Here is a 72089-nt window from a genome sequence, read left to right as displayed (position 1 = left end):
ACATGGAGATTAGCTTCAAAACAACTCAAGACTTTAATTCATGTATGATATAATACTCAATTCTAACATGGAATACAAAACCTTGCTTAAAAGAATGAAACTCAACAGAACTATGCATGCATGTGTGAACTAGCTTCAAATTCGTCATTCTAAACTCAATTCTTGCAATTTAATCACATTACTTACTTTGAATTCACATATTTGCTAACTTAAATTCATAAATTAGGGCTCAAACACATACCTAAGGTCTTCAACAACACCAATTTTAGCAAAACTTGAGTTGTCTTCTTTAATTCCTCAATCCTAAGGCAAAATTCCAAGTCTACAAGCTCTTCTCTCTCTAAAATGAAGTTCTCTCTCTCTAGAGCTCTCCCTCAGATTTTGTGAACTCAAAAATGAAGAGAAATGAGCTCAAAATGAGCTTAAGGCACACATATATAGCTAGAGTGGCTTAACACATTAATTAGAACATTAGGCTAATTAAACACAACTTAATCTATCAAATTAAATCAATTTTTAATTAAACTTACCAAATGGTTCTAAAAATTCCAATTAGTCTATTCATGTAGCCAATTTTGATAAATATTGCATGACTTGCTGCTACAAGAGACACACTAAGGCAAAGGAGAGTTTTTGCACTTGTCTCGGGTGATACACAGAATACCAAGGCCATTGTCTCAAGTACCCGTTCTATTTGCAATCAAGATATTTAGGTACTAATTGATTTAGGCTCGACACATTCTCTTGTATCTACTGTATTTGCATCTAGATAGACCCATGGAATCATTACCTTATCTATTGTGTGTATTTGCTCCATCTGGGGAATTTGTTTTGTGTTCATCCGTGCAACATCCTTGTGAAATACGTAATGGGAATGTTAATTGATATTGGATCCATATATATATATATATATATCTATACATTTGCTCGGAATGATTTGTAATATTACTTGTTTCCACTGACTAGACTATCGGGACTATGACTCCATGATTATGTGACTAAGTTGGGCACCCAAGTAGTGAACTCTATATTATGTATTACTGTGTACCTGTATACTTACATACGAGGCTCATTTGAGAACTGCTATACTAAATATGACATGACACTTGCTGATATGAACTATCATGATATGACTTTGACATAACTTTGAGAATTGATGAACTTAGAACAATTGTGAAACTATTGACTATACCTAAGTGAATGGAATGTGAGTTACAGAACCAAATGTACTTTGTTTGAGAATGATAGGGTAGAACTTTATTTGATTTGATCTGATAGAACCTTCATTTGATTTGATTTGATAAGACCTTTACCTGATTTGAGAACCATTATCTGATTTGACGTCGTTTTCGAGAGATTATGAATTGTTCATGAACAAATGACCAAATTATTTCTATTGTCAAAGGAATTGATAGACCCAGAACTTGAACCTATTTGGAATACTTGACTTAAGAGGACTTTATGTAGACTATCAACATACTAATCTAATCATTAACACTACTGAGAATCAACCTTCAACTATTGGGGACACATGCGTTATAGATGAATTGAATCATGCAAGTCCAACGGTTGATTATTTTAGAGAATGACTACTTCTGTGTTACCGTATTTTAAATTCAATGCTATGGGAACTGTTAACAATGAACTATTTTGGTTATGAACACTATTGGGATTAAAAACCTCAACTATCTGGAAGTATATGAATTTAGTATGTTTTGTGATTGACTATTTCAATATTATCGTACTTCACAATTGATACTATGAGAATATATAAATTATGTACGTCATGTGATTGATTGCTTCGTTGATACCTTTGTTGACTTGGGAATTAGTATTTGGACCCACTTTATATTCCTGATGACTTCCAAATGACCTTGGATGACTGTGATGAATCACTGAACCAAATACCGAATTGAACCATAAACTGTTGAATAATTAAGAAATGAATCGAATTTCTACGACAAAAGGGAATGGATCGAATTTCCATGATAAGATTGGTGAGAAAGAATTTGCTTGTGAAGAGGGAGAATGAGGTGAGACCGATGTATTTGATTTGTTTCTATTGTATATAATTTTTATATTGTAAAAATGAAGTTGTGTAGTAGCAGAGGTAGTGAAGTGGAGGTAAAGTGATGATGGTAATGATGTTGGTGGGTGGTTTATGGTAGTGGTTACAATAGTGGTGGAGGTAATAATAAAATGATAGTAATGTTTGTATTACTGTGTGGTAAAGATGGTGATGGTTGTTGGACAACCTTCACTATATTTAAAAAGATTAATTCTGTTTGTGTACTTAATAACAAACAGAATACAAAAGAAATAAAGGAAATGAGAGAAAAATGTTTGATTACAAAAATCAAACTAGAAATAAAATTAAATAAATAAAAACAGATTTTATTTTGTTACAAAAACAAAATTAAAATCTGATTTAAATAAATAATAAAAATAGAAAATAAATAAATAACTTACTTGATTAATATATTGAATATTATTCTGATCAAGTCTAGTGTTTGACACTGTGTTCTTAAGACAAATTCGTCATTTCTACGGTGCTTTCAGAATATGGACGTCTATCTCTCAGGATGAAATGATCAACAACAAATAAATGCAGCATTACAATTTATTTGTTCAACGAACACACTAAGTGTTTACACTCTTTCTCACAAAAATTAAATGGAGCAAAATAAAGAATAAATTTGTAGAGGAGAAGTACGAAATTTCTGAATGTTAAACATTAAATGAGGGTTGCCTATATATAGATGTAGTGGTGGCTATTGATTTTGAATTAAACAGGTGCAAACCTGTTTTGAACAGGTATTGAATTAAACAGATTTAAATCTGTTGGGTTCAAAATTCAAACAGATAAAAACGGAATGGACTTGTTTGGGTATAGAGCAAAATCGGAACAGATTAATTCCGGAATTAATTTGAATTCTGGACAGTTGGATAGAATTTATTTGAAAAAATAAAATTAAATCCAAATATTTTTGGCCCAAAAAGATTTGTATTCGGCCAAACAAGCCCAACCCAACCACACACCACGCACCCGCGCCCAAGTCCAGGCCACCCGACCGGACAAATGGCGGCGGTGGCGCGCGTACGTGTGGTGATTTTTGGGTCCAATAGGTTTAGCCCATTTTGCCCATAACCTTCTTCTCTACAAAACTTGGGTATCCCTTGGGGCACACCCCAAGGTTCAATCCCATGCCTTATGAACCTACTCAAAACTTCCCACAAAATCAATGTCAGACAAACCATTTTCCAACCTTAAGAAATTTCCACCAAAACTTCATTTCCATGGAGCTCACTTTGGCTTCAATTTTCCATTTCACCCGATAATGGTTGAGCAATCAAATATACCACGTGGATCACAATGCGGCATAGAACGCGTTACTACTTAGACCCGCCAAAATTGATGCACGGGTCCCACCTAAATAATAGATCAAAGTTAGGAAAAATTTTTGTTTTTACCTAGAATTTTTCAACCATTTCCAATAATCTCCCACATGAATGGAATTTGATGACAACAAAAATGCAACAATATGCAGACTTTATCGAAAGAGTATTAAAATATCTTGTATTAGGATAAGTAGCTTTCGGCCTTGAACCTTCCCTAGTGATAACCTATCGGACTTACTAGCTAACCAATGGACGCGATGCCTTGAATTGTTCAGCCGTTTGAGTAAGCCAAGACAATAGATTTCACACAAAATATCTTCTAACACATCGTGGTTCTCACTGTTGTGTTCATTTTGGCCTTGAACACTCTTGGTTTTCATGAGTGTTTCTAGAGAATTTAGCATCTTTTATTCTCATAGAACCGGCCTCAGTTCGACACTCATATAGCTGATTGTTATTATAAGTATCTCTTTATACTTGTCTTGATTTTTATACCTAAATCAATATATAAGTAATCATTAAAAGCAAAGCTTATCCTTATACCCCTGCAGACAACATATGTTGCAAATATCACTCTCACCATAGGAATGGGTAGGGAATTTTAATCCCTTGGTGATTTCTGGCGAGCCACACATAACTTAGTTGTCCCTTTAAACTTAGTTCTTGGGATTTCCAATCATATAAGTAGGGTTATCATTATGATGGCTCTTATGTAATAGGCTTTAATCCCATCCCCTTCGATGAACTATATACAAGCTCTTTTGTCAAACCTTTTGTTAACGGATCCGCAATATTCTCTTTAGATTTTATATAATCTATTAAGATTATTCTATTTGACAACAATTGCCTTACGGTATTATGTCGATGACGAATATGTCGTGACTTACCGTTATATATATAATTCTGTGCCCTACCTATTGCAGATTGACTATCACAATGAATGCAAACAGCTGGCACAGGTTTTGGCCACATTGGAATGTCTTCTAAGAAGTGACGAAGCCATTTTGCTTCTTCTCTTGCTTTGTCTAAAGCAATGAACTCGGATTCCATTGTAGATCACGCAATGCATGTTTGTTTCGTGGATTTCCAATAAACAGCAGCGCCTTCCAGAGTAAAAACATATCCACTAGTGGTTTTGAATCTTTAGTATCCGATATCCAATTTGCATCACAATAACCTTCGAGTACTGTTGGATATCGAGTAAAGTTCAAACTATGATCACGGGTAAATCTTAGATATCTAAGAACCCGAATGATTGCTTTCCAATGGTCTTCTCCAGGGTTACTAGTGTACCTACTTAATTTACTAACTGCATAAGCTATGTTAGGACGAGTACAATTCATTAGGCACATTACGCTTCTAATGATTTGGGAGTATTTTAACTGAGACACCGCATCACCTTTTATTTTTCGATAAATAAAGACTGATGTCTACAGGTGTTCTAGCTATATTCATATCATCCTTGATAAATTTACTAAAAATTTTCTCAATATAATGTGATTGAGATAATGCATATCCGTCAGATGTTTTAGTAATTTTCATTCCTAATATAACATCTGCGACCCCCATATCTTTCATATCAAATCTTTTATTAATCATTTGCTTAGTTGATTTGATCATGTTTTGACTGCTTCCAATGATAAGCATGTCATCCACATAAAGACAAATTATGACATATCCTTGGTCAGTGTTTTTAACATAGATGCATTTGTCACATTCATTTATCTTAAACCCAGTAGTAAGCATTGCATGATCAAAATTTTCATACTATTGCTTAGGTGCATGACAAACTTTCTTTTCTTGCCCCGACACTACAAACCCTTCGGGTTACTCCATATAGATCTCTTTATTTAGATCACCATTTAAGAAAGCTGTCTTAACATCCATTTGATGTATTTCTAAATTAAACAACGCTGTTATAGTAATAAGCATGCGAATGGATGTTATTCTTGTCACAAGGGAATATGTGTCAAAACAATCCAGACCTTCTTTTTGTCTGTAACCTTTTACTACAAGTCTTGCTTTATACTTGTCAATTAAACCATCTGTTTTTATTTTTCTCTTGAATATCCACTTATATCCAAGAGTTTTAGAACTAGGTGGAAGATCCACCAATTCCCAAGTATGATTTTGCATAATGGATTCAATTTCATTATTAACAGCCTCTTTCCACAAAGGTGCTTCAGGACCTGTCATTGCTTCTTTAAAGTTTTGAGGTTCATTTTCTAACAAATATGTCAGAAAATCTAGACCAAAGGATTTTGATGTTCTCGCTCTCTTACTTTGTCTTGGTTCATCATTAATTAAATCCTGTTGATCGAGACCGTTACTAGTCTCTTGTGTTTGATTGTCATTAGTCTCTTGATTTTGTGTACAATCATAAGTTCTTTTCTGTGAACTTAATTCCTGTCCTTTCTTGTAAAGAAAGACACGTTCAAAAAACACAGCATTCCTTGACTCTATAGTAGTGTTCACATTTATATCAGGTATTTCTGATTTATAAGTCAGAAACCGATATGTACTACTATTTTGAGTATAACCAATAAACACACAATCTACTGTTTTTTGTCCAATCTTAGTCTTTTTAGGAACAGGAACTTCAACTTTTTCTAAATAATCTCATACTTTTAAGTATTTGTAGGAAGGTAGTCGACCTTTTCACAATTCATAAGGAGTGTTGTTGGTTTTCTTGTAGGGTATTCTATTAAGAACATAATTAGCAGACAAAATTGTTTCCCCCCACAAGTTCTATGGTAAGCCTGAACTTAGTAACATGGCATTCATCATTTCTTTTAGGGTTCTATTATTTCTTTCAGCAATTCCATTTTGCTGAGGAGAATAGGGTGCTGTAGTTTGGTGAATAATGCCATGTTGTGCTCAAAATTCATTTAATGGTGCATTATATTCACCACCCCTATCACTTCTAACCATTTTAATGGTTTTACCAAGTTGATTTTCAACTTCAGTTTTGTAGAGTTTAAACATTTCTAAGGCTTCATCTTTGCTTCTAAGTAAGTATACATAACAATATCTTGTGCAATCATCGATAAATGTTATGAAATACTTTTTGCCTCCTCTAGTTTGAACAAATTTAAGATCACATATTTCTGTATGAATTAATTCTAGAGGTTCGATTTTCCTTTCAACCGATTTAAATGGAACCTTAATTAGTTTCGCTTCTACACAAATTTTACATTTATGATTAGGATTAATTTCAAACTTTGGTATATAATCTAAACCAATTAATCTACGCAAAGCATCAAAATTCACATGTCCTAATCTGCCATGCCATAAATTTGACTTAAGAATATAACCAAAAGATGTGCTATTCTTATTCATAGCAACTTTTGGTACAACTGTCATTACATTTAATTTGAAGAGACCATCACTCATGTATCCCTTACCAACATACATACCACTCTTTGATAATACAAATTTATCAAACTCAAATACAAGCCTAAAACCATTTTTACTTAACAAAGAGCCAGAAACCAAATTCTTCCGGATGTCAGGTACATGCAATACGTTGTTGAGGGTCAGTTATTTCCCTGATGTAATCGTCAAAATCACCTTTCCGTGTCCAGCCACAGTAGAAGTAGAATAATTTCCCATGAAAAGTTGTTCACCATTTGCAGCCTCATTGTAGGTAGTGAACATCTTCTTGTCCGCACATATGTGATGAGTTGCTCCAGTGTCAACCAATCACTCTTTGGGATTTCCAACCAAATTAGCCTCAGACATCACAACAGTGAGGTTGATATCAGTTACCCCGTCAGAGATGTAATTTAATTCTGTCACATTGGCTTGATTGGTGGTCTTCTTGCTTGTACTTCTACGATTTTTCTTAAGGCGGTGGCAGTCAAAAGCTCGATGTCCAGTTTTGCCACAATTATACCATTTTTCTTTGAACTTCTTGTTGCCATTGTTGTCGCCTTGTTTAGGATCATCTCTAGTAAACTTCTTCTTTTTGTTATGTGGTTTGTGAACTTGTTCAACCACATGAGCCTTGGACTCAATGAAATTTTTCCCATTCCTCTTTTTAGCCTTACGATTATCTTTCTCAATTCTCAGTCTTACAATAAGTTCATCCATGGTCATCTCTTTGGGCTTATATTTTAAATAATTTTTGAAATCTTTCCAAGCCGGTGGTAACTTTTCCGTTAAAGCAGCGACTTGGAATGACTCGCTCAGAGACATATCCTTAGAATGAATATCATGTAAAATTAATTGAAAACTTTGAACTTGAGAAATTACCGTTTGGGAATCTATCATAACGAAGTCCAAAAATTTACCGACAACAAATTTCTTCATGCCGGCATCCTCTGTCTTGTATTTCTTCTCCAAAGAATCCCACAATTCTTTTGCTATTTTCAGAGGGCTGTAAACATTATATAGCATATTGTCCAGGCCATTGAGGATGTAGTTTCTGCATAGGAAATCTGAATGTTTCCAATCATCTACAGCGACAACAACTTGCCGATCACTTTCACCCTCTTTAAGTGTTGGAGCCTCTTCACGGAGAAACCCGGCCAAATTTAGAGTTGTAAGATAGAATAACATTTTCTGCTGTCATCTCTTAAACTCAATACTGTTAAATTTTTTCGATTTTTCTCCATGATTTATTGGTACTTGAACATGGTTCTGGATAGGGACTGGAGTTGGTGTAACAGTTGGAGTACCACTACCAATTGCAGTTTCAGTTGCAGTAGCCATAAAATCTGATTACAAAAATCAGAAAAACAAACCACAAATTAATTTTCTAGTTACTAAAACCAGAAAATAAATTATAACACAAAATAATTTTATTTTCCTTGTTACTAAAACCAGAAAATAAAATACTACAATAATTTTCTGTAACACCAAATAATATTAGGCAATTGTTAATGACACCAGTATATTACTACTAGTTGTCAAAGAAAATAGACAGTATATTACTACTATCTGTCAAATACTTATAAATACTATTTGTATTTTTCAACCAGAATATTACTTTAAAAACATAGAAAATTAAACACAATGAAGACACCAAATATTTTTTGTCTTAAGATTGTTGGACACCCTTCACTGTATTTAAAAGGATTAATTCTGTTTGTATACTTAACAACAAATAGAATACAAAAGAAATAAAGGAAATGAGAGAAAAATGTTTGATTACAAAAATCAAACTAGAAATAAAATTAAATAAATAAAAACAGATTTTATTTTGTTACAAAAATAAAATTAAAATCTGATTTAAATAAATAATAAAAACAGAAAATAAATAAATAACTTACTTGATTAATATCTTGAATATTATTCTGATCAAGTTTAGTGTTAGACACTGTGTCCTTAAGACAGACTCGTCCTCTCCACGGTGCTTTCAGAATATGGACGTCTATCTTCCAGGATAAAATGATCAATAACAAATAAATGCAGTACTACAATTTATTTGTTCAACGAATACACTAAGGCCATGTTTGATTCACAACACTAATAGTGAAGTATTAATAATCCCATCAAATTAGTGTGGTATTAACTATCCCATCCCTACCCCATTACTAATAATCCTACAAATTTGTTGGATTAATTATCCATTGGATTAATAATCCTAAACCAAAATGTCAAAACAAACATAGGATGATTGGGCTCACGGATTAATAATCCTAATCCCATGCTTTAATCCTTCCAATCAAACATGCCATAAGTGTTTACATTCTTTCTCACAAAAATTAAATGCAGTAATATGAAGAATAAATTTGCAAAGGAGAAGTACGAAATTTCTAAATGTTAAACATCAAATGAGGGCTACCTATTTATAGATGTAGTGATGGCTATTGATTTTGAATTAAAGAGGTGCAAACCTGTTTTGAACAGGTATGAAACTTGTTTGGTTTTGAATTAAACAGATTTAAATCTGTTGGGTTCAAAATTCAAACAGATAAAAACGGAAGGGACTTGTTTGGGTGTAGAGCCAAATTGGAACAGATAAATTCTGAAATTAATTTGAATGCTGGACAGTTGGGCAGATTTTATTTTAAAAAATAAAATTAAATCCAAATATTTTTTGCCCAAAAAGATTAGTATTGGGCCGAACAAGCCCAACCCAACCACACACCACGCACTCACGCCCAAGCCCAGGCCGCTTGACCGGACGGCGACGGCTCGCGCGGGGTGATTTTTCGGTCCAATGGGTCTAGCCCATGACCTCCCTCTCTACAAAACTTGAGTACCCCTTGGGGCACACCCCAAGATCCAATCCTATGCCTTATAAACCCACTCGAAACTTCCCACCAAATCAATGTGGGACAAGTCATTTTCCAACCTTAAGGAATTTCCACCAAAACTCCATTTCCATGGAGCTCACTTTGGCTTCAATTTTCCATTCACCCGATAATGGTTTTTAGTAACCAAATATACCACGTGAATCACAATGCGGCATAGAACGCGTTACTACTTAGACTGGCCAAAAATTGACACATGGGTCCCACCTAAATAATAGACCAAAGTTAGAAAAAAAAAATTTATTTTTACCCAGAATTTTTCAACAATTTCCAACAATGGTGATGGTGGTAAGCTTAGTAGCGGTGGAGTGGTGGTAACAATAGTAGTTGCCGTAGTGATGGCATGATAGTGATGATGGAGGTGTAGTCGTCGTGGTGAAGGCAATGATAATGAGATTATCTTCTTTTGATAGAAGATGATAATGAATTTATAATAGTATATGTCAATATTTATATAAAAATAATAATAAATTCAATCAATATTAAATAAATCTTATTATTTATATATATTTTTTAAATTTTAACAAATTTTTAAAAGATACAAATTATAATTATCAAACTTATTTAATTAATTTTCGGTTAATATATTTCATTTTAAAGATTGAATTAAATTACCAAACAAACTTTCAAAAAAAAAATAATAATAATAATAATAAATGGGAACAAACTTTCAAAATTAAAAAGTGGTCTTTAAAAAACGAGTTTAAACTGTCCACTAGACCAGCGTGAATGACGTATAGAACTCTGTTTGGTACATGTGTGTCACTCATTTTGTAATAAATGCTTAATGCTGTGTTTAGTTGAGAGATTTGAAAAAAGATTTAAAAATGATAATAGAAAAGTATGTAAAATTAGATAAAATGTAAGTATACTAGCGTATGCCCGTGCCTAAAGGCACGGTGTAAATAATATTAAGATTAAAATGTAGTTATAAAAATATATTTAACAGTCTGTACTCTACAATTTCAAACAAATCGAAGATAAAAAAAAATTAAATATCAAATAATACACACCAGCCAGTGCTCTGCAATTTAAAAAAAATTAAAACTAAAATGCACACCAATTAGTGCTACTGCTGCCAATCAAATTATAACTACATAAGAAAAACAAACATTATCTTGTCATACACCGAAAGAGTAAATTAAAACTTTATTAAAAAAAAGTGGGTTAAAGTTTTCAAGAATTTGTATGCTTTACAGAAGATGTGTCAATAACATGTCTTCAAGCATGTATTTGCCCAAACTTCCTCCTCATTACTCTCGAAAAAGTCTTTGTATCAACTTGTATGTATCCCCAATGAGGAACATGCACAACAATCTGGTAATTTGTAGAAATAAAAAAATATATATATATAAGTTGGTATATTTGTTAGAAATATACATATCAAAATACATTGAAATTGAAATTACCTTATTACATCCCCATCGAAGCAAGCTAGTTGTATTTCTCCTTTTAAGCTCCATTAATTTTTCGATCCAATCCTAAAAAAATCCATATTTCCAATTATTATTAGATTGAAATTTTATTGAAAAGGATCACTACAACAAACCGTACATTTGGCGACTAAAATTGGCGACCAAACCAATTTTAGTCGCCAAAAACAGGGTGTTCGGCGACCAAACTTCCATTTTTAGTCGGCATTCATTTAGTATTTTTAGCTACCAAAGTTTTTAGTCGCCATACAGTGTTATTGGCGACTAATTTGTTTTTAGTCGCTGCTTTGAACCACTTTACGCTACCAAAGTTCAATTTCGTCGCCATATGATAACATTTCGCGACAAAAACGTTTTGTCGTCAATAAAATGGGAGAAATTTTTATGCTTTTTGGCGACCATAACAAATATTTAGTCGCTGAAGTTTCGAAATGTTTTTTTAGAGGGAAACTCATTAATATTGGCGCCTACATTTAACAAAGGATTATTTGTCTTCTGTTTGACACACACCACAGAGCAGTCGATACCAAAGCTCTGCGCCGCTGGCCACCGTCGTTCATCACCGGCGCTCGCGACCACGAACATTGCAGTCCGGCCCACCACTGATTACAGGTATTTGTCTCTCCCTGTCTATCGATCTGTGTCTGTCTGTTTGTATCTCTCTCCCTCTCCATCCCCGTGGCTCACGTGGTATTTCTCTCTCCCTCTCTATCGAAATGTTTTTGAAATGTTCTCTCTCCCTCTCTATCGATTTCGTAATCAAAGCTTTGATTAAGTTAGGGCTTTTTCTGATTACAGGTATTTAGGGCTTTTCTGATTTCGTGAGGTTGGAGAAAGAGGTTGTGAGGGTAGCTTTTTTGTATCCCCGCTTCTGTATCATCCCCGCTTCTGATTACAGGTATTAAGTTTTCTACTTCTTTTCTCCCCCCCTTCTGTATCATCCCCGCTTCTCTGTATCCCTTTCTGCAAATCATCTGTTTCTCAAAGTATTCTAGTTTTTGGGTTTGTTTTTGTGTTTCAGAAAATAAAAAAAACAAACTTCAGTGGTATTTCTCGAAAGCCAGGTGTTTTCACACTAGACATCAATTTTATTTTTATTTTTATTTTTTTGTTTTTGTTTTCTTTGTTTCATGAAATCACCTGCGAGGGTAGCTTTTTTGTATCCCCCTCCAGGTTGGTTCTTTTACATCTTGGACTAAAGAGGCTTATCTATTTTCAATCCTCTTTATTAGGTTTTTTCGGTATGGGTATACACTGATTACAATCCATCACTCTTGAATTCCAATACTACTTGTGGATGGCTATACACAGAGCATGTATGGCGTTTCTATAATTTGACAACTATTGAAGTTTTATTGCTGATTTTCTTGTCCTACATTGGTTTGAACAAACTCATCTAATTTGGAGTATAGATTAGTCGCTCAAATTGTTTCTAAATATAATTTTTGCTTCCATACACAAATCAATTCAATATTCTGCGAGGCAAGTCAATTTCTTAACCTGGGATTTTTCATCTTTCTGTATTTTTATTTATTCATTTATTTTTTGAGCAGATGGGCAATGTTTGGTTTTGCTGTTGGGATGCTAACAGAGTATGCAACAGGCTCAGACTTCGTTGATCAAGTAAACATTCTTCTCTCCATTTTCGGGATTGTAGACTTGGAGTAACTTATCTGTTTGATTTCCAATGCTACAAATACGTACTCTCTGTTACATGTAATTTCTGTAGTTAAATCCAATCTTTCATCTCCCGCTTTTTTTGAGTAAATTTTCAATTTTCATTTGTTTGAATCACTTAATTATCTGTATTCTCACTATGTACATGAATTTCAAAAAACACAAATTTGTTGTGTGTAATTTGATTTTGAGTTGTGTATACTTTGTATGAGATTCTAGCTCACCAAATTTGCATCCTAACCTTTTGGTTGTTGGTACATAATCAAAGATTCAAAAGTGCAATCCACAATCCAATACCTTGTCACCATGAAGAGTTGTTTCTGCTCTACTTTTAACAGAAACTAGTGGTCCAGATTTTGAGTTATGTTTTCTTTTTTGTTCTCTCTCTATTTATTATTACACACCCCTAATTCTTCTTTCAACAAAAAGAAAGCATTTTTGTATTCAAGTTTCCTAAGAGTCAAACTCACCAGACACTCCAAAAAGACTAGTAAGTCTATCTACCTTCTGGTAATTCTGAAAATATTATCACTGGGTCCATGACACTAGTTAAAAATTAGATCATTTATTTCTTAACTATTGAAAACAGTGCTACAACAATTGATGTTACTAGACTGACTCACTCAATAATACCTTCCAATTGATAAATGTGCCTGCTTGGATTTATAGTGTTGATTTGCAATGTCATGTGATAAAAAATAAAAACAATAAATTAAAGAAAAGTTGCAGTTTTAAATTTATCTATATTTATTTTATGTTTGATTTTTCTATAGTTAATTATGCTGACGGATAAGCATAAATTTCAAAACACCAATTGTCATTTCGATGCCAAAACATTGACATTTCAACTTACAATGATATAAACTTTTTTTTTTAAAAAAAAAAAAAAAAAAATGTATTTAGGTTAAGAAACAGGTTGTTCTTTGAATTGTATAGTGTTTTTGAAATGTATCTACTTTTAATGTCTGTCTATTGAAAGCTCATTTATATGTGTATGCTTTTTCAGTTCTCTATTTAAAGTAAAGGAAGATGATGAAGTAGACAATTTAGACATAAAGTTCAAAGTGAGGCGGAAAACAAAGCGTGTATACTCATATCTACCTCCTGAAGTTTGTTTAAAGATCAGTAGATCATTAAAAGTTAGTTTTTTGCTCCATTTTGAGTTGCATTTAACACATGAAACTGTGCTATTGGACAGTTTATTGTTTACTTTGTCTGCTTTACCAGCTTTACTGATGATTTATGATATACTTTTTCCCCACTTTCGGTTTTACTTTGAGAAAAAAAATTCTTTATTTCTTTCATCATACAGTCAAATGATGGAGTAAAATTATTATTGTAAAGTGTCCATCTATGTTTTACACCATGTAGTAAATGTCTAATATTTTTCTTGAATTTTAAAATGATTTTGCTACTGATTGGAACAAATATATAGAATTCAGTATAATGTTTGTTACATATAAATTATATATCTCCCTGTAAGATGACTTGACATAGAATTGTTCATGTATGTCACATTAGCGTATGCATACATGCCGAGTTACTACTGAAATTAGCCAACTCTATGCAGCTGAGAAATAGGCATAACATCCCGATATGTCATTACTATTTCGGTAAACATCAACAAGCAATGCTAATCGAACCCTTAAATTTACTTAAGCTCTCTTCCATTACAGAGTATTTTTCCAAGTTCCCGTCCGTTCCCAGGTTCATCTTTGGTTGAGGTGTACTGTTCCAATAATGGATAAGAGTTGGATGATGATACAAGATCGGCTAAAAAGTAAAGAGTATTTAGAGGGTGTTCAGTCATTTATTGAGTTCGCTACAAAGAATTTAGGGCCGCAGGATGAGATCCGTTGTCCTTGTGTTGATTGCTTGAACGGCACAAAATTTAGTCGACACGTTGTACGGTTGCATTTGATTCGAAGAGGAATCACAATTTCTTATCGAACTTGGGTGCACCATGGGGAACATGCTCCCATGTTTCGTGATCATCCTAGTATGCGAAACGATGATACCGAAACCAATGAGAATCGAATGACTGACAATCACGAAAATGTGGATGAACTTCCTACCATGTTAGAAGAGATTTACATGAGTGGTCTCATGGATGATAATATCGACGAAGAACGTACTAGTTCGGAGAGGCACAATTTGTTGAAGTTCATGAAGTTCTTCGATGATGCTCAACGCAAAGTATATCCAGACTGTGAAAAGTTCTCCATCTTGTCCTTCGTAATTAAGATGCTTCATTTGAAGGTGTACAATAAATGGAGCAACAAATCTTTCGACATGGTTATGCAAGTTTTCAAAGACATTCTACCAAACTGTGATGAAACTGTTCCATGGACTCTTTATGAAGTGAAAAAGTTCTTACGTGAATTGGGTTTGGGATATGAGGCCATTCATGCATGCAAAAACGATTGTACTCTATTTTGGAAGGACAACGCCACATTGGAGAATTGCCCTACATGTACGGAGTGTAGATACAAGTTGAACGACAAGACGGGTAAAAAAATTCCACACAAAATACTGAGGTACTTTCCTTTGACACCGAGGTTGAAGAGATTGTACATGTCGAAAAAAACAGCCGCATTTATGACATGGCACAAAGATAAGCGTGTGGATGATGGAGTACTACGACATCCAGCTAATGGTGAGGCATGGAAGGATTTTGATAGGTTGCATCCTACGTTCTCTGCGGATCCTCGGAATGTAAGACTAGGGCTTGCCACAGATGGTTTCAATCCATTCGGAAATATGAGTACATCGTACAGCATGTGGCCCGTAATCTTAATGCCTTACAATCTACCCCCATGGAAGTGTATGAAAAATCCATTTGTCATGCTGTCATTGCTTATTCCAGGACGATCCGCACCTGGAAGAGACATCGATATTTATTTGCAACCATTAGTAGAAGAGTTAACTACTTTGTGGGAGCATGGTGTGCAAACATATGATGCCTTAAATGGCCAAATATTTACAATGCATGCAGCAGTCATGTGGACCATCAATGACTTCCCCGCATATGGTTCCTTGTCTGGTTGGAGTACAAAAGGTTACTTGGCCTGCCCTAATTGCAACATGGATGCTTCATCTCAGAGTTTGCGAAGTAAGATAGGGTATATGGGTGCTCGGCGGTACTTACCTGAGAACCATATTTGGCGAAGAAGTAGGCTATTCAACGGTGAAATTGAGAATCGGTCCAAACCCGTGGAGTTATCGGGAGAACAAATACTCGAGCAAATTAATTTGGGGACGTACAAGCCGTACGGAAAGCATCCAACCAACCAAAAAAGACAAAGGACTGAAAAGCCAACTCCAAACTGGACGAAAAGAAGCATTTTGTTTGACCTTCCCTATTGGAAAACACTTAAGCTTCGACATAACCTTGATGTCATGCACATAGAGAAGAATATATGTGACAGTCTGCTTGGTACACTATTGACCATAGATGGCAAGAACAAGGACACAGACAAAGCACGTTTGGATCTGGAGGACATGCGAATACGAAAGGAGTTACACTTGATAAGGCATGCGAATGGCTCTTTCGAGAAGCCTCCGGCATTCTACACATTGTCCCTGGCAGAGAGACAAGGGTTTTATGATTTCTTGAAATCGATTAAGTATCCTGATGGCTATGCTGCAAATGTATCCAACTGTGTCACTGCGAATGGTGGTAAGTTAGTTGGCCTTAAGAGTCATGACTGTCATGTCCTTCTACAACGTCTTCTTCCCATTGGGATGCGAGGATACCTTCCTACCGAGATTGGGACCACATTGTTTGAGTTGGGAACTTTTTTCAAACAGTTGTGCTCAAAGACATTGCGGGTCACTGATTTGGAGCAATTGCAAGAACAAATAGTACTTATACTTTGTAAGCTTGAGAAGATTTTTCCTCCTGCTTTTTTTGATGTCATGGTCCACTTGGCAATTCATTTGCCTTATGAGGCTATGCTTGGAGGGCCTGTGCAATATCGATGGATGTATCCTATTGAGAGGTATAACTACGATGGGGGTGCTTTTTTAATGTAAATATAGTTCAATGTAACCATACTAACGATCAGCCTGATGTTTACATGTAGGATGCTCGGACTTCTTAAAGGATTTGTTGGCAATAAAGCTCGGCCAGAAGGTTCCGTTGCCGAGGGCTACATATCGAAAGAGTGTGCGACGTTTTGTTCAATGTATTTGGATGGAGTTGAAACGGTCTTTAACCGGGAAGAAAGGAACTACGATGGAGGTGACAATGGGCCGGGGTTGGAAATTTTCACTCAAAATGTTCGTCCTTTTGGTCAACTCACAAGGGAAATTGATGTGTCCGTAACTGACCGCGAATTCGCTCATTGGTTTGTCCTACACAATAGTTTGGAAGTTGACGAATATCTAGAGTACGATTCCTCATCATACATGCAACATACATCTTGTACACGGTTTTTTTTTTTTTTTGTTAAGTCTTCATTATTCCAATTACTTATGAATTACATTGTATTAAGTAGGGAACACAAGCTCGTGTTGCAACAAACATATGGAAGTGATTGCAACATTGCAACGCGACAATGCAAAGAATTTCCTAAATGGTTCAAAGATCGCGTAAGCTGAAGCTCGTTATTGTATAGTTTGCAAATAATGTTACATTATTCTAAGTTTGAATTAACTTGGCATACTTTCTTCTGTAGATGAACCAACTGCGAAATCAAAAGTCACCCGAAGCAACCGATGAGATGTGGTCATTAGCCAATGGACCTAATGCCTTAGTGAACACATATTCGGGATGCATTGCTAATGGCGTCCGATTCCATACTATCGACTGTGATAACCGTCGTAAATGCCAAAATAGTGGGTTGGTAGTGGAAGGCGACCACGAAGGCCAATTGATAAAGTTCTACGGCTACCTTTGTAAAGTGTGGGAACTGACATATTTGTTTGGACATCGGGTTGTTTTGTTCCAATGTGAATGGTATAACACCGGTAGTAGTCGAACTTTGCGTGTCGAACCACATGTGACAACTGTTGATGTAAGAAGTCAATGGTATAAAGATGACTCGTTTGTGTTCCCAAGCCAAGTTCAACAAGTTTTCTATGTTCCTGATACGAATTTAGGGCCGAATTGGCGAGTCGTAGAAAAGTTTCAACATCGACGACTTTGGGATGTGCCAGAAGTAGATGTGCCAGAATTTGATGACGTCTTCCAAGAAGATGAGACCACTACTGTTGTACCAACTGACCCTATTGATGATGATGCTGTTTTGCGTCGGAATGACATTGAACCTGAAATAATTTCAATGGAAGTTTCGCATACCAAAAAGCATGTACAACCCGAGGGTGTTATGGATGATGCTTTCATCTGTGATGACGATGATGAACTAACAATCGCGGGTGATGACGAAGAAGATGAGATAGAAATTGATTTTGATACAGATACGGACCTAGAGTTTTAACTCACTTTGTGGTAAAATTACTTTATGTGTTCTCTAAGTACATTGTTGATGAACTTTGTTTGTTTTTCTGTCTTGTTTTGTTGATGTGATGGGGGGCTTTAAGCGATCTTGTTAGAATTTGCCAAGAAAAAATGAAGAACCTGGCTTCGAGCTCGCTGAAGATCCTGCTCCAACTGAGAGAGCTTTATCCTACTTGACTGTAGCTGCTGTACATAGGCCTATATATATATATATAGAGAGAGAGAGAGAGAGAGAGAGAGAGAGAGAGAGATAAGTTGGTATAGATCCCAAAACTATGAAGATTGTAGTATAAGTTTTAGACAAGTAATGATCATTTGGAGGACTAGTTTATATCATTATCTGCACATTTAATCTGGAAAACTGTTTTTTGAAAACACTATAACAAAAAAACTTAGTAATTGATTGGTTTAAAACAACCCAAAACAGTGTAATGGAAAGAGAAATTTTTTTGTTATTTTAAGCAATGAAAAATGTGTTTTATTTATTTGTATAAGATAGGTGAATAAAATCATTCTGGGTCCATAGGAATATAGGGTTTGATGTCTAATTCCAAGATAAGGTGTAAAAGGACTTGAATCTACAGTTTGGAGATTGATGTTGCTGTTGATGTTGTTGGGGTTGTGGAATCTAGTTTTCAAATGGGTATTTTATAAAGTCATCATAACCACCCCAAAGACTTCTTCATTTTTCGAATGGGTATTCGAGATACCCATTTGAATAATTAGTATTCAAATGGGTATTTCAAATGGGTATTTTATAAAATCATCATAACCACCCTAAAATTATTCAAATGACTTCTTCATTCTTTGTTTATTCAGTAAATTAGTTTTAAATGTGAGTAGACTAATTATGTCTTGTTTTGTTTTTTTTGTTCTTGTTCTTCTTCATCTTCTTCTTCTTCTTCTTGTTTGGACCCCAATTTCCCAACTACATTCATATTCTATGGACTTAATACCCTTGTAATTAACTTCCTATACGATTTGTATGAACTTTGGCAGAAAATTGAAAAGCAAATTCATGGTGAAGTCAGATTTATGTATGTTTGCTGCTGTTTACTCATCTGCTGGCAGATTTACTGAAGCAAATTCATAGTGAATCATAGTGAATCTGCTGGTTAATCTTGATAAGTTTTTTTGGTCTGTCTCTGGCTGCTGTCGCTGGTTGTTAATCTTGTCAATCTGCTGGTTGCTTAATCTGCTGGTTAATCTGAGTTGGGATGTTTCTATTCATGGTTAATCTGCTGGTTACTTAATACAAGGCTCCAACTGGTTACTTATGTAGGTACCATGGTTCCTGGTATGAAGACGGGGCGGCGGAAGACAGCAACAAGTGGCAACGTATTATCAGGCTCTGAAGCATGTCCAGCAGTTATTGGCACCCCGTTGACGTTATCTGATGAGACACAGCCACCAGATGATACACAAACAGTGGTGGAGGAGACGCAGCCAGGTGGCATGGGTAAGAGCATTTCACTTACTTCGTTACAAATTCTTTTTTCCTTTTTCCTGGGCTGCCTAAGTCAGGTCTTTAAGGCAATGAGAACCCCATAAACAGGAAGAAAAACAAAGAAAATGTGAATGCCTTGTTAACCTGATTGGTAAGGAATGCCTTTGTTAATTTGTAGGTTAATCTGTCTGTTAATCTTGTTAGTCAATGTGAATGCCTTAGTTGGTTCAATATGATTTGTATTTTTTGTTTTTTCGCTGCCAAGTAGGATGTTAACAGAATAATAAGTGGGAGTGTATGAAGACCTAGTAGTCAATAACTGTTAGTGTAATCGCAATTATAGCTACCAGAAAATGAAGTCATGGAATCTAATTTGCCACATGAGGTCGATCACTTTTCCAAAAACAGGGGTCAGGATGATGCTACACATACGGAGACAGATGAAAATGGAGATGAAGGTAGTGGAAGGTGGTAAATCTGCAGAGGAGGATGACGAGGATGATGTGGCAAAAAGTGTTGAAGGGTCAATCAATGGAAATCACACAGTGGAAGGGTTGTCAGATGATGTAGATGGAGGTAATGATTGTATGCCTGGTTCAGTGGTTAAAGAGGGTGGTTAATTCAAATTTGAGTGACTGTATAGCCCAGTCCAAGGCTTTGTCTACAGTGGAGAACTCAGCCTTCAAGGATAAACAACAGAGGGATGGCCCATTGCAGAGTGCTACTGCTAGAACAATGAGAAAGGACGAGCTAAAGATGAAAGGCACTGAACAGAGGAAAGGAAGAAGGAGGAAGGGTGCACATTCAAACCAGAATGGGCTGTTATTTAATAATTGTCTAAAAAATAGGGCAATCCTTAGAGCGGCAGCAGCAGCCATATCCATATCTTGCTGATGATGCACTTGGGGAGCTCAAGGTTGCTTATGAAGCTCTGAAGGAACACAATATCAGTTCTGAAGCAGCAAATATCGAAGTCATTATTTTATATGAGTTTATAAAGCAACATGTGTGTGATATTGAAGCAAAGAAGGGTGAGCTTTTGGGTCTGTATGAAGCAGTAAGGCAACACAGTACTATTCTTGGAGCAGAGAACAGTGAGCTTGTTAAAAAGCTTGGTGACTATCAGCCACGTATTAGTGTATTGGAGAGACAGTTGGATGAAATGCACTCAAGTTTAGATGAGATGGCTTCCTCTATCTCTAATCAAGTGGAAGTTCTGCATAAAGAAGTAGCTGAGAGGGCATCAATACTTGAGCAAGAATGGAATTCTACTGTTGGTCAGGTTGTTCAGACAGTCGAGAAGCTTGATGCATTGATCAGGAGCTTGTTTTCCTCCACACCCTCAATTGGCAATCATGATTGCGTAGATATAGGTAGCCGCGTGGCTGCTTCTGTTGATGCTGCAACCAAAGTGATTGACAATCTGCAGGAAAAATTAGAAGCTTCTGGCAAAGATCCCACAGCAATGTGCAGTTCATACAAGGACATGATTGAAAAGTTCAATGATTTGCATAGAAAGAATGAATTGGCTATTGGTGTATTACATGGGGTCCATGGTAACCTTGAGAGGCTTGTAAATGATTCATGTCAGCATGTAGAACAAAGCCAGATCATTAACCAAAATGAGAACCTTATAGATCCTCTACATCTTGATAACTATGATACCCTCATGGAGCAACTGGCAGTGCTTCTGGGTGAGAGGCTGCAATTCAAATCTATGAACGATAAACTGAACTTGGAGTTGATTGATATGGCAAAAGAAATGGAGAAACTGAAGAAAACAGGCCTTGATTCAGATACCATTCTAAAGCTGGTTGAAGATGTTGAAGGTGCCGTTAAGCTGAATGGAACTGGCATTGACTCAGATAAGCTTGAATCACGCTTGCAGCGTCTTATATCTTTTCTCTCTGATAGTTTGGAGATTCTAACTCGTGATTATGATGAGGTGTCGGAGAAGGCAGTCCAATTTGAACTTCAGAATGATAAGTTGCAGAAGGAGGTATCTGCTTTGCAAGAGAAATTGGTTGAGAAAGTCAGAAATCAGGAGCATATTGAAGGTGAGATAAGAAGAATATTGGAGGATTTGGTGCATGATTTGCTGAAGGATTCTGTTACAGAGAACGTGGTTTCTGCTGGCAGTAGTACCGAGTGTTTGGAACAACTACTGAAGAAGCTGTCAGAGAAGTACACAGCCCTTGCTTTGGAGAAACCTATTCTTGTTGACTCAGCTGATGAGAAAAACACAAAAATAACGCAAACAGTAGTAAGGCACACTGTTTAAACATATGTTTTTAAACATAAAGTTCATTGATTTAGTTGAGTTCTAAACTTAAAAGAAACCAAGGGTTGTACACTTGTAATTAACGATATTAGTTTCATAGTCAGTTATTGTCTTCGCTGTAATTAAGATGCTTATATGTGTTTATGTATTTTATTTTTTAAATTGAAGCAACAAGCAATACTCGAACATCTTTCCTTAAATCTGTTTGTAATTTGTGGCGTGCTTCCCCTTTTGTAGCAGGGCGAAAAATAGCAACTCGTGTACGAGGACGTACATTGGGCAAAGGAGTGCAAAAAAGAATAGCCAGGAAAAAAGAAGAGAAATTACATGTGTATGTCAATCGGGTGTTGAACGCAATCACAGGAGGGAATGCAACCCCAGCGACGAATGAGTTGGGATTGCAAATTAGACGGTTGTGCCCTCTTCAGAGCGTGAAGTCATGGACGAAAATCAATGAAAGTACCAAAGATGCGGTCATCCAAGCGGTGCTAGTACGAGATTTATCTTCCCATAATGTCGTTATTAAGTTATTTGTAATTGTTTAAATTAATTGATGTACTAATTGTCTTATTATGTTTGTAGGACAAGTTTGTTATCGGGGATGATTTTGATAATGATGAACAAGCTCAACAAATTCTTGATAGAAAGGCATATTTGCTATACAAGGATTGGAGGTACAATCTAAAGCAAGAGTTCCTCGAACTTGAGGAAAAGGGTGTTAATGACCCGTATAGTCATCCGCCTAGTGGAGTGAGCTTGGATGACTGGAGATATCTTATTGATGTTGCTTGGAAAGACGAATCTCACTTGGTAACAAATTAATTAGAAACCCTATTCTTGAAATTCATTGATGTGAATATGAATAAAAATTCTAACAAAATTGGTTTATGTTTGTAATTTTTTTTTTCTTGTTAGAAACGCTCTAAAGCTGGTAAAGCAAATAGGGCTATGCTCCCGTACAATCATACAAGTGGATCGCGATCATTTCCTATAGCAATGTCGCTTATGGTGAGAAGTAGTTATTTGTTTAGTAATATAATGGATGATTGATTCTTCTTCATTTTGAATATTACTATGTAGTACTTCATCAATGGAAATTTTTGAAACATAATAGGCAAATGAGGATGGAGAAATAGATTTCCCTGAATTTTATAAGAAATCACACAAGTCCAAGAAGACGGGAGACTGGATTGACCCCAAATGTGGTGAGCTACATGTGAGTATTGAATGTTGAAACCAATTTTGTTGTGTATCAATTACTAAAGTTGTTTTCAATTCCTTCAACTATCTTGACTTTCTTATTTTTTTGCCATGATAGGATGATATGGTCAATCTACAAGTCGTAGCCACCGATGCGGGGTTGCCATTGACCCACGAAGAACTATCAAGGCAAGTGCTCGGGGCAAAAAAAAATTACTTGCGTGGATGTGGGATAGGCCCACAACCCTTTTCAACAGCTTCCAATGTGGCACGAGCACGTGACAAACATATGGAGTCAATGAGAACGGAATTGGAGGCTCTTCGTGAGGAGCGTGAAAGAGATCACGAGGAGTTGCTGAAGGAGAAAGAGGAGCGGCAAAGAGATCACGAGGAGTTGCTAAAGGAGAAAGAGGAGCGGCAAAGAGATAGGGAGGAAATTATGAGGGAAAGAGAGGAGCTGACGAAACAAATTGAAGAGGAAAAAAAAGCACGGGAGGCACAACAAGTACAACTCAATCATTTGAACGACGTGGTGTCACGACTCACAACCCTCTTGCAGGGTTCAAATGGTCATCCTACAATTCGGTAAACATAATTTTATTGATAAGCTAATGCAAGTTGTAGAAAAATATGGATCATATTGGCATAGAATTGGTTTCTAAAGTTGCTATGCAAATTTTTGTTGTTATGTGCTTCGAATAGGTTATAAGGCATAATGTGAGTAGACTTTGCAGCAGATGGACGGTAATCTGAAGTTCATAAGGTAACCACTTGATTTCAATGAAATATGAAGTTAGTTCCCTTTGGCATAATTTGATTTCCATCGGGTTGTAATCACTTGATGGCATAATATGATTTCATAAGGTAACCACTTGATGGCATAATCTGATTTCCATAAGACAACATGGAATTCCAACAAAATTAAAAAAAAAAAAAATATAAACAAAAATGATGACCTTTTTTTCTAAATGTGGAATTTACTTTTGTTTTTTATGTGAACTGACTCCGTCCAAGTCCATGCTGGGAAATAGTTGGCTATAGTCTGAATAACAAAATTCTTCGTATTGTTCGGTAGAAGTTAACATTTGTCATGTCAAGATAGCCTGTTCTACGGGCAGAGTTATGAGTATCTGATACAACTATATATTACCTGGAAAAATCGTCAAATAGTATCCAAATGAACCATATGGATGTGAAACTTCTCCAAAATTCCGAATTCTGGGGAGTATCATCAGTTTTGGCCCTTATATTATTTTGATCCTTATAATTCTAATGTACTCGATTTTGATCATGAATTTATGCTTTTGTGTTAGTTTAGTCTAATTGATAACAACTGTGTGACGATCCTCACATGTATATTAATTTATTCAGAGAATTTGCCTAATTATGTGTTTAAATTTTGTGCATATATGTTTGCTTATGGAATTTTGTTAGAACATTTACTTAAGTATACTTTTTGTTGAAAATTTTTGTTTACAATGGAACTAATGGGTGACATTTTTGTTGTGTAGATGGCTTTTGGCATTGATATGTGGATCTTCTATTTTTTTTGTCCGGAAGATAATTCACATTTTTGCAAAGTTGGAAAGTTTTTTGTCGTCCCTGGCTTTTTGTGTGGAAATTAGATGAATCATACATATATTTTTTGGCAGGGTACATAGTATTTTTGGAACTTGTGTTAATTGCTCCGGTGGTATGTATAGATTACCTTTTGTCGTGGTACATATTACCATGGTAATTTGTACCATGTCAAATGGTCATTACAATGCATAGTATAGTAACAATGTTTTGTGTATAGAGGACATTGTTTTGGTAACACAGTTGGAATGTATGACGTTATTATTTGTAATTGGAATATGTTAGTTGGTTTGTATATATAAGTTAACATTGTAAGGTATTATTTTTGGTTTGATGGTTGTAAATGAAACATGCATTACGGATAGGTGATAATATATATATTGATTTGTTTGTATTATAGGTTGTGGTGGATATATACAGGTTTTGAAAAAAAATTATTAAAATGAAAAAAAATAAAAAATGACATTTTTGGTGACAAAAAAATTGGTAGCCCAAAAAAATAAAAATATCTTTTGCCGACTAAATATTTAGTAGCTAAAATGAATAGAAAATAGTTTTGGTGACTAATTGTTTTGTAGCGAAAAACTGAAAACAGTTTTGGCTACTAAAGCCTGTAGTAGCTAAACTAGAAGAAGCTTTCCCCGACAAAATCTTTAGTAGCTAAAAATGACCCTTTCGGCGACTAATATCTTAGTCGCTAATAGGACTCATCAGCGACTAAAACAGCGTTAGTCGGTAATAGCTTATTCTTTTGCCTACTAAAAATTAGTCGGCATTATGTTGGATTTTTAGCGACTAAATCCTTGTTTGTCGCTAATTGCTGCCCGTTTTGGCTACTAACAGATTAGTCACCAATTCTGGTGGATTTTTAGCAACTAAAATTTCTTTTAGTCGCCACTACGTTCGCCGACAATGCATCTGCGACAAATCCAGTGACCAAAGTTTTTGGTCGGCAAATATTTTCGGCGACTAAAATCTGGGCTTTTGGCGACTAAAACATTAGTCGCCAAAAGTGTATTTTTTTGTAGTGGATATATAATCAATAGAAATAAATCTACATAGTTACCTTTTGAGAAAACGTGATTTAATGAACATGGAACACTACAACAATACTTCAGGACAAACAATATTTGTAGTAGAATCCAAACTATCTTTGGGGAGGAGAATACTTATACGATCAAAAGATGTACATCTGGACAATGCCACATATAATTGGTCATGGCTAAACTCATAAAAATGTACATTAAAAATAGTATATGATACTATGCAATTCTTTAAAAAAATATATATTAAAACAAAATTTAATAAATTTTTGGAAAACAAACTTTTTTAAAATGTTAAGAAACCATACCACAGGATTTGCATGTTCATTTCCTTTGTCAGAAGGCATAGCCTTTCTGTCTCCTTTGATATTGCTTTGTGTTTCTCCTTTCCCTTTGCTTATAAAAAAATAAGTAGAATCTATTTATAAATAATTTATAAAATGATAAAAAAATGCATTTGCATATTAGTTACTTTAAGGCTTACCTCATGAATGCGAATAGGATTAAGGTCACGCTCATCGCGAACAACATTCACATTTCTTTGTTGAAGAAATTGAATTTATATATACAAAAACTTTAGAGCAATAAATAAAACTTTATACAGATAAATAAGAAAAAAAAATCATTTCTTTTTTGATATTACCGTTCAGTGTAAGTCTTCATCCATCTATAAAATATGAGTTGTTTACAACATTTATTAGAAGAAAATTACATATGATAAGTTTAAAATAAATAAATAAATAGGATTTATTTTAAATAAATAGACTTTACATTATAAAAGAGGTACTTAAATTTATATGGAGGCGGAGAAAAAAAAAATCTTACTTGACCGAAAATAGTAATATTATCCATAACTGCTGTACTTCAACCTGAAAATATTTGGTTATATAATTATGACAGTTGAACGATGAATTTTAACGAAAATAAAATCAGCTTTGGCAAAATAAAGGGTATTAAAATGGGAGCACAACAATTGTCCAAATTTGAACTCTTCTCTTCCCCAACTGACTTCAATTTTGTAGTCTTCAAATTAAATTTATGATTATCATTTAGAAAGTCCAAACATAATTTTATGACCAAAAAAAAAAACTGTTTAATCAGCAATTTAAACAGTTGGTAATGAAAAAAGAAAAAAATCTAGAGGTTAATTTTCTAATTGTTTACAAAAAAAAAAAAAAAAAAAAAAATCTATACAATATTTTATAGTGATTTTTAAATTTTTAATTTAAAATTATAATTCTGAAACGAACTTTATTACTCAAACAATACCTAATTAACATATCCTCTCAGATGACGACGCATAATTATTAACTCCACACCTGGGCCAAACAAAAAAAATTGAATAGGAGAAAGAAAAAAAAAAAGGTGGAAAAATACCAAATAGATTCTCTGTAAATTCATGTACACTATGTCTGTAAATTCATGTACACTATGTTTGTAAAAATATTTTGAATACCTTTACTCATATCATAGTTTCAACAACAATAAAACTAATCATAAAATTAATCACAAAAGATACATGGAAAAAAATATAACTACAATTTTTTAAATATTTTTGATAATTGTACAAATGCCTTACATTTTGGATGGAGGCACTATCATTTCCACTTGCCTTATTATCACCCTTATTTTCCTCAACCTATTCTCGTAACCATAGAAATTGCGAGGCCGATTGATTAAAATTGTCTGTTAGGATGCTCCCTCAGTTACCACTGGAATCTTTAGAATGGGCTCATGATTATTTGAACAAAAACCTGCGAACAATATGCTTTTTACAATTAATTTATTTGAACTCGAGTATTTGATTTGTTTTGGAGTTTCGTTTTTTTTATGTTTGTTTGTATTAAAAAGCATCCAAACTTATAAAAGTGCAGTGCAGTGCATACGACAACATCTTGACTCATAGTACAGTACTGTTGTATTAATGGAAGGCAAGAATGATTCATTTGTTTTCTGTATGTTTGAAAACACTTTATATGATAGTTACATATCAGAAACAATTTCTGTTGGTCAACTATATTGAAAACCTCAACTTCTACAATTGGAATCTCTTCTTCAGATATGTTTTTCTATTAATTTGTTTTTTTCATTATTCTTCCCCTTTTTCTTACTTTTAAGTTTTATCACTTGAGTATCCAAAGAAGTGAGCTTAAGCTCTAGCACATTTCTTTCCCTGCTTAAGTGAGCTAAAACTACCCTTCTAACTTATTTGTGCATATTTTCTCAGAAAAAATTGCCAGATATAAATTGCAGTTTTTGACATTTGACATTTGTATATGGGGAAATAATTCCATTTCTTGTACCCTATTATATTATTTGAAAATTGTAGTTGCTTTACCATTTTAATTTGGATGAAGATATATAGGAAACGTTGTATCCAATTATAAAGAGACATATATAGAAATTTACATGGGCTTCTCCAATTCCTTGAAAGTATTTAAACAACTCTTGTATATGAAAACCATTCCAACCTATCAAATGTGCAGAAAAATCTATTTTAATTTTTTAGATTTGCAGAAAAATATGCAGAACAATTCCAACAATTCCATATATAGATTTTATTTTTTAACATATCAAATGTGCAGAAAAATCTTCTCTTGCCAGAACAGAAAAAAATATGTTCGCAATTAGAAAGGGAGAGATAAAGAAGAGGAACAAAGAGAGATTGAAGATTCGAAGCAGAGAGATGATCTTCTCTTGCCAGAACATGAAAAAATATGTTCGCAATTAGAAAGGGAGAGATAAAGAAGAGGAACAAAGAGGGATTGAAGATTCGAACCCAAGTGAAGGATTTTAAAAGTTAGAATCTCACTTGAAATGTTTTAGCTTTCTTTGCAAGCCTTTGAAGGCAAAATCTGAAACAACAGAAATGAACCCAAGTCAAGGATTTCAAAGTTAGAATCTCACCTGAAATTTTTGTGCAGAAAAATGTGCAGAAAAATCTATTTTTATTTTTTACATTTGCAGAAAAATGTGCAGAACAATTCCAACAATTCCATATATAGATTTTATTTTGTAACATATCAAATGTGCAGACTATATTCAAAACCTTAACTTCTACAATTGGAATCTCTTCTTCAGATATGTTTTTCTATTAATTTGTTTTTTCCATTATTCTTCCTCTTTTTCTTATTTTTAAGTTTTATTACTTGAGAATCCAAAGAAGTGAGCTTAAGCTTTAGCACATTTCTTTCCCTGCTTAAGTTTTCAGATATGATCCTCTCTCTCAATATTTTTTTTGTTTTGCTAAAACTACCCTTCTAACACATTTGTGCATATTTTCTCAGAAAAAATTGCCAGATATAAATTGCAGTTTTTGACATTTGACATTTGTATATGGGGAAATAATTCCATTTCTTGTACCCTACTATATTATTTGAAAATTGTAGTTGCTTTACCATTTTAATTTGGATGAAGGTATATATTAAACGTTGTATCCAATTATAAAGAGACATATATAGAAATTTACATGGGCTTCTCCAATTCCTTGAAAGTATTTAAACAACTCTTGTATATGAAAACAATTCCAACCTATCAAATGTGCAGAAAAATGTGCAGAACAATTCCAACAATTCCATATATAGATTTTATTTTTTAACATATCAAATGTGCAGAAAAATCTTCTCTTGCCAGTGTGAGAAATATGTGTTCTCCTCGGATTAGGAATAAGTGTCCTATGTCTATTAGACTTCTATATATCTCAGTAATGTATTCATGTAGGGTTAGGAATTAGTGGTACTCTATATAAATGATGTATGTATTCTTTGTTCAAATTAATTCAATCTAATATACAGGTTGTTTAGAAATCTTACATGGTATCAGAGCTTTGCAATTCCTGATTTCGTGGTGGCTAGGGTTACGCACGAACTGGTTCAACTTGTTCGTGATTCATCTGTTTGATCGAGTTCTCTCTTTCTCGATTATCTGGTACATGATCAAACTCCTTTGGTTCGATCTCTGTTCGTGACTTGGGTGACCCATCTGTTTCGTCTGCAAGGGCTTCTTCTGGATGCCTCGTCTCGCGAGTGAGTCGTCTCAGTTGACCCATCGAACTGCTCATCTCAGTCTCAGTCGTCCTCGCGGCTCATCGTGTCTCCGTCTTGGTCGTCTCTTGTGGTCGCCTTTCTGTGCTTCGTGACTCCTGGGGTCGTCTCTCTGTGGTCGGCTCTCTAGTAATCTGGTTCGTCTCTCTTTCTGCTTCGCGATCTCTGTGCTTCAACTTGGGTATTTCTATCTAAAACCCTAATTCCTGTTTGGCCCATTTATTAAGTTATTAGTATACTTTGAACCATTAATCTTTTGTTTATTACAATAATGGACCCTAAAATTCAAGCCATTAAATGTAAACTCAATGGTGGCAATTATGCCTATTGGGCCAGTGTTATGAAGAATTTCCTTCTTGGTCAAAAAAAATGGGGCTATGTTTCTGGTTCTACTCCTCGTCCATCGGACCCAAAAGTAGAAGGGTATCTGTCTTCCTGTGACACTTGGGATTGTGATAATGCCCAAGTTCTTACCTGGTTTCACAACTCTGTGGATGACCGTATTGGAATGATGTTTTCCAAGTACAGTACTGCCAAGGAAGTGTGGGATTATTTACTCGGTGTTTATCAGCAGTCAAATTTTGCCAAGCGGTATGAGTTGGAAACAACTATTCAGGGTGCTCGTCAGCGGGATCAAACTATTCAAGACTTTTATATTGAAATGACAGGTCTCTGGGATCAGTTGGCTCTTATGGAACCACCTAGTCTCAAGATATTAGACGCTTATATTGAGTTTCGGGAACAGGGTCGTTTAGTCCAGTTCTTAACAGCTCTCTCCCCTCAGTATGAGGCTATTCGAGGTGGTATCCTTCACCGATCTCCTCTTCCCTCTGTGGATGCTATTGTTCGTGAACTCCTCTCCGAGGAAACCCGTCTTAAGACGGCCAGTCAGACTTTGCCTCCTTCTGTGTTCTTGGCTCCTGCCAAGCCGCCCTTGTTATCGACCCCTCCTTCTCATCAACTTCAGGCCACTGCGAAACCCAAGAGAGGACCATTAGGGCTAGATGAGTGTGCTTTCTGCCATCAGAGGGGTCATTGGAAGAACAATTGTCCTAAAAAGGGACGTCAGCCTGCTCCGTCTTCTCAGACACAGTTCCGCGATACTACTTCGAGTACTTTCCGACCTCCTGCTGCTTACACTGCATCTACTCCGGCTCCCGATCCTGACTTGGCTTCCCTGAGTGCTCAGGTTGCACAACTTCAGCATATCTTGTCCACCTCTCAGTCATCCTCATCTGCCTCCGCTCTTACCTCTCTTCATTTAGGTTTGCATTGGTCCTCTTCAGGTATCCCTTCTTCTGTTTGGATTTTTGATTCTGGTGCCTCACATCATATGACTCCTCACATTTCATTACTTCAAAATTGTATTCCCCCACCCGTTCCTATTACTATTAATACTGCTAATGGATCTGGTATGTCTGTTTTATCTGTTGGGTCTGTCTTACCCTCTGCCATGTCTGCTGTTACTATTCCTTCTGTCTTTTATGTTCCTCAGTTATCTGTCAGTTTGTTATCTATCAGTCAACTTGATGCGTCTGGTTTTGATCTTATATTTTCCTCTTCTGTCTGTTGTGTGCAGGATCGGGTGTCCAAGAAGCAGATTGGGACCGGCCGTAGAATTGGAGAACTCTATGTGGTTGAAAGCTTGCATCTCCCCTTATCCACCTCTCCAGCTGCACTTTCCTCGTATCAATTAGATTCTCAGTCGAGTCAGTTTTACTTATGGCATTCTCGTCTTGGTCATTTGTCTGTTGACCGCTTACGGTCTTTAGCTCAGTCAGGATTGTTGGGTAAAGTTTCTCCTAGTCAAATTGATGAATGTCGGGGGTGTAAACTTACTAAAATGTCAGCTTTACCTTTTAATAAAAGTACGTCTATTTCTATTTCTCCTTTCTCTCTTGTGCATACTGATGTTTGGGGACCCTCTCCTGTTCTTACTAAAGGGGGTTCAGTATATTATGTGTCTTTTGTAGATGATTGCACCCGTTACACGTGAGTTTATCTTATGACTCATAAGTCTGACTTCTACCAAATATATCGTACTTTCCAATCTATGGTCACTACACAGTTTGGAGCTACTATTAAATTGTTGCGGTCTGACTTGGGTGAGGAATACTTTAAAACTGAATTCTGTGAATATTTGGCCAACTTGGGTACCATTCACCAAACTTCTTGTACTGATACACCTGCCCAAAATGGCCGAGCTGAGCGTAAACACCGTCATCTTCTTGAGACAGCTAGATCTCTTCTTCTCTCTGCCTCCGTTCCAGCTCCGTTTTGGGGTGAGGCAGTTCTTACTGCTGCTTTTCTTCTTAATCGTATGCCTACCCCCCTTCTTTCAGGTCGGTCTCCTTATGAGGCTCTCTTTTCTCAACCTCCTAATTACTCCCTCCTTCGTGTATTTGGGTCTGCATGTTTTGTCCTTTTACCCCGTAAAGATAGGACTAAACTTAGTGCCCGATCTGTCCTATGTGTTTTTTTGGGATATAGTCTCACTCAGAAAGGTTATCGCTGTTATGACCCTGTTTCTCATCACCTTTATGTCTCCCGCCATGTTGCCTTTCTCGAACGTCTATCTTACTTTCAGCTTCCTCCTCTCACCGCCCCAGTTTCCAAAGAGGATTTGGTTCATATTGATCCATTTCCTTCTGAGGTCCCATCTGATGAGTACATCTCTACAGTTCCTCCTGAGCTTATTCCATTTTCTCCTTCTGCTTCACCTCTGACTACTTCTCCTCCTTCGCCTTCTCCTTCGCCTTCTCCTTCTCTTTCTTCTTTTCCTCCGTTGTTAGTTTATTCTCGTCGCAAGGCTCATCCTCTACCAGTTGTCTCTCCCTCTGCTGCTGATCCTCCTGCTTCTGACGACTCTGATCCTGCTGCACACCGATATCCTCCTCGAGCGCGTCATCCTCCAAAAAGGTTGGGTTGGTCTAATACTTGTTTTTCTGCTTCCTATCGTACCTTTTTGTCTGCTATTCACTCTTTTGCAGAACCTCAGTCTTACAAGGAGGCCTGTCAGGATCCTCATTGGGTTCAAGCTATGGAGGATGAGTTGTTTGCTCTACAGAAAATGAGTACTTGGGAGTTGGTTCCGTTACCTGTTGGTAAGAATCTAGTTGGTTGCAAATGGGTCTACAAAGTCAAGACTCATTCTGATGGTTCTCTTGAGCGCTACAAAGCTCATCTGGTGGCCAAAGGTTTCTCCCAGGAATATGGTATTGATTATGAGGAGACATTTGCTCCTGTTGCCAAGATGACTACTGTCCGTACTTTGATTTCTGTCGCTGCTGTTCATTCTTGGCCCCTTTATCAAATGGATGTTAAGAATGCTTTTCTTAATGGCAGTCTCACTGAGGAGGTTTATATGCGTCCTCCCCCTGGTCTTCACCATTCCTCTGGCCAAGTCTGTCGTCTTCGGCGTGCTCTATATGGTCTGAAGCAGTCTCCTCGTGCTTGGTATGATCGCTTTCAGACTGCTGTTACCGAGCTTGGGTTTCATCCTTCTGCTTCCGACTCTGCTTTATTTCTAAGACATACCTCGGCTGGTTTTGTTGCTCTCTTACTATATGTAGATGATATGATCATCACTGGCTCTGACTCTTCTGCTATCTCTGAGGTCAAGCAGCATCTCTTTCGCACCTTCGAAATGAAGGATCTGGGACCATTGCGGTATTTTCTTGGCATTGAGGTGGCTTCTTCTCCCAAGGGTTACTTTCTGTCCCAGGCTAAGTATGCTAACGAGGTTATCCATCGTGCCAGACTTACTGACACTAAGCTGTCTGATACCCCCATTGAACTTAATGTAAAGCTCAACACTACTGATGGGGTTCCTCTAGATGATCCTACGTTATATCGCGAGCTTGTGGGTTGCTTAGTTTATCTGACAGTTACTCGTCCTGATCTTGCCTATGCTGTCCATGTGATTAGTCAGTTTGTTTCTGCCCCTCGCTCTACACATTGGGCTGCTTTGCTTCGGATTCTTCGTTATCTTCGCAGTACTATCTTTCAGGGCTTGCTGTTCTCTTCTACTTCTTCCTTAGACTTGGTGGCTTATGCTGATGCTGATTGGGCTGGTGATGTTAATGATCGTAAATCTACTTCTGGTTTCTGTATGTTTCTTGGCGATTCCCTAATTTCTTGGAAAAGCAAGAAACAGACTGTTGTTGCCCGTTCTACTGCCGAAGCTGAGTATCGTGCTATGGCTCATGCTACTGCTGAAATTGTCTGGCTTCGTCAGCTCTTATCTGAGTTGGGCGTCCCTCAATCTTCCTCAACCTCTCTCTATTGTGACAACCGAAGTGCTATTCAAATTGCTCATAACACTGTCTTCCATGAAAGGACAAAACATATTGAGATTGATTGTCACTTCGTCCGTCAGCATCTGCAGTCTGGCTTTATCTCGCTTCCTTTTGTCTCTTCGGCTCTGCAACTTGCTGACTTCTTCACTAAGACTCACACCACTGCTCGGTTTCGATTTTTTCTTGACAAACTCTCAGTGTTTTCTGCTAAAACACCTTGAGTTTGAGCGGGGGTGTGAGAAATATGTGTTCTCCTCGGATTAGGAATAAGTGTCTTATGTCTATTAGACTTCTATATATCTCAGTAATGTATTCATGTAGGGTTAGGAATTAGTGGTACTCTATATAAATGATGTATGTATTCTTTGTTCAAATTAATTCAATCTAATATACAGGTTGTTTAGAAATCTTACAGCCATAACAGAAAAAAATATGTTCGCAATTAGAAAGGGAGAGATAAAGAAGAGAATAAAGAGGGATTGAAGATTCGAAGCAGAGAGATGATTTTCTCTTGCCAGAACAGAAAAAAAATATGTTCGCAATTAGAAAGGGAGAGATAAAGAAGAGGAACAAAGAGGGATTGAAGATTCGAAGCAAAGATGATGATAAACAGAAATGAACCCAAGTGAAGGATTTCAAAGTTAGAATCTCACTTGAAATTTTTCTGCTTTCTTCGCAAGCCGTTGAAGGCAAAATCTGAAACAACAGAAATGAACCCAAGTCAAGGATTTGAAAGTTAGAATCTCACCTGAATTTTTTGAAATTTTTCTGCTTTATTCGCAAGCCTTTGAAGGCAAAATCTGAAACAACAGAAATGAACCCAAGTCAAGGATTTCAAAGTTAGAATCTCACCTGAAATTTTTCTGCCTTTTTCGCAAGCCTTTGAAGGCAAAATCTGAAATCGCAATTCAAAGCAAAGGATTGGAGAGAAGGGAGTGATAAAGAAGAGGAACAAAGAGGGAGATAGAGATAAGGAGGAGAAAGGTGCAACAGAAATGGGGAGAGAGATAAGGATGGAAGAGGGAGGAGACGTGGGAGAGAGAGAGAGAGTAGAGTGTGTTTGGGCGAGAAATATATTACTCTCAACCGTTAGATATTCATTAGGATTGATCTAGACCCTCCATTCAAAATGTATCTCACATATATTTGAAGACATTTTCAAAATCCCTCTTGGCTTATTATATAGATTTTATTCGTATTTTATTTACTTTTTTTTATTTCCTTTTTAAATTATTTTTCAAGATTTTCAACCACAAATAGCATAAAAATATAAAGATTAAATATAAAATGAGATATAAATTTTTCATAGTGGATGGATTTTATATGCGGGCCCGTGGAGATCACCCTTATAAAAGGATCGTGTGGAATTTTATGTTTGGTGTCTGTATCCACTTAGGAGTTATTTTAAAGAATAATGCTTGGGACTCCCTTTTGGGGTCACCCCCTCACTCTTTTTGCTATGTAGCGGGTGGTGATTGGAGGAGTAGGAAAAAAAAGAAAAAGAAAAAGAAAATGTAACCAATGAGAGAGAGAGAGGGTCAAGGGGGTGGAAGGAAAAGGGGGATGAATCATTGTTGTTATTTTAAATGATTTAAATATATTTTTTAACATTTTTTTTAATAAAAAAATGATGTGAGATAAATAAAAAGTAATATAACTAAAATAAAATAAAACGATAAAAAGATATACACTAAAATAAGGGATGCCTAACATCCGTTAGAGTTTGTTTGTCCTAAATAACTGTCTTTAGGGTGGTTTGGGATGATTAAAATAAGTGTATTTTTTAATTTTTTTATAAAATATGAGTTGAGTATGGGTTGAGTTTGAAGTGATATTTTAGAGAGGTGATGTAACTTAAATAAAATGATATGACTTAAATAAGATATTAATTTTTTAACTTTTTAATTTTTTTAATTCATGCCAAACAAGGCCTTACATAAATAATCTCACGTCTTTATTTTTTTACACAATTATTTTTTTAAAAAAAGTCAAAGAATACTTATTTATATAATTCCAAAGAATCCTTCAGTTGTGATAAATTATAGGGATGAGCATAGTCTCGATTGATCTGGATTGGGATAAAATCAAAATCAATTCATTATTTATGATTTTTGAAAAATTAGAACCACTTCAATCCGTTTAAATCGTGAAACCAATTCAAACCAATCTATTTAAATATGAATTGGATTTGTTTAGGATTACAGATTCACATAATTAAATAACAATATATATATTTAACATTTTAATTTCATAAAAATATAAATATTGAATTTATTAGTTCCGCAATAATAACATACTGTTCTAGAATTTAAACAACTATAAAAAAAACTGATTCAACTAAAACCAACAAACAAAATCAATAAAAAAAAGATATTATGCGAGTTTAAGTTTGAGTTTAGGTTTTATACAGAATAAAAGAAGATACTATGCAAGAGGGTGCATAATATAAATATAGGCTATTTGTATACGATCCAGATCGGTTCTAATTCGAAACCGTGAAATTTAATTCAAAACCGACCTGTAGAGTATAGATTTTAATTTTTCAATCTAAAACTAAATCACTGGTTCAAAAAATTAATTCAAACCTACCAAATTAGACTAAATTAAATTAAATTACGAATTAATTCCTTATTCAGCATTAATAAATTACCCTTCCGAGATCGAAAGAAAGAGGACGTTGGCGGTTTCCACTCTGAGGCCGAGAGAGAGAGAGAGAGCATTTTCCTTCAAGTTCCAACAAAATAGCATCGGTGTCTTCCTGTGTAGATTGAAATTGTGGTTGCAGAGCTTTCACTTGTATCTTCTTCTTCTTCTTCATTCTTTCTCTCTACTTGCTCTGTTCTTGGAACGATAACGATACAAGATTCGAATCTATTCCCCATTCATATGCCAATACTTGGAGACAGATAGATAACATAACTTAGAAAGAAATCCTCAGAACCTCTTACCAAAATGTGGAGCCGATCTATTGCCGAATTAGGTTTTTTCACAACTTTAAAATTGAGAAATAGATAGAAAGAGATCTAAGGAAGATTGAAATTAGCTTTTGATTAGGACTTGGATTCATCGCAACAAATAGAGAAAGGAAAAGAGAGATAAAACGGGGTGTGTGTGAGTTGGATTTGTTGAGAAAGCAGGGAATGCATGCTGTGAGTAGTGAGAGAGAGAGAGAGAGATGGATTTTTGGCCGCAGTTTGTAGCGAGCAGTTGGGGAAGAGAATTTGTCGCCGGAGGTTTCGGAGGAGTGGCCGGAATAGTCACCGGATATCCACTGGACACGCTGAGGATTCGGCAGCAGCAGCACTCCACCAGCGGTTCAGCGTTCGGCATCCTTCGCCGCGTTGTGGCCAGCGACGGACCCCTTGCCCTCTACAGGGGCATGGCTGCACCTCTCGCCTCTGTCACTTTTCAGGTTTTCATCTTCTCTTCTCCCCATTATTATTTTTTTATTTTTTTTACTTTTTCGCATAAATCTTTGATTTGATGATGCCCTGCATCTTTGCTCTCTGGTTATTCCATCCTCGTTGCATATGCGTCCTCGAGATGACATCACTAGTGCTTTTGATCATTTCACGTTCTAATAATAAGACCATGAAATAAATATCACAAAAAAAATTTCATTAAATTGTAATTATATAATTTATAATAAAAAATTCAAATTAATTTGAGGGTTGAAGATTTTTATAAAAGTTTTTCATGATATTTTTTTTTATGATACCTAATATTATTAAAAAATGTTTCATATTATAAAATTACATAAGTTTTCACAAATTTATTTAAATAGTTTTATAGAAACACATAAGTTGAATATAAATTCACTTAAACTTACGAAAACTTAAGATTTATACGAATTTATATTAAAATTATATATTTTTATGAATTACTTATATAAGTTTGTAAAAACTTATTTAATTTTAGGACAAGGTTGCATATCCAAAAAAAAAAATTCCTAATGGAAAAACAATAATTGTAGGCAGTTAGAGAAAAAAAATATATTTTAAAAATAAAATATACAAATCAAATTTATTTAAAGAATAATGTGGATAGTTTATGAAATAGGTACCATTTACTCGTTATCTAATTATATGATAAATATAAATTCAAAAATTAATTTTGTACTCAGCTCAAGAAGTCTCACTTTTTATCACGTAATAAATAATAAGTAAAAGATTGTTTCATACCAATTTAATCACATGATGCATTTATTTTTTGGAATGGATAACTTTTTACTGTCAATTTTCTTTAAGATGTCTCTTTTTTTACTTATGTCAGGGCTATCAATATGCACTATAACAAATTTTAAAAGTTTATTTTTAAAAAATATTAATAAAATATTTAAAATTTCTAACATTTTTCTTTTTCAAATGACAAAATAATTATGAATTTTCCACCACTCATTGCGATGAGCCTTGGTTGGTATTTTTTTTTTTTTTATCTTAAACTGTTCATCTTGAAAGCATAATTCCTAACATATAAAGAGAAAGGAAAATATAAGAAACAATTTTTAGTACTGTTATTAGTATTAAAAAAGGTATGTTAAAAAATTATTAAAATGTATTGTGTGGAGATATATTTTCTGAGTACCAACACGTGATTAAGGTGACGTCGACGTGTCAGCCGAGGTGCCATGTGTCCTGGTCATGACGCCGAGATTATCTCAGCGAGGCCGAGGTTACCTCCGAAGATATCAGAATTCGAGATAAGCGGATAATGCACAAGAGTCCTAGAAAAGGGGAAGACTACAGTTGGGAAATGATAAGACTCTTAGGGAGTTTATCTCAATCTTACTGGGAGTCCAAGATTAATAGTAATCCTAAGTCCATTAGAGCTAGGCTCCTATTGGGACAATGATTGAGTTAGCTATAAAAGAGAGGAACCCCCGTGGGTCTGAGGTAGGCAATTTATATTCTGAATAGTGAGTTTAACACTATTGATTATCTGTGAGAGATATACTGACTTGATCATCGGAGTGCCTCCGGGTGGACGAACCACCGCCGGAATCTTCTCTTTCTATTACAAGTTAGCCAGGTGTTATCTATTCTGCCAGTGTTCTCTAGCTAAATACTGAGTTGGGCAGTGTGATCGGAAAATCACTCACACAATTTGGCGCCGTCTGTGGAAATCGAAAGGAGAATAGATGGCCAGTAACGGACAAAAGGAAAAGATTGGGGACAACACTCCTGCTGGGAGTGGGAGACCTATTAACCTTGATATCACAGGAGACGAATGCAACGCAGAAACTCGTGATCAGAATCACGGAGTGAAAGACGTCGGCCAGACTGGCGACACACCAAAGAAACCAGATCGAAGTGGATACTACAACGAGGACGACCTCCAGGTTTGGAAGGATAGGTGCCTGCGAAGGGACGAAGAGGTAAAAGAGATGGCAAACAAATTGGCAGACCTGCAGTCGGTCGTCAATTTCATGATGCAAAATAACGTCATGCAGCCACCGTTCCCGCTGCAGGACACGCCGATTCCAGCGGCCAATGCCCAGAAGGGAGGGCAGAAAACAATCCCCGTAGCCCCTCAGCATAACGGGAGTGAAAGATACTCTCACTGACCTTCTAGGGAAGTCGGACGAAGAGAGTCAAGAAGAGAAGAATCACGCAGGACGTATCGCACAAAGGAGGCAGACCCCAAAGGACATCGACATGTTCAGGGGTAGGCACTGTGCTTCGATACCACTCATGGAGAAGGGTCGAAAAGGACTCACCACGAAGCTGAAAGTAGCGTACCAAAAAGACTAAAAGCAGGAGATAGCCGAGCTCCTAGGCGGACGAAGGAGGATTTAAGAGATTATCTCAAGAGGAAGCAACAGAATGCCGACGCCGAGGTAACCTCCCCAGATAAGCCGAGGACACCATTCTCGGTAGAATTGGACAGGTTTGGGGCATCGAAGAGATTCAGTATGCCAAGGTTTCAAATATATGATGGTAAGTCAGACCTCAACTTCTACGTTGGAATATATTTGAACTCAATGGCATTGTATAGTGGGAACGAGCCGTTGCTCTGCAAAGTGTTCCCCTCATCATTCGGGAAAATTGCATCAGATTGGTTCCACAAACTACCGAAGGGAAGCGTGAAGACTTGGGAAAGCCTGGTTGAGATGTTTGTGGCCAAGTTCGTGACTAACAAGCTGCAGCCATTAAGGGTGGATGCATTGATGACTCTAAAGATCAGCAAGGATGAAGGCCTTAGGGCCTATGCAAAAAGATACTATGAGGTGTTCAACCGAATACCCGAATGCAATCAAGAGGTGGCGGTCGTATCCTTCAAGAACGGCCTAAAAGACAACTATCCACTACGAAAGTCTTTGGCAAAGACATTGCCAAAAAGTATGGAAGAGCTCATGGCGAGAATCGAGAAGTAGGCCAGAGCCGAAGAAGACACGTCGGGGACTAAGGAGATAAAACAAGAGAAAGGAAACGGCTCGCTGAAGCGAGGCCGAGGTAACAATGGATCAAGCAAATAAGAAACAGAACTGAGGGCCACACAGGCAGTAACAACTGTATTTCGAATCCCGATTCCAAAAATCCTGGACCGGATTCGGAACCAACCCTATTTCAGAACACCAGCAAAAGCACCAGGAGAGTTTATGAGAAGGAACGTTGGCAGACATTGTGCTTACCACAATGAAGATGGGCACACGACTCAGGGTTGTAGAGCCCTGAAAACATACTTGGAAGAACTGGTGAGGCAAGGCCATTTGAGAGACCTCATCGATGAGGCTAGGACAAGGGTAGAACAGGCAAGATTGCCTCTGGTACCAGCAGCTCGGCCTCTCCCAGCACCACAACCTTAGGCAGGAGGACCTCGGGTAGTCAATGTGATTAACTGGAAGGTCAACGAGAACGAAATTAGAGGGGAGACCCAGAAGATGAAGCACCTGCAACATGTTTACCAAGTCGGGGAGAAGAGACATCGGGCAGAGGAGCACCAAGGACCAGTAGTGTCCTTTTCAGAAGCCGACCTTGAGATGGTACAACATCTGCATAATGATGCCTTGGTAGTATCCCTTCAAGTTGGGGGAGTGCCAAGTAAAACGCATCCTGATTGACCAAGGCAGCTCTTGCGACATCATGTACATTCGATGTTACAAGGAGCTTGGCCTTCACCCAGACGATATGGAGCAATCCAATAGCCCAATGGTCGGGTTCAATGGAACGCTGACATGGCCACTGGAAACAACCAACTTGGAGGTGTAGGTGGGCACCAGGAAGGTAACAACAGAGTTCACCGTAATCGACACACCCTCCCCTTACAACATCATCTTGGGAAGGCCATGGTTGCATGCAATGGGGGCTGTTCCCTCAACACTGCATCAACTATTGCGGTTCCTAACAAAGCATGGGATTGAAGAGATAAGAGGAGACCAACTGCAGGCAAAAAATTGCTCCATGGCAGCAATGAAATCCATCTGCAGCATTCGAGAACCAGAGAAGGCAGAGATTGAAGATGAGGATGTGGAGGTCCTAGAGGATGTCGGTAAGGAGCCAGCCGAGAAGAGTGAAGAAGCACTGAAGAAAATCCTCGTCTAGGAGGGGGATGAAGAACGCTTCTTTATTCTTGGCTCGGGCTTAGCCGAAGAAAAGGAAAAAGAGTTGGCAGTTTTTTTGAGAGCAAATATTGAGGTGTTCGCGTGGACACCTTACGAAATACCAGGCATTGACCCCGAGGTCACTTACCATAAGCTGAACGTTGACAGGTCGGCCAAACCTGTAAGTCAACGAGCAAGAAGACTGACGTTGGTACACGTCGAAGCAGTGGAAGAAGAAGTAGACAGACTTCTCGAGGCCAGGGCCATTCGAGAGGTAAATTACCCGACATGGCTATCGAACACAGTAGTCGTGAAGAAAAAGAACGGTAAATGGAGGGTCTGTGTAGACTTTACCAGTTTAAACAAAGCCTGTCCCAAAGACAGTTTTCCTCTACCTAAGATTGACTAGTTGGTAGACGCCACTTCGAGGCATGGGAGGATGAGCTTCTTGGATGCATACAGGGGGTATCATCAGATAACCATGTACCCCCCAGATGTAGAGAAGACTGCGTTTATCAACCCCAAAGGACTGTACTGCTACAGAGTGATGCCTTTCGGGTTGAAAAACGTAGGAGCAACTTACCATAGATTGGTAACCAAGATGTTCAAACACCTGATTGGCGGAATGGTAGAAGTGTACATTGACGACATGGTTGTGAAGACCAAGGAACCTGAAGGTCATTTGGCTGACCTGAAAGCAGTCTTCGACATCCTTAAGACATATCGACTCCGACTCAATGCAGCAAAGTGTGCATTTGGAGTAGGATCTGGTAAGTTTTTGGGATACCTGGTGACTAGAAGGGGCATAGAGGCCAGCCCAGATCAGATCAAGGCCATACTAGATTTGAAGAGCCCGACGTCGGCAAAACATGTGCAAATGCTAACTGGAAAGGCTGCAGCCCTGAATAGGTTCATTAGCAGAAGTTCAGACAAATGCAAACCTTTCTTCAACTTAGTAAAGAAAGCCACAGACTTCCTATAGACCGAGGAGTGCGAAGCCGCTTTGGGTGACCTGAAGAAATACTTGACCACAGCTCCAGTTCTTTCAAATCCAGAACCTGTGGAGGAGCTGTTCCTGTACTTAGCAGTTTCAGAACACGCAGTGAGCGCAGTGGTAATCTGAGAAGAAAAAAAAGGAGCAAAGGGCTATTTACTACGTAAGCAAAACCTTGGCCGATGCAGAAACAAGGTATCTACCCTTAGAGAAATTGGCACTAGCTTTGGTAATGGCTTCAGAGAAGCTAAACCATTACTTCCAGGCCTATAAAATTATGGTGCTAACTGAATATCACTTGAAGTCCTTACTACAACAAGGAGACCTGACAGGAAGAATAGCCAGGTGGGCAGTCACCTTAGGCCAATATAACCTGGAGTACAGGCCAAGGACAGCAATCAAAGGCCAGGTTCTGGCCGACTTCGTGGCCGAATTCACGCCAGAATCCATTGAACATCGGGCTCCGTTGAGCCAAGGTGAACGATGTCCAAACAAGCAAGAAGAAGCTCAGCTAAAGACGAAAGAACAAAGAAAAGAGAAAAAACTCAGACCCTGCAGCATTTACATCGGTGACTCATTTCGATTGTTCGTTGATGGGAGTTCAAACTGACAAGGAGCGGGGGTGGGAGTAGTGCTGATATCTCCAGATGGACAGATAGTGGAACAGTCTATTCGTTTGGGGTTCAAAGCCTCAAACAACGAAGTAGAGTATGAAGCATTGATTGCAGGACTAAAGCTGGCAGTAGCAGCAGAGACAGACGAAGTAATAGTCTTCTGCGACTCCCAGCTCATTGTCAACCAGGTAACAAGCGAGTTTTCTGCCCGAGATGAACGAATGTCGGCCTACGCAAAGGAGGTCATCAAGCTGGCAGCCTTGTTTCAGAACTGCCGACTACTTTAGGTTAGCCGAGATGATAACAGCCACGTCGATGCGTTGGCCTACCTAGCTAGTGCAGTACAATCTGGAAAAGCAATGACAATAATGATCGACTATTTGTCGGGCCCAAGCGTCGAGCCACTATCCACAGAGCATGAAGCAATGTGCGTGGACATGGGACCAAGCTGGATGGACGCAATTGTTACATTCCTGAAAGAAGGGAAGCTACCAGACGATCACAAAGAGACATACAAGATCAAATTGAAGTCGGCAAGATTCAGTCTGACAGCAGAGGGGCATCTCTACAGAAGGTCCTTCATTGGACCCCTTTTAAGGTGCATACATCCTTTACAAGTTGAAGATTTTTTTATACGAAATTCATGAAGGAATTTGTGGAAGCTACGCTGGGGGCAGATCACTTGCCCATAGGGCCATTACCCAGGGGTATTGGTGGCCTTACATGCAAAAGGACGCAGAAGCATATGTGAAGAAATGTGAAAAGTGCCAGAGATTCGCACCACTGATACACCAACCAGCAGCAGACCTGAACCCTGTATCCAGTCCCTGACCATTTGCCCAATGGGGCATGGATCTCGTTGGACAACTACCCCAAGCAACTGGGCAAAGGAAGTACTTGCTGGTGGCAACTGATTACTTCACTAAGTGGATAGAAGCTGAACCCTTTGCCAAAATTCGAGATGTGGATGTAAAGAAATTCATTTGGAAAAATATCATTACCAGATTTGGGATTCCAAGAGCAATAGTTGCAGACAATGGAACACAATTTGACAATAAGCTAATTAAGAGCTTCTATGCAAAGTTCAAGATCAAAAACTACTTTTTAACACCAAGCTTTCCCCAAAGCAATGAACAAGCAGAAGCATCCGACAAAGTAAATCTGGACGGGATAAAAAAGAGGCTGTAGGCAGCAAAAAGAAAGTGGGTGGACGAGTTGCCCAATGTGCTCTAGGCATATCGGACTACGCTAAGAAGATCAACAGGGGAATCCCCATTTGCCATGGCTTATGGCACAGAAGCAGTTATTCCGCTGGAGGTCGGCATCCCAGGCATCAGAACCCGGGGAGTAGAGAACGGAACTAATGATGTATTCTTAGCCCGAGATCTGGATCTTCTAGAAGAACGAAGGGAGAAAGCTGCGATTCAGCTCACAGCGTACCAGTAGCAGCTTGCCAGAGCTTATAACAAGAAGGTTAACCCAAGGGAGTTCTAAGTCGGCGACCTGGTCTTGAGAAAGGTCGTCGGCAACAAAAAGGATCCCAGAGAGGGAAAGCTTGGCCCAAATTGGGAAGGACCCTACAGAATAATCTCAGTACTGGGTAATGGAGCTTATCGGCTTGAAGATAATGAGGGTAAAGAGTTGCCAAGGCCTTGGAACATTTGCAATTTGAAAATTTTCTATCATTAGAATTCCTTTGTTCTTTTGTCATTTGCCGAAGGAAATAAATAAAGATTCAGCTTGGTTTTCTTTTCAAGATACTTGACATTGTCTCTAGAATACATGTATAATGAGAACCCAAGTAGAACTTAGGTTCACATGAGGGGGCAGAGAGAGGCGAAATCATTGTTTAACACTTGTTGAAATTTGTGGACAATTTACAAGTTGAAGTTAAATCGGAATCATTGTTTAACACTTGTTGATGTTTGTGGACAATTTACAAATTGAAGTTAAACCGAAATCATTGCTTAAACACTTGTTGAAATTTGTGGACAATTTATAAGTTAAAGTTAAGCCAAGGCGTCTTTGATTTCGGCCTCTTTGGTGGCCAAGGCATCTTGAAGCTCTTTTTGGGCCTGGGCCACTTTATCCTCGGCCTCCTTCAGCTGGGCTTGAAGGACTTTGTTTATCGCCTTAGCAACACCAACCTTCTCCTCAACTTCGTCTTTTGCTTTAATAGCTACCTCGGCCTGATCCTCCAGGGTCTTCATCTTGGATTGCAAGTTTTTATTGGTTTTTTGAAGGCTGGAGACCTCCCTCTTCTTTTCGGCTAGCTTCTCACGGTTCTCAAAAGATTAAACTGAGGAAGAATAGGCGTGCTGGATGGCCTGAAAGTAAATAGAACAAAAGTTGTTAGAAAAACTTACAAGTATGGAAAGAACAAAACGAAAGAAGAAGTTGCCAGATAAAGATACTTACTTGAACGGAACGTTGAAGCATCAGAGCGTAATTTTCATACTCGCTCAACTTAGCGTTTCGGTCAAGATCGCCGGGGAGAAGCAGAGCAGTACTGAGTGCTACGCCGACGTTGATGTCCTTAACGCTATCGTTGGCCATGACTGGCTTATCTTCCAAGGTAATTTTGGGGTCCTAGGGGGCATCATGTTTTTTAGACCCCGAGGTCGTTGCAGAGGATGACCTCAGCTTCTTTGATTTTGGAGATTCGGATGGCTGAGCCTCAGAACACCTCTTTCCAGCAGCGGATTGGGACTTGTCACTTTCATGCAATTTAGAAATCGGCAAGGTGTCCTCAATGTTAACCTGAGTCACCTTGGCCTTTGGTTGAGCCTTTTTGATTTTCTGTTTTGGTAGAGGCTGGGTTTGTGTTGGCTGAGCGTTGACATCAGAGGGGATACTGGCCAGGAGATCTTTTGCAACGGCTCTTTGATGGCCCATCTCGGCAGAAAAAATTGTTCGACGTCGGCTGTAATAACCCACATTCATGTCTTAGTCATGTTCATGTACATTTGCATGATTTTGTCTTGTTAAGCTTGCATTTGTAGACTTGGACTTGTTTTGCCTAGGTAAAGGTTCTTGTCTTGTCTTGATGCTATCATGTTTTCCCTAAGTGTTGTATGCATGCTTTGTTCCTTCTTTGCTATGTTAAGCCTAGGTCATGTTAAGCCTAGGTCATGCCAAGCCTAGGTCATGCCAAGCCTAGGTCATGTTAAGCCTAGGTCATGTCAAGCCTAGGTCATGTCAAGCCTAGGTCATGCCAAGCCTAGGTCATACCAAGCCTAGGTCATGTTAAGCCTAGGTCATGTTAAGCCTAGGTCATGCCAAGCCTAGGTCATGTTAAGCCGAGGTCATCTTAAGCCTAGGTCACACCTTTGAACCTCTTACACCTTGGACCATCTTGGAACCGCTTTTGTGACCTCCACCATCACCTAGGCATATTGGCCGAGATGTTATCACCTAGGCATCCGAGATCCTTAATCCTTGCACCTAGTGATCTTGTTCTGGGACTGGAATGACCTAGACCGAGGTGTGGCACATCTAGGCCGAGGTGTGGCACAGCTTAGTCAAGTGTTGTCCTTCCTAGCCGAGGTCATTGTCACCCTAGTTGCCGAAGTCTTGTGGTTAGCCGATGTCACCCCTTGCCGGAGTGCCATTCCGAGTAGCTTGCTAGATACGCCTTGTCAGGGCCTTGTCTTGTCAATCTATCACCTTTTTGAAGAGAACCAACCAACCGTTGCCACGTGTCCGAGATGAGAGTTAAGTCAGCCGGCAGAGAGAGAAACCCCTCATTTGTTGTATATTGTTTTGAAGAGTAGAGAGAGAAGCTCTAGAAGAGGGAGAAGAGTTCTTGAGAGAGAGTAGATTTCCAAGCTTGATTCCTAGAGATCCAACCGTTAGATCCGCGTTCTAAGGTTAGATCCTTGATCTGCTCATGATGTTCTTTATGTTTATGTTATTGCATTGCATGATTGAAAATGATTTGTAAGCCATGCATTGCTTTGAAGTTCGGTTTTAGAAAGAGAAAATGGCATTCATGTGTTCTTCAAGAAAAGTCATGTTTTGATCCGAAGGCTCATGCCTAGATCCATGTTTTTGTGTTTGTTCTTGCATGATTTTCAAAGTATGGGTACCCAGGTCCATGTTTTCGAACTCATGTCATGAAATCCCAGATCTTGTAATAACAAGTTATGATTTTAGCATTCATGTTCTTCATGTTCTTCATGCTCATGTTCTTCATGTTCTTCAAGGAGGAAACCCAGATTTCCAGGCTTCATTTCCCTAGGTGTGATCACCGACACCACTCTTGCCTAGATCACACACCTAGGCCAAGCATCGTATCTCACCTTGGCCTACCTTGCATGATCACTTGCACGTTAGTTTATCTTGCATGCACACCTAGGCTATCCACTGCACACCTAGGCCGACCATGGTACACCCATGCCGGCATCTTGTAACACCTCGGCAGACAGCTGCATACTGAAGCCTAGGTAACCACACCTCGGCCAAGAGGTGTGGGACCTCGGCCAAGACCTCTTGAGTTCACCCAGCTAGGTCGTTTTAGCCTAGATCATCTCTGTGCATCCATTCCAGGACCTGGTTGGTACCCAGCATGTTTTCCCTAGGTGTTTTCAGCATGTTTTCCCTAGATGATTTCTAGCATGTTTTCCCTAGGTGTTTTCAGCATGTTTTCCCTAGATGATTTCTAGCATGTTTTCCCTAGATGTTTTCAGCATGTTTTCCCTAGATCATTTGCATTCATGTGAAGCTTGTTTTAAGAGTGCGTTCAATAGACTTTGCCACGTGTTTGTAGGACTTGGACCTTTGCCTTGATCCCGACGTCCCAAGAACTAGGTGAGTGGTATTTTTAATAAAGTTATGTTATAAAGTTTTGACAAAGCCTTGCTTCGTTTTAGAAAAGTATTTGATCAAGCATGAATGATTATCTCTATTTTGTGTATCAAGTATAAGCTTTGTTTTGATGACATTCTTGGAAAGTCCTCCCATGCTAGGGGACTCTAAGCCCATGTAGCACCATGTTTGAGAGATCTCTGTCATCGACGGTCTATGAACGGATGGCCCCACCGACGGTCTATGAACGGGTGGATTTGTCTAATCGATTCCGGGTCGATTATTCCCTTGTCTTGTCCGAAATGTCATCACCCCATGTATTATGTAGATGTTATTAACATCCCAAGCAAGATTTGAAAGACCAAGATTTGATTGATGAACTTGATTCATCCCATGTTTTGAACAAGCTATGATATATGTATTGTTTTGACAAGGACCTTGGAAATCATTCATGCAACCCCTTTATTACTTGTACCATTCACTGAGTATCCAAGCTCACCCTCCCTATGTATATATGTAGGTAATAAGCAAGAGGTCGGCTTCGCCAAGATGTGTGTTTTGTAGGCTTGTTTGGTCGGCTGTAAGGATGTCCGCAATCCTGAAGATCATGTTCCATGTTTTGTATTTCATGTGTTATATTTATGTCGGCTTGAGAAGCCCTTTGCCAAGATGTAACATGTACTTTTGTAATCAAGTTATAAGTTATGTAAAGATGTATGCCATTCCATTTGACTATGCACTGCTCTTATGGACCACTTGTATTTTAAATTATTGCTTCCGCATTTGCGAGCCCCCTATATAAATACTCTGGTTGTGTGTGAATTTTGTAAGTTGGCCTTCGGTAATTACGGATTACTGGCCATCACGGCACCAAACTACTAGGGGCGGTTTGGGGTCGTGACATCGGCGACGGCGCTGGGATATCGGAATCAGGTATGAAGCCAAGGTTGAAGGTTGCTCAGTTGGATCAGAGGTTGATCTTTGGTCTGTCCGAGATGTGGACGCAACTTGTGGAGTTGTGGCAGAAGGTGGAGAAAGGCTTTTCTTCTTGTTTTTTGGGACGTCGGGAAGAGCCGACTTATAAGTAGAGATGAAGTTGAGAAGCAGAGGGGCCTTCCGCTTGTGAATTGGCAAATTCAATAGTTTTTTCAAGTCTTTGCTGGGGAAGAAAGACTGACGAAAGCCCTTTGGTAGCTGAGGAAGAACTACAAAAACAGAAAGATGCATAGACATTAGAGCAAGAATGTTGAAAACTTTATGCAAGAAAGCAAGAAAACTTGTGAAGGATGGCCCTTACCAGCTCCTTCCCCGAAAATTATTCGACTTAAGGGATAAAGATGGAGGTCATCGTTTGGCTAAAACTCCCAGTTTCCCGAGACGATGAAGTAATCATCCCTCGCTCCCTTGTTGGAGTCAGGGAGGTCGGCAATGATTTTGTATTCAGTGGACCTCGGCTTAAGGTAATAAATGTGACCTTTTTCCGATTTCAGGCGACACATGGTATAATAGTATTGGAAATCGGCAAGAGTTATCCTAGCACTCTCTTGTTTGGCCAAAGCTATGGTACCGTTAATAACTCGGTAAGAGTTGATGGCAAGTTGCATTGGGTTCAACTTATAGAAATGAAGGATTTGACGGAAAAAATGGTCAAGTGGAAACCTAAGTCCACATTCAATGAACGCAGCCACTGGGAAAGGCATGAGGTTTTCATCGGGCATGATAGAGTCATCCTCCCCAGCCAACCTCAGATGAACGTCGGCTGGGATTTCGAACTCCTGCCTAAAGTATCCTAATTTTTTCGGGGTGTTTACCCTATGTTCCCACATACCCATGACGTCGGCTTAAATGGAGATATTGGATTTCAGGAAGAAGTATTTTTGGAAGCGTCAGCTTAAATGGAGATATTGGATTTTAGGAAGAAGTATTTTTGGAGGGTTTAAAGGACCTCGGCTAAAAACCTACAAATATGCTATGATAAGGGTTTGTATGGATCTAGAAGGAATTCGTTTCGATTTTTCTTAGAAATTGTGGGTTCTACAAACAAGTCCCAAACCTAAAGCCATGGAGGTGAAGATTGAAGGAACGAATCTGGAAAACAGAAAAAACAAGGATTCGTTTCAGAAACACGAATGGTGATGAAGACATCAAGAAATCAAGACAAAAAGTTTGCACAAGTGTATCAGGCCAAGAACAGTGGCAGAAACCAACAAGTATGTGAACAGTGCGAGTATTCAAGACATGGACAAAGAGCAAAATTATGAAATAAATATGCTTAGATACATGATTCGCGAATCAAATATTCAAATAAAACAACAATGGCAAATAATGATGAAGCAAAATTTCATGGAACACAACAAGAACTGAAAACCAGGAGGAATGGTGACTTACCAGAGAAAATAAGCAGATGCTTGAGATCGCCGAAGTCAGAAGAACGGCGGTGGTAGAACAGATTGGCAAGAACCACGCCGGAAGAGGTGAACGGTAGCGATGGCAGAGCTTCAGAGCTTGAAAAAATGGAGGATTAGAGGAAGCTAAAGAGAGAAAAAGTTCTGAATGAAGACAATGTAAAGTGAAAAAAATGAAAGAGGGAAACAAGTTTTGTCAAAAACTTGAAACAGTGGCAAAAGAGGGCAATTAATGTGCCTAGAACAGCGAATGCGTCTGACGGCGCATGTAGGCGCGAAACGACTTATAAGTGCGTCCAGAGTACGATCCAGTAAGGAGAAAACACGTGGCTAAACGGTTGAGTTGTTATACATAACAGCTTATACGTGTGAAGAAGCTCTTGGAATTCTTGATCTCTGAAAAAGACATATCGGCCTATGATTATGATCTCGGCTAGGCTGATGTACTGGCAGGAATGAATGATATAGGTTCCATCACCTCAGAATGCCGAGATAATAGAACCTAGGGGGCAGTTGTGGGAATATATTTTCTGAGTACCAACACGTAACTAAGGTGACGCCGACGTGTCAGCCGAGGTGCCACGTGTCCTGGTCATAACGCCGAGGTTATCTCAGCGAGGCCGAGGTTACCTCCGAAGACATCAGAATCCGAGGTAAGCGGATATGGCACAAGAGTTCCAGAAAGGGGGAAAACTACAATTGGGAAAGGATAAGACTCTTAGGGAGTTTATCCCAATCCTACTGGGAGTCCAAGATTAATAGTACTTCTAAGTTCATTAGAGCCAGGCTCCTGTTGGGACAATGATTGAGTTAGCTATAAAAGAGAGGCACCCCCGTGGGTCTGAGGTAGACAATTTATATTCTGAATAGTGAGTTTAACACTATTGATTATCTTTGAGAGATATACTGATTTGATCATCGGAGTGCCTCCGGGTAGACGAACCACCGCCGGAATCTTCTCTTCTGTTGCAGATTAGTCAGGTGTCATCTATTCTGCCAGTGTTCTTCAGCTGAATGCTGAGTTTGACAGTGTGATCAGAAAATCACTCACACACATTGAGATGTATAAAAGAATTTTAAAATAGGTAAAATAAGTATTAAAATTATAAATATCTTGACTTGTTTTGAGAAATTAACTAAAAGTTAATTTTTTAACTTGTTTTAAAAAAATATGTAAAAAAAATAAAAAAGTGATTGTGACCCAAAAACCAACTTTCCAAAATAACCCTTTGCATTTCTTATTGACAAACTATTTGACAAACTATCATTAACAGGGCTCATATATAAATTTTTAGGAAAGTAGGTGCAAAGACAAATTATTTTCTATTTTTGAAGAGTATTTAGAGAACTTTTACACGACAAGCTAATTTACTGACATAACTTTATTCATACGAGTCTGACAAATCTCCAACCATGGACCTACCAAAGGACAAACAAAGTATTCAACTACAAAATTTTAATCCAACACGGCACTGAATGCATAGAAATTTTAGATGGCTTTTGGTAGTATTTTTAAATTGTGATTTTAATTAAAAAAATTATAATTAAATATATAATTTAAATTTATTTTTAAAATTTGAAATCAAACTCTTTTCAAAATTTTATTTTTTTTTAAAAAATCAAAAAAATATTTTTTTATTTTGTTTTTTAAAATCATAATTTAAGTGTGGAGTCGTATTTTGACTTATGATCACGTTTGTTTGACAAATTAGATTGAATGAGACTATAAGTACATTGAGATTGAATAAGGAAATTAATAATGTAATAATATTAAGGCCAAGTTTGACATAATTGAAAAAAAGATAAAAATTCAAAAAGTCACAATCCTATTTAAGTCACATCATCTTATTTAAGTCACATCACCTTTCTAACACATCACTTCAAACCTAACTCATATTTTATAAAAAATAAGAAAATATACTTATTTAGTTTTCTCAAATTAGGCCTAAGTTAAAGGTGTAGGATAGAGTGTGTTTATTTGTGTGGCCCTTTGGGAAGAAAACAAAAAGTTGCGTTTTGCAGCCAGTCAAAAACGCCACAAGCAGCATAAAAACGCAAGCAAGGGGATTTGGGAGGGGACAAAAAAGGAGGTGGTAAAATTACATAGTTGCCCTCCATGAATTACATAATTGTTCAAACAAATACCTGGGTCAAATAGTAAATTTCTTAAGTTTAGTGGGGGTATTTAGGTCATTTTAATGTGATGTGACACAATAAATAAATGTTATACAAAAAGGCAAAAAAGTAATTTTTTACCAACTTCTCAAATCACTTTCCAAAAAAGTCAAAAAACTTAATAAAAAGTCAAAAGTCAACTTTTTATCGTCTTCTCAAAATACTCTCGTGTATTAGTGTATCGATATTGATTAACTGGGATTAAACTTATGAAATTTCATAATTACCCTACTTCCATTATTGTAGTTATCATATAGGCTAAGGGGTAAAATAATATTTTACCCATTAACCCTATAGGATTGCATCTCAGGGGTTGTTTGGGATGATCTAAATAAGTGCACTTTTTGACTTTTTATGAAATATGGGTTGGGTTTGGGTTGGATTTGAAGTGATGTGTTAGAGAGGTGATGTGACTTAAATAAGATGATGTGACTTAAATAGAATAGTGACTTTTTGACTTTTTAATTTTTTTCAAGTATGCCAAACTTAACCTCAATTCCATGTGTTCCAAGTTTTGCTAACTAGTAATCCGCCCACACATTTATCAATTAACACTTACGTCAATTTTTTAAAACACTAACACAAAGGTAATGAAAACACTACATAATATTGCTCTGGAAACACTAAATAATATGTTATGTCGACCATTTGCTTTTATCATTGGATAGGGATGTATAATGTGCCACTTAAAATGATAAACATGGCCTTGTTTTGTTTATTTTTGATACCAAAAAAAAAAAAAAGAATTTTTTGTATAAATATCAAAAAAATATTTTAAATTTTTTAAAAATTATATCTAACCTTTAAAAAATAAAATTATGTAAAAATATAAATATTTTTTTAATTTATTTTACTAAATTAATTTTTAATTTTTTAAAAAAAATTCTGAAATAATTTTTTGAAAATCAAACCACACAACCTATTGCTCATAGAGAGATATAACACCTCACACAAAGTACTGCTCATAGAGAGAGATAACACCTTGCATCGAAGGTTGTGGGAGCTTGATGTCAAAATTCAATAAGAGTCTTACATGAGATCTCAAATGTACGCAGACAATTGAAACCTATTTGAGTATTCAGATTCCATACATCTCTTAAACGAATGAATTAAATGATGATAACACTTGCATCGCAGAATGCCATGGTTTTCCAGATCTCCGCAGTCTTATCGCGCGCATTCGACTCTTCAATTCCCGCTACAGACCCTCCTTCCTACAAAGGGGTTGCCCTTGGAGGCATTGGAACAGGAGCCATACAAAGCCTAGTGATCTCGCCTGTCGAACTAGTCAAGATCCGCCTACAACTACAGAGAAGAACAGACCCTGAAAAACCCCAACTAGCAAATCATCACAGAGGTCCAATTGGTGTTGCCAAAAGCATATTTCAAACAGAAGGTTTGAGAGGTATTTACAGAGGCTTAACGATTACTGTGCTCAGAGATGCGCCCGCTCATGGTGTGTACTTCTGGACGTACGAATGGATGAGAGAGCAACTTCACCCGGGTTGTCGAAAGAGTGGCCAAGAGAGCTTCAAAACAATGCTGATTGCAGGAGGCCTTGCAGGGGTTACTAGTTGGATTGGTTGTTATCCATTGGATGTGATCAAAACTAGACTTCAAGCTCAATCACAATCCTCTTCGCCAAAATACACAGGTATTGTTGATTGCTTTCGCAAATGTGTAAGGGAAGAGGGGTATCATGTATTGTGGCGAGGTTTAGGGACATCAGTTGCTAGAGCTTTTCTAGTAAATGGAGCTATTTTCACTGCATATGAAACAACTCTAAGGTGTTTGTTTAACAACAACAATCATGATAGCATTCAAACAGACAATTGAATCTTTAAGGAATATGGTTTCTAACATTTCATCAAATCGGGCGAGTAGCTCTGCAGTGTATTTTGAAACAAAAATCATATAAACATTCAGAAACTGATTGGCTTATTATGCCATTCTTCTTGCAATATATGTGTCTTTACATAGATTACCACATTCATACCTAGGCCAACAAGATCTAGAGGGAATCAAATAAATATGAAACTGTACCAACCTTTGAACGTACAAACTAGGGGACACACTCCATTTTCATAACCCATGAAAACAAGAAAACAAAACAAAAGATTGAATGATAGAATAACCCATATATGAATGTAATTCTGATATTGATTTCAGCATAGTCAGATACATTATTCTGAATCAATTGATAAATTTATTAGTCAATTTACTATCATTGACACAATAAAAACAACAACAGTAGACATAACATTTCTGGTTAAACAAACACACTGTACTCAGCATACTAAGATTGGAAAAGGCTTCAATAGGTACCTCCGGTACCAAACTGTTCGACCCTGTTCTGACTGAGATTGAGTCCCGCCATAGCCTCACTCAACCCAGAACTCGCCTCTGCCAACACATGCGGATCATTGTAGTTCCTTATCGCCATCACAATTGCACGAACGCGCTCATACGGATCCGAACAGTAGAAAATCTCCGGTCCGATAAACACTCCATCGCAACCCAATTGCATCATTAGCGCTGCATCTGCAGGCGTAACAATGTCTCCGGAAGCAAAATTCGCCACTGGAAGCCTACCCATTTGCTTGGTTTGAGCAACAATGTCGTAAGGAGCTTCGATCTTCTTCGAAAATGCGAAAACTTCGTCTTCGTCTAAGTTTGTGAGAATTCGAATATCACCCATCACTTTTCTCACACTACGAACAGTCTCGACAATGTTCCCAGACCCAGACAGATCTCCTTGAGTTCTTATCATCGCCGCACCTTCTCTCACTCTCCTCAACGCCTCTCCGAGATCTCGACAACCGCACACAAATGGAACCCCGAAATTGTGCTTGTTGATGAAATTATCTTCGTCGGCGATTGCGAGAAGCTCGCTCTCGTCGACGTAATCCACGCCGATGGCTTCGAGGATTTGGGATTCGACGAAATGGCCGACTCGGGATTTGGCCATGACTGGGATTGAGACTGATCGCTTGATCTCCTTGACGAGAGAGGGATCGGGCATCCGAGAAATGCCGCCATTGAAAGGCTCAGAGACGATGACACAGCAAGCTCCGGCGGACTCGGCGATCTTGGCTTGGTCCGAATTGGTGACTTCGAGAATGGCTCCGCCGCGGAGGGTTTGGGCGAGGCCGACCTTGATTGAGAATGGGTTCTTCTTGGCGTTGCTGATGGCGCTGTTGTTGTAGATTGTGACGGCACTGTCTTCTGCCATCGCCAGGTGTTTGTGAAAATACCTGAATGAAGAAATCAACTATGTGGGTCTATTTGGATTTGGATTTGGATTTGGATTTGGATTTGTTTGTGGGTTGATTGATAGTATATATAGATATATGGTATAAGGAAGAGGATGAAGAGAGCTGGAGAAGAGGAGGTGGGGGGCGGTGGCGTTTGGTGACTTCCAGAATCTCCGTGTTGCTTCTTCTTTGCCAGTCAACTGGAAAATTGTAGGAAGTCCCTTCATTTTCCAACGGTGTGTTTGGATAAACATATAAAACGCCTGGTTTATTTGACGAATTAAATTAGATGTGATTATACGTACGGTAAAATTGAGTGAGTAGATTATTCATGTAGTGGTATTATTTTAGAGGTGGATTAGGTTTGATGAGATTATAAGTGCGGTAAAATTGAGTAAGTAGATTATTAATGTGATGGTATTAATTTGGAGGTATGATAAAGAGGGTTTGTTTGTCTATTAGTGTGGTGGTATTAGTCTGTTAAGATTAAGGCCTTGTTTGTCAAAACTTAAAAAAATTAAAAAGTTAAAAAGTCACTATTCTATTTTAGTCACATCATTTTATTTAAGTCACATCACCTCTCTACCACATCACTTCAAACCTAATTTATATTTCATAAAAAGTCAAAAAATACACTTATTTAAATTATCTCAAACCAACCCTAAATCTACAAAATTATGTAAATACCTTCATTGTATAATAATTAGCTTTGTTGTTTTTATAATGTAAGGGCAAAGTTGTTTTTTTGACAACTAATTACATGGGATTGTATTATCAATCCCATCCTTACCATTAGAAAGCTAGTCTCACTATGTGAGGGTATTCATAGTCGTACAAGACTATTAATCCCTTTCTATTTTTGTCAATCAAACATAAGCTATGTAAGGCCCACAAGATTGGTAGTCTGATTCCTCCACCTATACAGCCAAATTAACATGACCAAAAGGTTTGGGTAATTTACACTAGCGTTCAGTAAAAAAATAATAATAAAAAATTAATTAATTAATTAAAGTTTAACCATTGTAATAAAAGAAATTTTTAATTTTATTAATTTAAATTATGATATTTTTGTTTATTTTCAATCTAAATTATTATTCTATTTCTGTTAAATAAAATTGATACAAAGTAATATTTTAATCATTAAATTCATTGTAAATGTATTTAAAATATTTTTTACTTTTAGTTTAATAAATAAAATATCTTTTCTTTTTTTTTTCTTTTTTTTTTTTCAGTTTTACTTAATAGAAATAAACAGATAGTTTTGATTGAAAATAAATCAAAAAATCAAGATTTAAATTAATAAAATTCAAAATTTATCTGGTTACAAGCATCAAATCTTGCAGGTTTTTTTATTTTTATTTTTTTATTTCTCCCATAAATAAATATAGGGTTAATAAAAAATGACAAAAAAAATACACATCTCAGGATATAGTTAATTTTACATGTTTGACATAATTATATTATATTATATTATATTAAAGTTTAAATTCTCACAACACTTTGCCCATTTATCATTAGTGATAATAAATAGAGTAATTTTAATTTCACACACCAAACCTCCTCACGCACATACTTAATAAATTTTTTCAAAATTACATTTTTATCCTTTAATTAAATTACTATTTAGGATAAATCTTTATATTTTCTAATTTCACAATACTTATCCAAACTATAGCGATCCCGGTATTCCCTGTTGTTGTTTAACTGTAATCCGGACTCGGTTCCGTAGATTTGTTGTTGTCTTATCCTCATTTCTATCCCTTACTCTTTGTGTTAGAGTTTTGGGTTGTGTTGGGCAAGTTGGGAATAAGTCGGCCGTGTTTTAAAACTTAGAATCTTTGCCCAGGTTTTGGTCTCTCCGCTCGAGCGGTGATTTGACGCTCGAGCGGGCTTTTGTTGTTGCCTTTCCGCTCGAGCGGCAGTTTGGACGCTCGAGCGTGAATTTCCTTCTCTCAGCTTTTTGGGCGTCTGCAGAAAATTCTGGGAGAGTGCATCCGGCGCTCGAGCGAATCTTTGGACGCTTGAGCGTGAACCTGTGTCTGACGCTCGAGCGGGGTGTTGTACGCTCGAGCGGACCTGTTTTTATATCAGTCCGTGAAATCACTTTTTTTGATCACTTTTTGATCTCCTTTCTCTCTGTTACTTTTCAAAACCTCCATTGGAGAGCACCTCACTCTAAAACCTAACTTCTCTCTTAGGATTGATCTAGCTAGAGTGTTTTCCTTACCTTGGGTCTTTGTAAGAAGTGTGTTGATCGTCGAGGGCTTCGTTGTGATCCAAGAAATTTGGGATTTGGAGCACTTTGATTTCGGGTCATCTTCTCTATTTGAGTTCTCCATTTGAGGTAGGGATTCTCCTTGTTCTTTTTCAATACTCCGTTTATAGATAGACATGTGGTAATTTTTGTATTGCATGAAAATTGTATCATGTTGGATTTGTTTGAAAATCATGAAATAAACCTAGGGTTGGTTGTGTGGAGAATGGTTTTGGCTTCATTGATTGTTGTCTTGGCTAATTAAAATATAAATTAGTATGTTGTAGTTAAATGAAGAAAAAAAACCCTAAATTATATTTTGGTTGGGTAAATTAAAATAGGGGTTTGTTGACCATTGTGTGTAAATCTATTTTGTGAAAATGAGTGTGGTAAGGGTGTTAATGCCTAAGGGATTAACCATGGCTTTGGAGTTGATTTTATGGAAACAAGATTAGTGGAGTTGGTTTTGTGATAACAAAAAGGAAATGGAATCGTTTTTGTGAAAATAAGGGAAGTGTTTTAGAAATAAGTTTGAGAATTGGATTGTTGTATCTTGAGTGTTGAACACATATGTAGAAGTTGTATATTTAACTACCATGTTAATATTGTTGTTGGGTTTGTGATTCATGATATTTGAGTCTTTTAATAGATGTACTGGCTATATGCATCTAGAGGTTTTGTCCTTGGTCATCGGTGGAGGATGATACGGTTGTGTAGAATTGTCGGGTATGCATTTTACCATTGATTAATTGAACATCGTATGATACATTATATATGTATGTATATTTGCTCGGAAGGAGATAGTCATGTATTCATATACTTTAACACATTGCTGGTGTCTTGATAGTTTATGTATATGCATTATACATGTTGGTTATGGCTTGATGTGCTGTGATTGTTGGTGTTATACCCCGCGCTTAGAATCAAAGGTACCGTTACCTTCCAGCTAGCGCTTGGAGAACTGACCGCGCTAATAATTGGAGGCACCATACCCTTCCAGCTAGCGCCTGGTAAACTGGCTTGTTGTTAATGTTGTTGAATGGGGTGTATTGTTGGCTTACTACGCACATGGCTAGTAGAACGAAGTTGGTTGTAATTATTTCAGTATATCTTTGGCTTACTAAACACATAGCTAGTAGAGCAAAGTGGGATTGTTGTTGTTTCGTTGTAACTGAAAATATCATGGATTTGATTGGTTACAGTTCGGAGGACTGAGTTACTCCATTGGTTGATTGTATACATGTTGGTGGGTTGTAAATTTATATTTTTACAAAGATATGCATGTATAGTTATGATAGTAATGGAAACGAACCGAAATGTCTTTTTTTGTCTTTTGGAAAGTGTGGAGGAGAACAAATGTTTTAAAGATAAACATGTTTGAAAAGGTACATCTGAGTATGTATAGGAAATGGAAGAGAGTATCAGGCTTAGTGAGATTACTTCCTAAGTATTTGCTGATGTTACGAAAGATTGGGAATGGGGGTTAATGAAAGGAAAAAGGAAAGACAAACCACTTGTAGCGTTGAATGAAACGGTTGTTTTCGAGAAAAGTTCATACATATATATTTTGTATAAACTGTCACATTACTATTCTAGTATGAGAATGAGTGTTTATGATCATAGCTATCTGTAAGTTGTTATTGTTGTGGATCATGTTGAGTTCCCTACTGGACTATATGTTCATCCCACGCTGTTGAATCTTTTTCAGGTATTAAGCAGGTTGAGCTGCAAGATTTGGATCTACTTGTTTACTGGCCACGGGGCCTCAGTTATGTTGGTGGAATGCCATTGTTGTAAAAGGGTTACATCCTTCTTCTTGTACCTTAAGTGATGTAAGCCCAAGGGCAATTTATTAAGTATGTTCATGTAATATTTACTTTGCATACGAATGAGAGTATCGTTAATCACTTCTACGGATTGAATATATGAGTTTATTTCCGCATATTATCCTTGTAATTGAATTAAGTTAATGAATTTGGTAATGACTTCGAGTAATAAAAAGTGGGGCGTGACACAAACCCATAGGGTTTCGTCGAATATCAACTTTCAAACAGATCTAAGATTTGCAGACATTGGGTTCATAGTGATAAAAAGATTTGTAGAGATTGGGATCACGACAAAGAGGGTTCCACAAGTTACGGTTTTGAAAGAATATAGATTATGAAGGTCTAGGCTGGAGCGGGGACGGGCCAGGAATGGCAGTGGCGGTGCGATGGCGATGGTTGATGGTAATAGTGATGATAAAATTGCAAGTTTTCTAGCAGAGAAAGAGTAGGCAGATGAAAAATAAATTATGGTTTTGAAAATAAAAGATAAGGACATTATTAAAATAAAAAATGTATACTGAGAATATTTTTTGTTTTTTATGTGTGCACTGAGAAAGTATTAATTAAATGTGTACCCTAATAATTACTAAGGTAAATTACAAATATATTTCTTGATATTTGCTTAAAATATAGATTGTCCTATGTGGTTCTAAAAATTACATCCCGCTCCTTCAATTTCTAATTGCATAACAAATCACCCATTTTTTTAATAAATCATCAAGTCAATTAACTGTTTTTAATGATTTCAGAAATATATTTCAATTACAAATTCAGGTACCTTTATTATTGTATGGAGAGTAGTTGAGAATTTTTTTTTTTGTTAATTCTGTTAAATAAAAAAATTCTGACAATGGGATATTTGTAATTTTTAATTACATAATAAATGACCCCCTTTTTAATAAATCATTAAATCAATTAATTGTTTTTAATGATGTCAAAAATATATTTCAATTAACAATTCAGGTAATTTTATTGTTGTATGAGAGAGTAGTTATGATATATATATTTTTTATTTTTTTTGTTAATTATATTAAATAAAACATTTCTAACAATGAAATATTTGTAATTTTTAAAATTATATGGAACAATCCATATTTTAAATAAATTTCGAGGGTATATTTATAATTTATTCTAATTACGAATATAGATGAAAAATTATAATCTTTTTTTATAATGAAATGCACATTTCATTTTAATTATGCACGTGTCCATACACAGTATGCATTAATTATGCTCATTTTATTTTTGAGGAAATTAGTCTAACACATCTCTTAAACTTTGGGTAGTAGGAGAGATCCAAAAAAAAAAAAATTTGTTAGATAAGGTCCCTCACATCCTTTATTCCAATTTTATTTTTTTAAAAAAATACCAATTTTACCTTCACTCTTCTCTCTTCTCTCTCTCTTTCTCTCTCTACATATTTAGGTCTCTCTTTTCTTTCTCATTCATTTCTTTGATCTCTTTCTTTCCAAGCCCTAGAACCCAAATCCACCATCTCCTCAGTCTTCGACTCCATCTCTACTTTCTTTTGCTCTGACGATTGGTTAGATTCGGGTCTCTTCTCTCTCTTTCTCTCTCTCTCTCTCCCGAAATCTTAAAACCCAAATCCACCACCTCTTTATTCTTTGACACTGAAACACATCTCCAAAAATAATCGAAGAAAACAATAACCAAATGCTGACTTTATGATTGCCAAAGAACAATGATCTAGCAAGAGAAAGGCAGAATAAGCAAAGACAATGAAGAATAGCAAGAACTAGTCAAAAATCTTATATAAGAGTTTTAAATCTTTTTTCTCTCATCTTATCTCTCCTTCTATCTCTTTCTTCCTATTATTTTCTTCATGTCACTGTGTTAAAAATCAAAAAATTTCTATCTTTGTTTTTTTGTGTGTGTGTAGAAGCATAAAATTTTATGTGTCTATGGGTGCCTGAGCGAAATTTCTCTGTGTTTTTGTTTTTCTTTGTGTCTTTGAGCAAAATTTCTCTAACTTTGCTTTTCTTTTTTTTTTTGTGTTTTGAAACATAAAATTTTATGTGCCTTATTGTGTCTAAGCGAAATTTATCTATGTTTTTGTTTTTCTCTGTGTCCCTTAAAATTTCTCTGAATGTGTTTGTATGTTCATGTATGTGCATGTTCATGCATGAAATAGTCATTTTACACTTTACACACTTAATAGCCTCTTGTGCATATGAAATTACTCTCTTGTGCATTTGATTTTCACTGCACATGTTACATACTTACATGTTTATTTCTCTAGCTCATTTGATTTTTTCTAAAATTTCTCTGTTGTATCGATCTTTTTTGGCCATCACACACTTGCAATCTGACTTGCATATAAAATTTCTCTGCAAATGTAATTAGAGAAATTTAATTTTCCTCTAACACATTTGACTTTCTTTGAAATTTCTCTACAAATGTAGTCAGAGAAATGTACTTGCATGTAGATTTTCTCTAACACATTTGATTTTCTTTGAAATATCTCTACAAGTGTAGTTAGAGAAATTTACTTGCATATTGATTTTCTCTAACACATTTGACTTTTTCTGAAATTTCTCTGCAAATGCAGTCAGATAAATTTACTTTCATGTTGATTTCTAACTCAGTAAAATTTTGTCAATTTTGTTTCTTCAAATTTTATATTCATCATGGATCTTGTTTGATAGATCGACGAGAGCATTCCAGACATATAATTTTTGTTGAAAATGGATATCTAAATCAAAAGTTATTGAATTTTTAAGTTTTTAAAAATTTCAAAAAGTAAAAGACGTTAGACTGAATGTTAGACATAATGATATTTTGGTCCAATAATTTTAGAGGGAAGAGGCACGTGTTTTTGAGGACATAAGGTAGTATGAAAGTTTGGGATGCCATTTATCTCCTAAATTTGTAATATTAGGGACCTTAAAAAAATCATTTTTTTTTTCCCCTAAAAGATAGTTGTAGTTGATGTAACTATATTAAATTTGTAAAATTTAATATATTTTTACAACTCTAATTTACTAAAAGGGAAAAAAAAAAATCTAGGTAAGAACTTTTGTTTGGGAGAATATTTTTAGTTTGACTTTTTGGCTTTTTGCGTATTTTAGTTTAGCTAACAAAGTTTTGTTCGGGATGAACTTTTGATTTTTTTTGTTTTTTTGTTTTTGTAATTTTGTGAGAAAAGAAGTAAAATGATTATAGTTTGGATGTGACATTTTATCTTATTGATTTTTTAGCCTATTTTGTCTTTTAGTGGGCTAAATTAATCCAAACCATCTTGCCAGACGAAGGCTAGTCCTCTTGTTCGTATCATTTTAATTTTTAATATTTAAATTGTATTAATTTAGTTCTCAACATATAAAAAGTGTTCTAATTTAATCCCTTAACCTAACTCCATCAGTGGATGCTATTAAAATCAAAGATAAATGTAAAAAATTACCTAAAAATTTATACTTTAGTCTCTGAAATATGTGATATATGTTATTAATGTGAAAAATTACTAGAAAAAAATTGCACTTTTAGTTCAAAAAATGTATGATTTGTGTTATTTTGGCCTCTGAAATTATACATTTACCCTTAGACTATAATTATATTTATTGATGGAGTTAGGCCGTGATTACATTGAAATATTTTTTATACATTAAGAATTAAATTGATACAATTTAAACATTAAAAATCATAGTCATACAAAGCTTATACTTTTAAGTACAAAGAGAAGAGAGACGCAGAGATATGGAAATGACATAGAGGCCTTATTTGGAAAGTTGGCTATTTGGCTTTTTAGATATTTTAGCCTGACTAAAAAAAGTTGTGTTTGGGAAATAAGTTGGTTTTTTATTTTTTATTTTTATTTAAAGTTAATTTGATGGTTGTATAAGAAAAAGTGAAATGATTATAGGTTAGATGTGACATTTCATCTTATTAACTATTTTAACCTATTTTTTTTTCAATAATGTTCCAAACCCCCTTTCCCCCCACCCCCTTTGACCCCCTCTCAACATGATTGGCTAGTTTTTCATTTTCTTTTTTCTTTTTTTCCTTCTCCTCCAATCACCAGCCGCCACGTATGTGTGGGGGTGGTGGGGGTGGTGATTGGAGAGGGTCTTAATCATGACCCTTTTTTTTTAGTGGACTATTTTAATCCAACACTCTTTCCAAACAAAGCTGAAGAAAAGTGGTAGTGGTGGCGGATTCGGTTAAGATGATGGTAGCAACAACGGTGAACTTTGGTAGATATGATGTTCGTCAATGGTATTTATATATCTATCTTCTATCTATTTATTAATATGCAAAGGCTGCTGGCGGCAATGTTTTGAAAATTGGACCGGTAAACGAACCGAAAAATGAACCTGGTGGACAGGTCACTAGTTCAATTGTCGGGTCAAAACGGTCGAACCGTGACATCATAATTAATATTATATAATTATAAATTATAAATAAATAAATATATATATATAATTACTGAAATAATAATAAAAAAAGTGTTGCATAATATTTACTAATAATATTTAATAAAGTCATAATTGATAATAATAATAAAAAAAGTCACTAGTTTTAAAGAAATTTAAAAAATTTAACATTCCCTCCAAACAAATTGATTGAATGCTAGATTTAATTTTAAAGGGAAATAAAATTTTCAACTCTCCCTCTAATCAAATATGATTCAAACAATATAATTGAATCCTACATTGAATTTTTAGATTCTCTTTAAACAATTTTTTCCTATAAATAGGAATATACCTTCATAATTTTTTCAAACTTCCAATGAGACTCCTCCCCATGAGAGAAGACTCTTGAAATAAGAGTTTTTAGTCAAAAACTACCGATTTTTTGATTTTTGCAAACATTGCCGGTTTTTGGCCTAGTGCGATTTTTGTGGATCAATCGAACTGGAGCTAGGTCCTTGTTGGAAATAATGGTTTTATAGGCTTATTTTGGGCTAACTTTAAGCCCAAATTTGAGTGGGGTCCACACATCTTTTGAGGTGGGTCCGAATAGGTGACGTGTTCCTTGTTGCATGGTAAGTCACACGATGAAGACGGTTCGTCAAAATCATTGATGAGTGAATGGGAAGTTGACGTCGTTTTCGGGTTCGTGGAATAGACAATTAAGAAAGTAAGCATGGGTTTCTTGAAGTGGGTTGTCCCACATTGAAAACTTAAGAGAGCTTATGTGTGTATATAAGTTTTAGGTGGTAACACTTGGGTTGGGCCCCAAGTGGCATCCCAAGTTTGTAGAAAGGATGAGTTCTGGACAAATTGAACCTTGGCTAAAACCACCACATGCGCGCGCTGCCACTGTCGCCCATCCAACTGGCCGTGGATTGTGGGTCAAGTCAGTTCTAACATTAATTTTTTGGACAAAATTTAATTGAATTTTTTCAATTTCTTGTAGGAAAATTAATTTAAATTTTGTGCCAATTTTTTCTGTCCAAACAGAGCCTTTCTTTGGTCCATTTTTCAGCAGGTTCAATAGGTTCAAAATGTTCAAACATATCAAAAAACTACCCAGCAATTCTTGACAGTTCTAGACAGTTTTATAATTGCTGTAGTTAACAAATCTATTCAAACTGTTTTGCACACTTGTTCATTCCTATAAATACAGAACCTTTCCAACAGATTTGATATTCCAAAAATTCATTTTTGTTGCCTTCCTTTTGCTCTCTCGCATCAATTTATTCTTCGTATTATTTTAGGGAAAATTTGGAGAGCATAGAACACAAGTTTTGTTAGCTGTACAAATTGTTTGGAGTGCTACTACAATTTGTGAAGATCATTGTATCCTGGGAGATAGACGCTTTTTATCCGTAAGCACTGAAGCGGGGCAAATCTGTCTTAAGGACAGAGTGTTACACACTTGACTTGATCTTATTTTGTACTCATTCATATCGGTAAATAAATTTCTGTAAGTAATTTATTTTATTTGTTTGATTTGATTTCACTTTATTTATTTTACACAGAAGATTGTTCCAACAATCTTAAGATAGACTCGAATTATTCTGTTTATACAGAATTTTTCGTTTGTTTCCTTTTCTCTTTCTTCTTCTTACAGAAATTATTTTATGTGGTTTTACAACATAATATTCTGGATGGAAAAAAAAATACTAGTAATATACTGTTTGACAAATAGTAGTAATATACTATTTATTTTCTTTGATAACTAGTAGTAATATACTGGTGTCATTAACAATTCAGAATATTTATTTGTGACATTAGTCAGAAATTAATTTTGGTTTTCAGAATAATTTTTAAGTTTTCATTAATTAAAATTTTGTTTTCAGTATTTTAATTTGTGAAGTGTTATAGAAATATTTTTTCTATGTGGAATTAATTTGTTTAAATAAAATTTTGTTTTATTTTCAAATTAATTGGAAATAAAAGTTATAATTTTTGTTTCTTTTATTTTTATAGAATTTAAATTCTGTGTTTATGGTTTAATTTTCTGTATAGTATAAAATTCTAATTATAATTTTGTTTTATAATTTAGAATTCATGGCTACTGAAACTAATGCTCAAACAAGTACTGATATGGTGGCTGCAACTGTGCCAATCCCTCATCCTGTTGTGACTGTACAAGTCAATCACGGTGAAAAGTCAGAGAAGTTCTTAGGAACTGATTGTAAAAGATGGCAGCAGAAAATGTTGTTCTATCTTACTACTCTCAACCTGGCCCACTTTCCCCGTGAGGATGCTCTTATTTTGAAAGAGGATGAAACTAACTGACAAGTGGTTGTTGCGGTCAATGCTTGGAAACATGTTGATTTTCTTTGTCGGAACTACATCTTGCATGGACTTGACACACATTATACAACGTCTACAATCCTATCAAGACGACAAAGGAACTTTGGTAGTCTTGGGAGAAAAAATACAAGACAGAAGATGCTCGCTCAAAGAAATTCATAGTAGGCAAATTTCTAGACTTTGTGATGGTTGATTCTCAGACTATTAGCCAAGTTCAAGATCTCCAACTCATTCTACATGACATTCATGCAAAAGACATGTCTCTCAGTTAGTCCTTCCAAGTTGCTGCCTTAATTGAGAAATTACCACAAGGCTAGAAGAAATTCAAGAACTACCTCAAATGCAAGCGCAAAGAAATGTCTTTGGAAGAATTGATTGTGCGTTTGGGATTGAGAAAGACAACCATAATTTTGATAAGCGGGTTGGTAAGCATCCCATGGAGTCTAAGGCAAATGTGGTGGAACATGCTCCAAAAGTAAAGAAACGAAAGTTTTCTGGAGAAAGTTCCACGTAAGGCTCTAAAGGAGGGAAAACTAAAAAGTACAAGTTCAATGGTAAATGTTACATCTGTGACAAAGAGAGACATTGGGTCAAAGATTGTCGTAGCAAGCGCAAAGGCAAAAGAAAATCAAGCAAGAAGCCTACTCAAGCCAATATGACCGAAGTGGACAAAATTTCCAATGGTGTAGCTGACATAAATCTTTCTGCAGTTGTTTCTGAGGCAAATTGTGTCGGAAATCCTAGAGAGTAGTGGGTGGACACTGGTGCTACTCGCCATATTTGTGCCGACAAAAAGATGTTCACATCTTATTTTGTAGTGGACAATGGTAAACAACTTTTTATGGGCAACTTCTCGACTTCTAAAATTGAAGGACAAGGAAAGATTATTTTGAAGATAACATCTGGAAAGGAACTCACTCTCAACAATGTGTTGCATGTACCGGACATTCGCAAGAATCTAGTCTCCAGATCTCTATTGAGTAAAAATGGGTTTACACTAGTATTTGAGAGTGATAAATTTGTATTTACTAAGAATGGGATATATGTAGGAAAAGGTTACATGTCTGATGGCCTTTTCCAAATTAATGTAATGATTGTTGTATCCTCTGTTATTAATAAAAATACATCTTCTTCTTACTTGCTTGAGTCTTCAAATTTATGGCTTGGTAGACTAGGACATGTTAATTATGGATCTTTGTGTAGATTAATTAATATGGAATGTTTATCTAAATTTGATATTAATTTAAATCATAAATGTGAAATTTGCATTGAAGCAAAATTAACTAAAACTCCTTTTTATTTAATTGAACGAAGTACGGAGCCATTTGAATTAATTCATAGTGACATTTGTGATTTTAAATCCATTCAAACCAGAGATGGGAAAAAATATTTTATCACTTTCATAGATGACTATACTAGATATAGTTATGTTTATTTAATTCGAATCAAGGATGAAGCTTTGGAAACTTTCATTCAATATAAGAATGAAGTTGAAAATCAACTTGGTAAGAAAATTAAAAAACTTAGAAGTGATAGAGGTGGTGAATATGAATCACCTTTTGGTGAGTTTTGTAAAGAACATGGAATAATTCATCAAACCACCGCTCTTTACTCATCTCAGCAAAACGGAATTGCTGAAAGGAAAAATAGAACTTTAAAAGAAATGATGAATGCCATGTTAATCAGTTCTGGATTACCTCAGAACTTGTGGGGGGAAGCAATACTTTCTACTAATTATATACTTAATAAAGTATCCTGAAAGAAAGTGAATCAAATACCTTATGAAATGTGGCATGGAAGAGTACCATCCTACAAGTACTTAAAAGTGTGGGGGTGTTCGGTTAAAGTGGCTATTCCTAGTCCTAAAAAGATAAGATAGGTCCTAAAACTATTGATTGCATTTTCATTGGTTATGCCAAGAATAGTAGTGCATATCGATTTTTGATTCATAAGTCAGAACATTCCGAAATGCATGTAAATACGATTATTGAATCTTGGAATGCATCATTCTTTGAACATATATTTCCAAACAAGACTGGACAAGAGACTAGGACTAATAAAAGATCTTATGATGCTATTACTAGTCATGATAAAAAACAAGATCAAGAACAAGAGCAAGAGATAAATCAAAGTGAGGAAGAGGAACCTAGGCATAGTATACGTGCTAAAACCTCAAAATCTTTTAGTCCAGATTTTCTAACATTTTTGTTAGAAAATGAACCTTTAATTTTTAAAGAAACTATGTCCAGTCTTAAGGCTCCTTTATGGAAAGAAACCGTAAACAATGAAGGTGAATCCATCCTGCAAAATCACACTTGGGAATTGGTGTATTTGCCACTAGGTTGTAAACCTCTTGGGTACAAGTGGCTTTTCAAGATAAAGATGAAAGCAGATGGCTCAATTGACAAATACAAAGTAAGACTTGTGGTCAAAGGATTTAGACAAAAAGAAGGTCTTGATTACTTTGACACATACTCACTAGTTACTAGAATAACATCCATTAGAATGCTAATTGCTATTGCATCTTTGTATAATTTAGAAATTCATCAAATGGATGTGAAAATCGCTTTTTTAAATGGTGAGTTAGATGAAGAAATTTACATGGAACAACCAGAAGGATTTTCTATTCCAGGAAAAGAAAAGAAGGTGTGTAAATTGGTTAAATCATTATATGGTTTAAAACAAGTGCCAAAGCAATGGCATGAACAATTTGACAAGGCAATGATGTCAAATGGATTTAAAATTAATGAATGTGACAAATGTATTTAAATTAAAAACACAAACAAAGGTTCTGTTATAGTATGTCTTTATGTGGATGACATACTCATCATAAGTAGTAATAATGACATGATTAAAATCACGAAGAAAATGTTGAATAAACATTTTGACATGAAAGACATGGGGAATGCTGATGTAATTCTTGGTATGAAAATTACCAAAACATCAAAATTTTATGCTTTGTTACAATTTCATTATATTGAGAAAATACTTGACAAATTCAACGAAGATGATGATCATCTTGCTAAAACACCTGCGGATGTTAATTTGTTTTTTTCTAAGAATATACAGGAAAGTATTTCTCAATTAGAGTATGCCCAAATTATTGGAAGCTTAATGTACTTGATGAACTACACTCGCCCAAATATAGATTATGCAGTAAGTAAATTAAGTAGATATATGAGTAATCCAAGAGTAGAACACTGGAAAGCAATTATAAGGGTTCTAAGATATCTCCGATTTACTCATAACATTGGGCTTAATTATACTAGATATCCCGCAGTACTTAAAGGATACTGTGATGCAAATTGGATATAGGATACTAGAGACTCAAAATCCACCAGTGGGTATGTCTTTACTCTTGGTGAAGCGGCTGTATTTTGGAAATCTTCCAAACAGACTTGCATTGCTAGGTCTACTATGAAATCATAATTTATAGCTTTAGATAAAGCTGATAAAGAAGTAGAATGGCTTCGCCATTTCTTTGAAGATATTCCAATGTGGCCAAAACTGGTGCTTGTTATATACATACATTATGATGGTCAGGTAGAGCACAGAGTTATATGTATAACGGTAAGTCGTGACACGTTCGTCGTCGACATAACACCATAAGACAACTACTCTCTAATGAAATTATTTCCATTGAATATGTGAAGTCCAAAGACAATATAGTGGATCCACTAACCAAAGGGTTAGCAAGAGAGCTAGTTGAGAATTCATCGAGGGGAATGGGACTTAAGCCTATTAAATAAGGGTTACCACAACAGCAACCTAACCTAGTTGACTGGAGATCCCAAGATCTAGGTTCAAATGGACAACCGAGCTGTATATGACTCATAAGGATCACTGGGGAGTCAAACTCCCACCTATTTCTATGATAAAATAGTGATGTCTGCACCATTTTAGGTTAAGTAAATACTTTTAATGATTCTTATATCTAAGAATACCTAGTGGAGTATGGCAGGATACTCTTCATAAGAATTACCTATATGAGTGTGAACTGGGCCGGTTCTATGAGATTTGTGAAAGGCTAAAATTCTCTAGAGCACTCATGAAAGATCAGGTTGTTCAGGGCCAAAATGAACACAATAGTGAGAACTAAACTGTGTCTGGTAATATACTGTGTGAGTTCTATTGTCTTAATTTACACAAACGACTGACTGGTTAACTAGTAAATCCAATAGTGTCTCACAAGGGAAGGTTCAAAGCCAAAAGCTACCTATCCTTTGCAGAATATTTTCAATTTCTGTACTCTCTGTAATTAGATCATATTGTTGCATTTTCTTTCCGTCAAATTCTATTCATGTGAGGGATTGTTAGAAATAATGGTTTTATAGGCTTATTTTGGACTAACTTTGAGCCCAAATTTAAGTGGGGTCCACACTTCTTTTGAGGTGGGTTGAAGAGGTGACGTGTTCCTTGTCGTATGGCAAGTCACACGGTGAAGACGGTTCATCAAAACCATTTATGAGTGAATGGGTAGTTGACGTCGTTTTTGGGTTCGTGAAATGGACAATTAAAGAAGTAAATGTGGGTTTCTTGAAATGGATTGTCCTACATTGAAAACTTAAGAGAATTTATGTGTATATATAAATTCTAGGTGGCAACACTTGGGCTGGGCTCCAAGTGGCACCCCAAGTTTGTAGAAAGGAGAAATTGTGGATAAATTAAGCCTTGGCTCAAACCAACACACGTGTGCGTGCGCCGCTACCACCGTCCGTCCGACCGGCAGGCCGTGCTGGGCGCGGGTGTGGGTTGTGTGTTGGGTTGATTCTAACATTAATTTTTTAGACAAAATTTATTTGAATTTTTTCAATTTCTTGTGGGAAAATGAATTTAAATTTTGCACCAATTTTTTCTATCCAAACAAAGCCATTCTCCGATCCATTTTCCAACAGGTTCAACAGGTTCAAAATGTTCAAATAGATCGGAAAACTGCCCAGCAGTTCTAGATAGTTTTAGACAGTTTTATTACTACGGCAGTTAACAGATCTGTTCAAACTGTTTCGCACCTGTTCCTTTTGAATTCAAACCTGTTCAGGTTTGAATTTGTACCTATTCAGCCCTATAAATGCAGAACCTTTCCAGTAGATTTGGTATTCCAGAAATTCTTTTTTGTTACCTTACTTTTGCTCTCTTGTATCAATTTATTCTTCGTATTATTTTAGGAAAAATTTGAAGAGTATAGAACACAGGTTTTGTTCGCCGTACAAATTGTTTGAAGTGCTATTACAATTTGTGAAGATCATTGTATCCTAGGAGATAGACGCCTTTTATCCATAAGTACCGAAACGGGGCGAATCTGTCTTCAGGACAGAGTGTCACACACTCGACTTGATCTTATTTTGTACTCATTCATATCGGTAAATAAATTTCTGTAAG

At 36.5% G+C, this 72089-nt stretch overlaps 3 protein-coding genes across 4 annotated transcripts; 2 read left to right on the top strand and 1 right to left on the bottom strand.

Annotated features, from left to right (window-relative positions):
- The first annotated feature begins 14509 nt into the window (after positions 1 to 14509).
- LOC145823973 (uncharacterized) lies at positions 14510 to 18210 on the top strand. The gene is made up of 4 exons (XM_082923552.1): positions 14510 to 16770; positions 16855 to 17118; positions 17269 to 17362; positions 17449 to 18210. Exons 1-4 carry the CDS (start codon positions 14510 to 14512, stop codon positions 18208 to 18210), a joined length of 3381 nt encoding a protein of 1126 aa, XP_082779678.1.
- An 18542-nt stretch (positions 18211 to 36752) lies between these two features.
- On the top strand, positions 36753 to 60104 carry LOC114308649 (mitochondrial arginine transporter BAC2-like). 2 transcript variants are annotated; one of them, XM_082865956.1, is made up of 3 exons: positions 37154 to 37532; positions 53792 to 54308; positions 59871 to 60104. In XM_082865956.1, exons 1-3 carry the CDS (start codon positions 37296 to 37298, stop codon positions 59957 to 59959), a joined length of 843 nt encoding a protein of 280 aa, XP_082722082.1. In that variant the 5' UTR covers positions 37154 to 37295; the 3' UTR covers positions 59960 to 60104. The 2 variants fall into 2 exon arrangements, with proteins under 2 accessions (XP_082722081.1, XP_082722082.1); XM_082865955.1 differs by lacking the exon at positions 59871 to 60104 and having other exon boundaries at positions 36753 to 37532; positions 53792 to 54616.
- On the bottom strand, positions 54793 to 56356 carry PDX1.2 (pyridoxine biosynthesis 1.2). Its single transcript, XM_028254283.2, has one exon. It carries the CDS (start codon positions 55884 to 55886, stop codon positions 54969 to 54971), a length of 918 nt encoding a protein of 305 aa, XP_028110084.2. The 5' UTR covers positions 55887 to 56356; the 3' UTR covers positions 54793 to 54968.
- Positions 60105 to 72089: the final 11985 nt, after the last annotated feature.

Source organism: Camellia sinensis, chromosome 4 (assembly GCF_055761805.1).
Source record: "Camellia sinensis isolate YWXY chromosome 4, ASM5576180v1, whole genome shotgun sequence".
Classification (NCBI taxonomy): Eukaryota; Viridiplantae; Streptophyta; class Magnoliopsida; order Ericales; family Theaceae; genus Camellia; species Camellia sinensis.
Note: the sequence above shows the minus strand (reverse complement) of the source record. Positions and strands in the feature narration are given on the sequence as shown.

Coding starts and splice junctions, on each gene's coding strand:
- LOC145823973 (XM_082923552.1), top strand. CDS start 14,510: ATGGATAAGAGTTGGATGATGATACAAGATCGGCTAAAAAGTAAAGAG. Junction 17,119..17,268: donor GACCGCGAATTCGCTCATTG/GTTTGTCCTACA, acceptor TGTATTAAGTAG/GGAACACAAGCTCGTGTTGC. Junction 17,363..17,448: donor CTAAATGGTTCAAAGATCGC/GTAAGCTGAAGC, acceptor TTTCTTCTGTAG/ATGAACCAACTGCGAAATCA.
- LOC114308649 (XM_082865955.1), top strand. CDS start 37,296: ATGGATTTTTGGCCGCAGTTTGTAGCGAGCAGTTGGGGAAGAGAATTT. Junction 37,533..53,791: donor TCGCCTCTGTCACTTTTCAG/GTTTTCATCTTC, acceptor CTTGCATCGCAG/AATGCCATGGTTTTCCAGAT.
- PDX1.2 (XM_028254283.2), bottom strand. CDS start 55,886: ATGGCAGAAGACAGTGCCGTCACAATCTACAACAACAGCGCCATCAGC.